The sequence below is a fragment of the Carassius carassius genome, chromosome 15 (genome assembly GCF_963082965.1).
Source record: "Carassius carassius chromosome 15, fCarCar2.1, whole genome shotgun sequence".
NCBI lineage: Eukaryota > Metazoa > Chordata > Actinopteri > Cypriniformes > Cyprinidae > Carassius > Carassius carassius.
Genome location: NC_081769.1, coordinates 16,649,674 through 16,710,621, shown reverse-complemented (window position 1 = coordinate 16,710,621; position 60,948 = coordinate 16,649,674). Strand labels below are relative to the sequence as shown.

Sequence of the window (60,948 nt, the reverse complement as noted above, 5' to 3'; positions counted from 1 at the left end):
GAAAGTTTCTAAAAGTGGATCTGGAAAAGATGTAACATATCTCAGACCAATTACAGAGGTCATTCTTCTGGTGTCTAAGGAGAGTTGAATTAAATGAGACATCCTTAGGATGTCTGGCGGGGAGTGTTCTGCTCCAAGTTTGTCACTTTAATAGGTTTGACACCACCTAGTGGTAGTTCTATGCAAAGTGAGTTCAGAGTACAGCACATTTCTCATACAGTGAGTTTCTCCTCAATCTTTGGATGCCATCCTTGGATTTGTGTTTGTAAAAGCATCATCTGTAAGTCAATTATTCTTTATATAATGCTTGATTATATATATTTGCGCATGTTTGTGGTGGAATGCTTTCGGAGCTTTGATTTGATGTGATTTTAGTGGTAGCCTCTAGCTGTTAGCCTAGCCTTTATTTGATATGCCACTCAATGTGTTGATTTCATTCTACTTTGCTAAAATAAGTTCGCAATACCAGTTAGTATTTGTATTTGCTGCTATTTTTGGTTATCTGGTCATCTCATTAATTAAAATGAGTACATTGATAACATTTGAGCCTTTTCTCAGATATAAGTCAGAGCTGCTTGTATGCATATTCTTTGGTTGTTGTATAATAATTCTGATTATTGTTTGTTTACTGTTTTTACAGTTTTACTCCTAATTCATAATGTACACCTCAATGGCATCTTATTAAAATGACAAAGACTAAGATGAATCCTGACTCTTCTGTACTTTATGGATGGAGTTTGGCTGACTGTTAAATTGCATTCGCACATGCGAGAAGAACAGTACAAAGACATTTGGTAATTTATTTGTTGGATGTATTGACACATGACACATGCCACATAAAAAGAGTGTTTTGTGCAAACATTTATTTGCTTCGTTATTGGCTATAGCGTGTTATTTGCCTATAGGCATATGCGAGAAACAAATGCGATTAACTATTATTATTCTTTATGACATTCATGTGCAAGTTCAATGTGCAGAGTAATACAGCGTTTACTCAAATCACGGAGTGAACTAATAAGGAATGACAACAGCAAACATGACCTGGATCTTCATGCAGCAGGATAGTCAATGCAATGTGAATTAAACAGCTTTATTTTGCCAACTGGCAGCTTTATTCTTAACCCTGTGAAAGTCTCAACAGTTTACAGACAAATACAATTTCTGCTTATTACTTTAAATGTCCAAAACAATTCCAGTAATAAACGAAGAAAAGCCGGATGAAATGCATTTAAAGTCGCTGCTTTGCGTATTAATGTTTGAGGCACGTGTATGCGAGGGGCTAAGATTTTCACGGGGGGTCGGATTTCAGTACGTTAGAAAATGTCTTTGGTTACTATCGTAACCTCAGTTCCCTGAGAGGCAGGAACGAGACATTAAGTCAGCTATGACGTATATGGGAACTCCTCCCTTCTCCACTTTCGCTGAAATCTTATGGGTTAACGCCAGCTTGGGACAGCTGGCCAATTGACACGAAGCATGCAAATACTGACAGGTCCGTGGGCAGTATAAAATGCATGGGTGCGAAAATCACATCAGAATCACGACTGAACACTAGCACAAGCTGATCAAAAAGCGACCACGGCGGGTAACGTAATGTCTCGTTTCTGCCTCTCAGGGAACCGAGGTTACGATAGTAGACAGAGACGTTCCCTTCTTGGCGGTAACTCAACATTACGTCAGCTATGACATATATGGGAACTGTATTCAATCCCGCCCTGAGAGCAGTGAAGATAAGCCCTGAGCAGGGTCAATCACCCCCACACATAAGCAAGACAGTTCTAGCCATTGCAAGATGGCGCCGCCGAGTCCGGTAGCCATCCAGGTCGCTCTGCTTAGATTATGTTTTTATTTACTTTTTTACCTACTTTTGCTTTCTCTTTTTACACACATTACCTCTGCACTGATCATATACGAAAAGGAAACACTTTTGGACATTGGACACCGCTTCACTGACCTGTTTTAGGACACTTTATCCTCCAACCCATCGTGGCCATCTGAGATTCTCCGGAATGCCGAGATGAACAATGGCCACCTGAATAACCACCCGAGGCGACGGATTAAGAAACACCGCGGGAAACGTGCTGGGATTCGCAACAGACTGAGGAAAAGAGCACACAGCCCTCCTTTACCGAGCATTCTGCTCACCAATGTCCAGTCTCTGGAGAATAAAATGGACGATCTTAGAGCCAGGATAAGTTTCCAACGGGACATTAGGGACTGTAACATCCTTTGTTTGTCTGAAACGTGGCTCCGCCCTTGGTCCCGGACGCTGCTGTAACGCCGTCTGAAAACTTCTCTGTTTTACGGATGGACAGGACAGCCGAGGCCGGCAAATCCAAAGACGGAGGAGTGTGTTTCATGATTAACAAGAAATGGTGTGACCCCAGGAATATCTCCACTCTGTTGCGCTCCTGCTCGCCTCATCTGGAACATTTATCCATTATTTGCCGCCCATTCTATCTGCCTCGGGAGTTTTCATCGATCATCATAACTGCTGTTTACATCCCACCACAAGCAGACACCGGCTTGGCTTTGTCTGAGCTTCACGATGCGCTCAGCGGCCACATCAACAAACATCCTGACGCTGCTATTTTCATCGCTGGGGACTTTAATAAAGCCAAACTCAGGCAAGTTATGCCTAATTTTTATCAACATGTATCCTGTCCAACCAGAGGTTACACTGGATCATTGCTACACTCAGTTTAAGAATGCCTACAAAGCTCGCTCACTACTGGCCTTCGGCAAATCGGACCATGCCGCCATTTTCCTCACACCGGAATATAAACAACCGCTCATTCAAGATCCCCCGGTGCAGAGGGTGGTGATGCGATGGTCCGCCCAATCAGAAGCAACGTTACAGGCTGCTCTTGATGACGTAGACTGGGACATTTTTTCGCGCAAGTTCATCTGACATCAGCGAGTTCACGGATGTAGCATTAAGCTTTGTAAACACGCTAGCCGAACAAGCTACGGATACAATAACTATAAGGACATTCTCAAATCAGAAACCGTGGGTGGACAGATCAATCCGTGCAGCAGTAAACAAACGCACTGCTGCTTACAACGGGCGGTCTTCTGTCGGGAAACATGACAAAGCATCGTTCTATGCTCTCCGGCGCGTAGTAAGAGCCGTGAAACACAGATACAGGGAATGCATAGAGTCACATTTCCAGCTAAATGACTCCCGACGCATGTGGCAAGGACTAAGGACCATCTGTGCCTTTGGACATAAATCCTCTGCAGAGGTGAGAGCAGATCCGTTGCTGGCTGACGAGCTAAACACTTTCTACGGCCGCTTTGAAAGCAATCTAAGCAGTGTGAGTCTGCCGATTAGCGTGTCAGGAAGCAGCAGTCAGAGCAGCGATCATCATGTGATTACCGTGTCGGAGGACGAGGTTCGGAGGGCACTAAAGCGAGTGAATGTAAGGAAAGCAGCCGGACCTGATGGGATTTCTGTCCGTGTTCTGCGGTCCTGAGCTGGTTTGTTTACATCCATTTTTAATGAGTCTCTTGCTACATCGGTGGTTCCCACCTCATTCAAAAAATCGGTCATCATCCCTGTGCCTAAGAACAATAAACCCTCTTGTCTGAATGATTATCGTCCAGTTGCCCTCACATCAATAATCATGAAAGTCTTTGAGGGACTGGTTAAAAACGTCATCTGCTCCGCCATACCGGATACTTTGGACCCTCTTCAGTTTGCCTATCGGCCAAACAGATCCACAGATGATGCCATCTCTCACATCCTGCAATCTTCTCTCACACACATTGACAGCAATAACAGGAACTATGTAAGGCTGCTATTTATTGACTATAGCTCAGCTTTTAATACTATAATCCCCTTAAAGCTAGCTTCTAAACTCATAGACCTCGGCCTGAATTCTTCACTCTGCAACTGGATTCTTGATTTCCTTACCGGCAGACCTCAAGTGGTGAAACTAGGCCAGTACACCTCTAACTCCATCACCCTGAACGTAGGAGCCCCGCAGGGCTGTGTCCTGAGTCCCCTGCTCTACTCTCTCTAAACACATGACTGCGTGTCTTCGCACAGCTCCACATCTATTATCAAATTTGCTGATGATACTGTGGTTCTGGGCCTCATTCACAACAATAATGAGACCGCATACTTGGATGAGGTAGAGAAATTAACATCATGGTGCCAGGACAACTGTCTCTCTCTGAATGTGAGCAAAACTAAAGAGCTGATCGTGGACTTCAGGAAGAGACAGCAGAAGCCCGATACTCCTCTTATGATCAGCGGGACCCCTGTGGAGAGGGTGAGCAGCTTCAAGTACCTTGGTGTAAACATCTCCGAGGACCTGACTTGGACTACTCACATTCAAACACAGGTTAATAAAGCCAGGCAAAGACTGTACCATCTGCGACAGCTGAGGAAATTCAGGGTCTCACCAGCAATCCTGAAAACTTTCTATTCTGGGGCTATAGAAAGTGTATTGACTCAGTGCATCTCAGTGTGGTATGGGAACAGCTCCAGTCAAGACTGCAAAGCCCTGCAGAGAGTTGTGCGCTTAGCTGAGCGCATTTCAGGGTCTGCTCTCCCCTCTTTGCAGGACATCTACCTCAAACGCTGCAGAAGTAGAGCTGCTAAAATCATCAAAGACTCCACCCACCCCAGTAACCATCTTTTCACTTTGCTGCCATCTGGGAAGCGCTACCGTAGCCTGATGGCAAAAACCGAGAGACTCAGGAGGAGTTTCTTCCCCCAGGCCATCAGGTTCCTAAACTCTAAACCAGCCTCTTAACATCCTCATGCCTCGACTTAATGTTCACTTCATCAGTAAGATATTCATCATTCACTACCTCACATAGACACACTGACAGTGTCACCCTGTTTGCACATTTGCTTCTTGTACATTCCTGTGTATCTTAATATTTAAGACTACAGTAAAATGCACATACGCACATTGTACATCCCTGTATATCTTAATATTTAAGACTACAGTTTACTTTCATGCACATTATTTTGCGTTCTATATTTAATTCTACAATATACATCTTTTTTATATTTTATTCTTATATTTTGATAGTTTACTTTTTTTCATTCTTACATAGCTATATATATGTATATTTTCATCTGTGTTGTTTTCATTAATAATTGCACTGTCCATGGAGTGGACATGACTCACATTTCACTGCTGGTTATATATGCTATATATAATTTTGTATGTGACGAATAAAAATCTTGAATCTTGAATCTTGAATCCAATGGCCATGTCGCTAAGAGTGCTCGCATCTGATAGGCAGAACTAGACCAATGAGACATCTGCTCCTACCCTAACAAAATCTGCGGTCACATACACCTTCAGCATGGATGGCAAACTCCCGCAATCCATACTTAGCTGTAGAAAGCGCAAAACATCCGACACAGAACAGGTCCCCGGGTCAATATAAATGTTTTGGCACCACTTTGTGAAAACTCCCCACTTCAGAGCATAGCAGCGCCTGGTAGAATGTGCTTGCACCTCCGTAAGCATGCTCCGCACTCGTGAGTGCAAAGCGTCCAACTCATTACGGTCCCCGCAGCGACCACACATGAAGGTTCCACAGCTCGGGGCTGGGGTGCCATATTGTGCCGTTCACCTGAGACATCAGGTCCTTCCTGAGGGGGATTTGCCATGGGGGAGCCACCACTAACTCTCTCAGGTCCGCGAACCTGGGCTGATTCGGCCAGTTTCGGGGCCACGAGTATAACTAACGCTTTCTCCTCCCCAATTTTGCACAACACCATAGGCAGAATCTTCACCGGAGGGAACGCATAAAGCCTGGCTTCTGGCCAACGCAATGTCAGAGCATCTCCCGACAGCAAGGTGTGAGATAGCAAGAAGAACATCTGACAGTGCGTGTTCTCGCTTGTGGCAAATAAATCCACTTCTGCCCTCCCGAATCGATCCTAAATCATTTGATCTGATCCTGGGTAAAGCCTCCACTCTCCTTGAGGAATCCCGTTCCTTGATAGCATGTTCACTCCATGGTTCAGAATACCGGGGATGTGCGCTGCTCTTATGGAGAGAAAGTGTTGGTCCGCCCACAACAGGAGACTCGCTGCCTGTTTGAATAGAGCTCTGGAGCGCACGCCGCCCTGGCGATTTATGTACGAGACCACAGATGTGTTGTTGGTTCGAATCAGTACATGTTGCCGCTCCAATTTCGACTGAAAGGCTTGCAGGGCTAAGGACACTGCTTCCAATTCCAAACTGTTTATGTGCAACCTTCTCTGTGTCTCCGACCACAGGCCTGAGGCAGGTACGCCCAGGCGCACTGCTCCCCAGCCTGAAGTAGACACATTCGTCGACAAATTAACTCCTGGGCTGAACATATCCGAGCTGTTCCAAGGTCTCAGAGTGCTGACGCAACTGTGAATGACCGTAATGTGCTTGTGGCCCGAAGACCACGCCCTCGGCGGAACTCGAGTTACAGCCAAAACGTAGCAGCCGCATATGCAGCAGACCCAGATGGCACACTGAAAAAGCCATCACCATCAGTCCCACAAGCCTCTGAAATTCCCTCAGTGAAAATGACCTGCCCGTTCTGAAACAGTGCAGAATCGATGAAATTGCCTTTATACGCTCTAGAGAGAGATGGGCTTGCATCGCCATCGAGTCCAAACATATTCCCAGATATATTATAGTCCGACTCGGTAAAAACACGCTCTTCTGCATATTCACATGCAATCCCAGCGTATCCAAATGGCGAAGCATTGTTTCCATTGATTAGCACATCTCTGGAGTGGGCTAAAATCAGCCAATCGTCCAGATAATTCAAGATGCGCATTCCGCTTGATCTGAGGGGAGATTTCGCTTTATTGCTCCCTTCTCGAGCACACTGAGAACTTCCTGTCTCAGACCAGGAAGGTTTTGGGACAACGCTATTGAAGCGGGAAGGTCTGCATTTGAACTGGAGAGAATATCCGTGGTGAATTATTCCCAGTATCCTCTGTGAAAACGCCTGGGACAGCCCTCCTAGCATCCATGAAATGACAAAGCGGACTCGTTAGCTCTATGGCCACCATAGCCGCTGATTGCTTGTTTTGACCAGGGCCCCGCCCCCGTGAGGCTGGAAGCACTGGCGGGAGGGCGGTTTGTGGCGGGCATTGTATGGTTTGGCACTCTTGCACCCTCGAGAGGCCATTATAATCATGGGTTGTGGCGAGTCACAGGGCGAGTGACACAGTGTTGGGTGCAAGAGGAAGAAAAAGCTCTTTTGTTGATTGTATACATGCTTCTATTGTGGAACTCACACAAACAGCATTTAAACACACATAGTTATCATTGCCCATTGGAACATGTGGGACATGATGCATTTGAACATGGCGCTTGGGTGGTAGGGCCTCCTGCGTGTTCTCTCTTCCACTTTATTTGTCCGTCATCGGCTCGGTGGCCGAGGATGGGGCGCTGGCTCTCTCGCAGCGCGGGCTCCTCAACTGACCCTGATGTTTTCTCCCAGGCCCTTACCGCTGTTGGTTTCGGCCTAAACGAGCGTCCGGTTCAGAGCGGGGTGCCACGGCAGGCTGTCTAGCCGGTCTTAAAGGCTGACTAGGGGGCAGAAGAGTTGAACCTTGCAGATGATGACTGGAGTGAGCGACGGGGCATCACGTGGCTCATCGCCTTGGCACGCTTTCTGTGTCTCGGAGAAACGGTCCATGACCAACTCCGTGACATCACCATAGAGGCCGGAGGGTGTAACTGGAATGTTTAGGAGAGTCCTACGGTCCACGTCTTTCAGGTCAGCTAGGGTAAGCCATAGGTGCCTGTTAAGGACAACCATGAGCCCCATGAAACGGCAGAGCAGAACGCTTAGTAGCCATCAGCGCTGAGATCCCTGATGACGTCAGTGCCAGCTGTCCTGCTGTCTGCTATTTTATGTTTAATTATTCAGTTTCTGTACCTGGACACCTACAAACTTGAAAAAAATTTTTTAAGCAGTGTAAATAGCACAAATAAATAAAACGACCATACAAATTAAACAATTTCATACAGTACCGACTGGTACAACCTGCATACACCAGCTATGGACCTGCCCTGCCCTGAAGAGGACAGTTTTCTGTTGTTTATCATGATGGGCATAGTTTCTGAACTTTTGATCACCCTGTATGTTTGGATAGCATGAAAAGTGTACCTTGTAGTTATAAGCGAGCGCAGCGCACCTGTGCATAGGCTACAACAGACTGTCATTGAACTCCTCCTCTTTAGCAACATCATCATCCGATCCTTCATCTCTGGATGTGAAACAGTTCATTATAAAAAAATTAGGACACTGACATCACCGCGATTGAGTTGACAAGAGACAGATCGTCTATGTGAGCAACTTCAGACTGTGTTTTCTTGTGCTCCACCATCTGACAATATTTAAATAAATAAATAAATAAAACCTTCACCTGCCGTATTTTACATAGGACTGGCGGGAAATGTGCATTGATACACCTTTATTTTATACGTTACTTGATTTATTTTGATAGGTTAACTGTTTTTGTGGTGTTAAGGAAAAGCACCTCCGCAGCATGTTCTTTACATGAGAGAAAATAGAGAAGTCTTTTCTGCTTGCTGCAATAAATCACTCTTTTTCAGCACTAAACAAGTTAATTTTCCAAGATATTTTCAGAAATGATAGACAAGATGTTTAGAAAATTTGAATGAAACCCTATTTTTGACCAAATTTAGCCTACAAACAACCTATTTTTTTAATTTCCTGAAAACGTCCCAGCGCGACATCCCACGGGTTTTCCCAGATCTCATCACATAATGTTCTAATGTATACTTTTGCTTCTGCTTTACTTAATGGAATATGTAGATGTACGTGCTTTATTCTTAGAGTTTGTTTGTCCAGAATATCCAACTTCTCATTTCCCTCCACACCAACATGAGCAGGAACCCAAATGATTTATGTGGAAATACCCTTAACTTTAATTTCATACATCTTGCAGAATTTTTCGTTAATATTACCCATCCTAACTGATGACCTGCCAGATTTTATACTTTCAAGTGCTGAAAAACTATCAGATGCAATGACAGTGTTATTTACTTCCTTCTATCCACTGTAGGGCCAATAATAGTGCCAATAGTTACTCTATTTTTGAAAATAAAATTCACACATTGGAAAATAAACCGCTGCACCTGCATATCCAGTATCAGGATCCTTGGATCCATCTGTAAATAAAACCATTGACTGTGGGAAATGTTTCTCAAAATACTTCTGGACTAACCTATACCATATCGGAAATTGATTAGAATTGTCTTTTAGTTCCTACTGTATACTAAGGTCAACAGTGGGAAAGGGAAATAACCAGGGAAGAATAGAGGAAATTGATTCTGTATTACTGTACTGCAATTGATGTAATCCTGTATTTCTTCCTTTAGCATCACCTATCAACCCAAAGCTTGTAAAATCTGTTTCCAGAGCTTTTTCTTTTTCTTCTTTGACGTTTTTATGCCGGTTGGCAAACCAGCTTTAGGTGCCTATAGGATGGAGTGTGGAGCAAAAATTAAAAAGCTAAAGAACAAAAAAAAAAATTAATAATTCTTTACTGTTCATTAACACTGTGTCTGTGTGATATTTAAATAGAATGTTTAACATGTCTATAGTTGCATCTTTATTTAACAATTTCTGAAGTGAGATTTATATGAAGTGCTTCTGTAATCTTTCATTCTCATATCCATTACATTTTACTAAAATATGTTTCAGGAAGATCACATTTAGCACATGTTTTCCTGTTATATATAATGACTGATTAAGTGCGGTGTATCTAATTTTAAGATGAGATATTATGCTGTCTTCCTTTCTATTCTCAAAAATTCTCCTCTCATTTCCAACTATTTTTTATATAAATGTCATCCTTTATTATCACCATCCCATTTACTTTGCCACATATATTTAATTTACTCATGGTTTTAATGTTTTGTTGTTGTTGTTTGTTTAGTTTAGTTTTGTGCTATTTTATCCACCGGTTCATTTTCTTCTATTCCTATATGTGCAGGTATCCATAAAAAAGAGATAACAGTTTTGTTTGCATTCTGATCAAACTTCATAAAATGTCTGATCAAAATGTCTTGATTAGTCGAAGATTTATCATGCACTCATTAAACTTGATAATGCTGAAAAAGTATCTGAATGTATGACCACTTCAGGTATATTAATCTCTTCAACCCACTGAAGAGCCATTAATATTTCAATCATTTCTGTTGTGTAAACTGATAGATGATTAGACGTTATTTTTGTTATACCTGTTTATATATGAGTTACTGATATATACTTCTGATCCAAATATTTATGTACTATTGTATCTTTAGATTCTTGTCTCTTTTTCCAAATTGCTGCTGCTGCTGCTGCTGCTGATGATGATGACAGAAGTTCTGCCGCCTTGAATGTTCTAAAAATAATCTAGAATAAACTGACATGTATGTATATTATATTCAGTCACAAAACTATTCTAAGTTCAATAAACAATACAATACATACATATTATTTAAAAAGGTCATTACAAAACAAAGGTTCATAGTTCACACAAAAATATATAACAGTCAATACTGAAATATACACATAAAGCACATTAATATTCAAAAGTATTATTGTAAAACATTCCCTTTGATACTATCGTGGGTATCACTGCATCAGCCTGGATGTCCTGTGCCTCCTTTTGTGGGTCAGTCTGTTTTCACTGCTGTGTCACTGCATAAAGCTTGGCAAATTCCAGACAGGCCTCATGGTATGTATGTATGACATGATTACTGAAATCAGTTCACTCCACTTAGCAGAATATTCTATATAACGTTACTGTTTGTGTATACTGAATTATTGTATTAAAGCAACACTTTATTGTTGATGGTTTTGATGTTTCTTCTTAACTGAATTAAACAGCAAAGCGTAACTTTTTTCTTTTTAGTTTTATTCATTTATTTGTTTTGCCGAAAGGACATTCATGACTACAAAACTACAAAAACTTTATAAAAGGGTATTGTCTCTGTCCTGGGTTGCTTGCTTTCTACCAGAATCACACGCTGGACTAGTTTCGCCAAGATAAGGACACGTCAGGCACAGGCACGTAACATAGAGGCGCTAGAGCCTGCTAGAGCTCTATGGGCTGAAATATGTGCCACTAGAAACTGAATTTGAATTGCTAAACTTGAATAATTGCTTTGAATAACTTAATTTGAATAACATAATTTGAAAGTGTATTATTTAATTTGAATCATTGCATTGAAAAACTGAATCTGAATTGTATAATTTGAAATTGTATTTATTCAAAAACTGAATCTGAATTGTAGTCTAATAAAATTTGTCCAATAAAATTTGATCCTCACTTAAAATTAAACTCTCTATATATCTTCACATTCACTTCTCCCAATTCAGATTCAGTTCTCAAATTCAATTTCAAGTTACTGAGACAGACATCCGGGTAGTTGGAGGATGAAGGAAGAGCAATCGAGCACAGATCAATAGATAGCGTTCATTGGCGCACAGGAGCCAATCAGCACCTACGTTTTGAAGCATAGTACGTACCCACCATGAAACAAGGAAGAAGTGCTTGCCTTGCCGACTGACTTGACCACCATGGATCCGCCTGGGACAAATATGGTAATGACAATTTTTTTTTTCACGATCTAACTATCTTTAGTTTAATGTTGTAGCTGTTTTGTAGAAACGGGGGAAATTACATCTTTCTCGAGATGTTGCAAACACAGTAGCTATTATCCCACGTTTTTGTGGTTATGTAGCTCTGGTAACAACATCTTTGCTTGGCGTTTATTATTTCTAAGCATTTGCCTCTTCCTCCGGTGAAAATGTTGTTGCCGCCAAATAGACTGGTCATGTCTTCAGCGTGATTATTTACGATAACTACTCCTCGTGATTGTCATTGTCAAGGTACTGCTTACTAAGAGGAAGAGAGAGAGTAGTAAGCTTGTATGTCTCACTATGTTTTTACAAGGAGACAACTCAGAAATAGTAAATTCAACATATTTGCTCACAGATGCAATACCTTTCCATGGTCCTGTTGGGCCCAGTGCCCAACATCAAACTTTAGTATATTTTTTTAGTCAATAAAAAAATGTCAATATATTGTCGCATTTTAGTTAGATATATCCCTCCAAGCATCTGTCTCCCCACCAATGGATTAATGCATTGACCAGTTGGATTTAATACTTTTTAAATTGACTGAGCTGTTACCATAAAGGCTGACTGTGCTGTGTGATATACATTTATTTTCAACAGTACAAAGGTTTTTTTTTTTTGGTTGTCACTGTTCCCATATGATTATTATTGATCAGTTAGTCCTGACCGTAGCAAAATTGCTTTCTCTCAAAAGTCCACTTTTTAACTTTATTGTACACATTTTTACATTTTAATTTTACATTATATTTCATACTTGTGTTTTGTCATTTCAGCAAAGCTGACTTCATTCCTTCAACTTCAAAACAAAAGTGAGCATTTCTAGGTTTGTACGCTTCTATAGTCTCCTTCAAATGTAAATAATCTAAGCCTCTCAAACTTTTGGGCCAAGTACCTCATATCATGTCAAAGAATCCAGGGATCACCTGTAAGCTATGATCCTACAGAAGCATCAAAAAAGTAAATGGCACAAATTTGCAAACACACAATAGAGAAAGAATAATTCACGTACATACACCACAGTTTCTGAGAAACAAGAGGCAGGTGAAAGAATTTAAAGCAATGTTTGAATGCAAAATAGACTGAGTTGAACAGATTACATTTATGTCTGTTTAATTGTTTTTATAACAACATATACACATAAATCATAACTTGATTTTGAAAGATTTGTAAACCGATGCTCTACGGTTAACAATGATTTTTGATGTTTCCTGCTTCTGATGTCTTCTGACCAGTGTTGGGAAGGTTACTTTGGAAATGTAATAGGTTACAGATTACAAGTTACCCTGTTTAAAATGTAATAGTAGTGTAACTTTTTCAATTACTTTATTAAAGTAATGTAACTAATTACTTTTGAGTACTTTTTGATTACTTTTCTAAATTTGTGAAAATTAAAGAATAATAAATAAAAGCATATACATCAACCTAAATACAGTTATCTAATAAGCATGTGACGTATTCTGTGTAATAAACTCCTGAAACATTGGTGTTTTTTTTAAACTGCTGTCTCTGTATATGATGATAGTTTTCTCAAAATAAGTAAAATGCACATAAAGTGACACAGAGCAGTTCTAGAAATTATGTTTATGTGCTCGTGTACTCCTATATTGAGATGGCAGAGGTTGAAAACACTGCGAGTTTCAGTAGGCATGTGTAGTAAATAAAACAATTTTCTCCATTAATTTACAGGAGGGGCGGAAGGGGGAAAAAATTCAGACTGGAAAATTCAAACTCATACAAACAAATTCATGGACAAAACTATTTTTTGTATGGACCTGACATAAAAAAGGTTTAAATCTTTAATTTGGGGACATGCAAAATAATTAAAAGTTCTGTCCTGAACTGCAACTTCACTTCTATTTTTCTCTTCAGTCTCTTTATTTTGCCGTTATCCATCTCTCTCATGACTTTAACACTCAAGATCAATACATCAATACTCAATACAATACTACAATATCTTTATAGAAAAATCCTAATACTGTACACGAGTCATATTTTTCCCTTACAAAAAATTACCATGCTTTTATTAGCCTATATAAAAGTAAAATAACCTTGTTTTTTTTTTTGTTTTTTTGCAAATGGATTTGTATTTATTTTTAAATAAATACATTTGTAAAATAATTTTACATTTTTGGTTATCACAGTTAAACAATAGTAGCCATTTTCTCTGGATTTTTAGTTAAATATTAAAATGTTAATTTTCGTAAGGGTTGTGTTGTTGTCTGTCGTAGCTCCCCCTAAACCTATAAAAAAAATCTGAATTTTTTTTCCCAGCTAAATTACTACTGTAACATTGCAACAGATAATAATGATGTCCTCTATATAGTATTTTGAGTGATGACTGATGAGCAACGTGCTGCTGCTTGATTAAATAAATGAAAAAACAAAGACAAAAAAGCATCTTTACAGATGAAACTGACCTGAAACCCTGAACAGTAGTTCTGCTTCTCTGCTCCAGCAGTCCACTCTCTCTCTCTCTCTCTCTCTCTCTCTCTCGAATTGATTACTCTGAGTCTGATCCAAACCGTTTGGCGGAGGCGCGGAGAGCGCGCGAGTCATGACTAACAATTCATGATTTATTAGAGATTTAATTATCAAATGGCGGATTCGCAAATGATCGCTTTAGTACATTCGGCAGGCAATTATACAATAATGATATTAAATAGTGGGGCAAAATCGGCTGCCAGGCCACCGGGAATTGTCCTGGTTCTCCCGGTGTCCAGTCCGCGCCTGATTTCCACAGACACGCAGAATGTGCAGGAGTCATATATTGCATTTCTGGGGCTTTATATTCACAGACACTAGTCGATGTCATGTTTTGATTCAAGTGTACTGACCTACTTTTGATTTAGTCATCCAAAATGTGGCATATTCCGTCCGCATTAGGCATTTCGTTTTTATGACTGGATTCTACGAACCAGACTGTGTTTGCGCATCCCGGAAATTATTAGGGCAGGCATGTCTCAGAATAGTCAATGCAATTTGGGAAAGAAATCAGTTAAATCTGTATGTGGATGTGTGTAAATATTCAAATGTAATCCCCTTTGTAATTGTAAAAAATTTCATAAGTAACTGTAATTTAATTACTCATTTTTTCTTAGTAACTGTAACTAATTACAGTTACAATAATTTTGTAATTAAATTACGTAACGCCGTTACATGTAACTAGTTACTCCCCAACACTGCTTCTGACCCCGTTCTGCATGATGTCAAGAAAGTCTTCCAGCATACTGTACTGTATATTACACCGGCAGAGAGGAAATAATTATTGTTATTATATTACAGTTCCTAAACATTTTTATATTTTTATTTACCACAGAAACTCTGTCCCGAGACACTCTCGAGTTACGTTGAGACTGATGACTCCCCAATCTTCCAATATGGACTTCACATACTGTAGGATGAACTGTTTCCAGTTTCAGCAAAACAGCAAGGATTCATTAATGGATGACTGCACCTTAGAACTCTTCACTAACACTGCCTGCATCACCTGGGCCACAAAGAAAACAATGTTACTGCCTGTACATGGCACAATTAACCTTTAACCTTACAGCTGAATCAATGCAGTAACACTGTTAACTACTATTGACATTGTACCAAATGTTCAGACTGAATATACAGAGGAGAACTGGTCCCCAGTGTTTTTGGTTAGTCTGGTTTCTCCAAAGGTTTTTTACTCCATTATCAACATCTTGCAGATTTTTCTTTATTAACCACTGTTGCCTATGGCTTGCTTGCTGTATGTATGAAGACTAAAGCATTTAGCACCAACTATTAAAATAGTGAGGGTGTTTTTGACCATATAGACACAACAGTATGTCTTTCTGTAAAGATTCTTTGAAATGTTATGTATTTCGAAAAATGTATAAATGGATTACATTGATAGTGTGCATATTGCTTGACAATTTATGTGTAAAAAAAAAAGATCAGTAGAATTATTATTATAATGTACTATTTTATGTTCTGTGTTATGAGTTAAGGTCAATTACAATTGTAATTTCTGTCATCATAATTTAAATAGTGTGATAATTACTGTATGATTTTCTTTGAAAACAATAGTTTCTTAAATAATAGACAATCAGTAATTACAGTACATTAACTGCCTGTAAGCAAAACCATATATAACAACATAATTAATTATTACACTTATTACGACCACTGGCACGGCACCAACAAACCAAAACTCAATGGTTAAATCTCATGTGCCCTCTAGAAGTTTGCGCTCTGCAAGTGAACGACACCTCGTGGTGCCATCCCCAAAAAGTTCTAAATCACTCTCACTGACCTTTTGCTGGACTGTGCCCAGCTGGTGGAATGACCTCCTTATCTCTATTCGTACAACTGTGTCTTTACTCATTTTCAAGAAACATCTAAAGACTCATCTTTTTCGCCAGCACTTAACCAACTAATATTAGCACTTTCCTTTTCTTGTCTTTCATATTTAAAAATAAAAATTCTTATCACACCGGATCCATGGTGGTCAAGTCAGTCGGCAAGGCAAGCACTTCTTCCTTGTTTCATGGTGGGTACGTACTATGCTTCAAAACGTAGGTGCTGATTGGCTCCTGTGCGCCAATGAACGCTATCTATCGATCTGTGCTCGATTGCTCTTCCTTCATCCTCCAACTACCCGGATGTCTGTCTCAGTAACTTGAAATTGAATTTGAGAACTGAATCTGAATTGTGTGAAGTGAATGTGAAGATATATAGAGAGTTTAATTTTAAGTGAGGATCAAATTTTATTGGACAAATTTTATTAGACTACAATTCAGATTCAGTTTTTGAATAAATACAATTTCAAATTATACAATTCAGATTCAGTTTTTCAATGCAATGATTCAAATTAAACAGAATTTTCAAATTATGTTATTCAAATTCAGTTATTCAATGCAATTATTCAAGTTTAGCAATTCAAATCAGTTTCTGGTGGCACACATTTCAGCCCATAGAGCTCCTTTATTTTGATTGGTTCCACTGACCCAGAAGACTAATGAGTGACAGTACACTCTGGCCAATAGAAGCACAGTAAACACATTTAAATGCCGCCTCCTCTCTTTTGTAAATGGCTAGACGATAAAGTCAGTCTATCTTCAGAATTTCCATTGGTCAGTTCCCAGAATAAGGCGGTACATTATTTGTTGACGTTTTAGTGGGAGAAGTGGGCCAGTCGACATCTTTAACGTAGAATGCGATTTGCAATATACAAAGTGGTTGAGTTTTGGAAATCAGCAATATTACTGCGCTTATTCGGTCGTCTTATATTCGTTCAAGTGGGGAAGGCGGGCGTTGTATTTTACTTCTTCCTGAATCCATCAGTAACTACCCAAGGTATGTTTCGTGCTTACCACAACGACCAGTAAACCCAGTTAACTTTAGCGACTGTGGGTAAGGCTAGTTTCATCCTGGAAACGTACGTGAATTTGTGGTGAATCAAAAGTTCAAACAGCAAGCCCGCGGTCACCCGCATTAATGCTCGAGGATTCTGCGGAATAGCAGTTCACATCATGTGAGCTCGCGGCCTAACGTCATCAGCAGTTGTTATGGGCGCCGTTATCTTACATTATCATATAACGTTACTGTCTGACGACAGCAGATTATTGTTTATAATTAAAAGCTGAGTTTGTGGAAATTGTGCATCGGGGAGTGCTGTGGAGGACATGTTTTCGCAATGCACCACTCACTGTTACAACGTGTCTTCGCAACATTATCATGAATCACGTGACAAGCCCATTGGCTTCTCAACTGTTTCCGATGCAGACAACAGTTACAAAAATACTGTTCAGTGATGATATTACGTAACTGAATACTTGGGATATTCACATATTATAGTATTTACACAAGTAACTTTACTAATGTAAGTGCCATTTCGCATGTCCAAAAAATGAAATGCACATACACGAATACATGTTTGCGATAAATATAGCGCACGCAAACAACTACAGTGGTCTTCCACTCAGTAAAACCTGCTATTTGGAGAACAGAAAAAAAGACCGCTAAAGGTCAGCTTCATTTATGGCCCACGTGATCTGCTGCAGTATTCGGTGAATTTTCTGTCATGGTTTTTGCACACTTAGCCATTCCGATGTCAAAGTAAGTGGGAATAAATGCAAAAAATGCCATATGACACATTTAATGCTTGTGTTCTGATGGGATGCATGTTCATGTCTGTATTATTTCATATTCTTCTGCAGGGTATATAAGAGGCGTGGTTGGGTGGGTGAACAAACAGACCAAAACAAACAGGCATTGTAGTCAGTCTAGTTCCACAGTAATACATTGAAGCATTTTCCACGACCTTTGATAAAATGACATTAAAAAGCTCTAAAGTTGTGCCATCATTCTGATGGTTAATAAATTTTGTGTCTTTTCTAACTATATAGCTAGTTATTATTAAAAATGTAAAAATATAAAATTGCTTATGTTAGCTTTGTATTGTCACAGGCCTCTAAAAATGATTATTAACATATGGCAGAAGTATATGTCAACAACATCTGGACTCAGGGCAAAGGAGAGAAGAGCCCATGGCAGGAAGGCAGAAGCCCTAGAGAGATTGAAAAATTGTTACCTCTTAAATATATGATTGACTGATTTAGAGAATAAAAGTTTTATTAATGATCATATGCATATCTGACAGGCAGGGTTTGTTTCTGCCCATGTTTAAATGATGATAACAAATGATGAGGAGTAAGCCTGAGATGTTTTTGTTTGTTATATTTTAATGTTGATGTGTATTTGGCCCTCAGATGTCTAGCCAGTATCAGCGAAGTGTTCCTCTGGAGGTCAGGAGAGCGGAAGGGGAGCGAGTCCGCGCCAAACATCCGGATAAAATCCCGGTCAGTCTCACGGTTGGAAAATACAATAACAAACATTATAACACTTCTGATACATTATAAAGACGGTTTCTTCAGCTAAAAATGAAAATTTAGTAATTATTCACTCACTCTCATGTCATCCCAAATCTTTAAGACCTTTATTCTTCTTCAGAACATAAAGGAAGACATTCTGAAGAATGTTGGTAACCAAACCGCTTTTGTGACTGTTCAGTTCTGTTTTATCCACACAAAAATTCTCAGAATATCTTCTTTTATGTTTCACAAAAGAAAGTCAGTAAAAACGATATGAGAGAGTGAGAAAATAATGGCTGAATTTTAATTTTCAGAATTTCTGCTAATATTATTTTGGGTATTTGTTTGTTTGTCTCCTTAGCTAATAGTAGAGAGAGCCACAAGGTCACGAGCTCCGGAACTTGACAAAAAGAAATTCCTTGTTCCTTCAGACCTCACAGGTGACGACTCTTATTTTATATATGCTCCTGAATAACATCTGTAGATTTACAGAGAAAATCAACTCAACTTATGATTTTCCATAAGCATTGCGTAATTTTATGCTGGGATATTAAGGCCTTTTCTATTTTTTGAGACTCTGTCTGACCCTAAACTTCTCTAATTTCTGTCTTCATTTGAAGAAAGAAATGAAACCGTTAAGTTTTGATCTGACTGAGTTTCTCTCCACACCCTCCCTCTTTTCATCCAGTTGGTCAGCTCTGCTTCCTGATCAGACAGCGGGTGTCTATGAGACCAGAGGAAGCACTCTTCTTTTTCGTAAAAAATTCCCTCCCTCCATCCAGTTCCCCCCTGTCTGCGGTGTATGAGGTAACTCAAGCACCCTTCCTCTTCATTAACGCTGATTTAATTTATTCCTTTTATGCAAGTTTTAGCCGTTGCTACAAATATAACATGTGACTTATGACTGGTTTTGTGGTCCAGGGTCACGTATATTATGATCCTTCAAATTATTCTAATAGATTTGCTGCTCAAGACATTTCTTAGTATTCTCAATGTTGAAAAAAGTTGTGCTGCTTAATATTTTTGTGGAAACAGTGACACATTTTTCAGTGTTCTTTCATGTTCAAAACAGCTTTGATCTAAATGTATCACCTCTGTCTCTTTTTTTTAGGAGCACCATGAGGAAGACCTGTTCCTGTACATGACATACAGTAATGAGAGTGTTTACGGTGCCTGAGACGGAGGACGAAAGGACTGGAGAGAAGAGATGGAGAAAGAGAGAGAAAGATGACACATTATTTTACCACCAATACATTGTAGCTACTGAGGCCGTTGTTCAATAATGGGGACTAAAGGGTGCTGTTTGTATTTATCAGTATTCAGTGGAAACTACAATGAGATGCATTCAACCGATTATTAAAGCATTGGGACTTGAGAACTGAGAAACACTAAAGAGAAGATGGAAGGTCAAAAACAAAAATAGACATACATTTAAAAAAAAAGTAGTAAAGTAAGCAAGTATTAATTTCATCTTTCTCTACCAGGAGTGCGTCATTTGTATTTAATGCAAATAGGTTTTTGTTCTCGTTTTTCTTTCTTTTTTTGTAAAGTATTATCAATAACTTTGTGCATATAATAAAAATATATCAAATGTTTAAGCTTGTGTATAAGTTTGTACATAATGTTTACAGCATTTGTTTTATTAGAAATTAGGTTCAGTTCATATTTATACTATTGCCATTATTTATAATATTTAGCATTTTATATACAGTACAGACCAAAAGTTTGGACACACCTTCTCATTCAAAGAGTTTTCTTTATTTTCATGACTATGAAAAGTGTAGAGTCACACTGAAGGCATCAAGGGCTATTTGACCAAGAAGGAGAGTGATGGAGTGCTGCGCCAGATGACCTGGCCTCCACAGTCACCGGACCTGAACCCAATCGAGATGGTTTAGGGGTGAGCTGGACCGCAGACAGAAGGCAAAAGGGCCAACAAGTGCTAAGCATCTCTCGGGGAACTCCTTCAAGACTGTTGGAAGACCATTTCAGGTGACTACCTCTTGAAGCTCATCAAGAGAATGCCAAGAGTGTGCAAAGCAGTAATCAAAGCAAAAGGTGGCTACTTTGAAGAACCTAGAATATGACATATTTTCAGTTGTTTCACACTTTTTTGTTATGTATATAATTCCATATATAATTCCACATGTGTTAATTCATAGTTTTGACGCCTTCAGTGTGAATCTACAATTTTCATAGTCATGAAAATAAAGAAAACTCTTTGAATGAGAAGGTGTGTCCAAACTTTTGGTCTGTACTGTATATATATATATATATATATATATATATATATATATATATATATATATATATATATATATATATATATATATAAATATAATGATATTTAACACTTTACCATAAAGACACATTAGTGAATCATATAAACAGTGTTTCATATGTTTGAATTTCTTTTCCTTTAGGATAAGACATGACTAGTGGTTTAATTCGTTCTGACAGTATGAAAAAGAGAGAAGTGAAGGATAACATAGCGATGTGCTGGACTGTAATGAGGAAGTTGCGGAAAACAACTGATCATGTGTGATGCTCAGAATTATCCTGATGTGAATTTGCATCAGGTCAGCATATTTACAAGTGTCAGGCTTTTTGGTCACAGTGTCATTTTTTTTCTCTAAACAGTTGTTAAGACAATAGTAAATTAAATCAGTTTTGCTAAAGAGTTTGCATCCATACTGGGATCTCTGACAAGTTGGCCAGGAAAACGAAACTCAAGGGAATTAGCAGACAGAAAAAAATGGAGAGCAAGAAAGAGGTAGAAGTGGAGTTGGAGGAAATTGCAATGGTTGAGGAGGATAAGGAGAAAGAAGATCAGAAGGAGGAGACAAAAGGTAAAATGTTAATTTATAAGCTTAAACAAGCTATTAATTCTGTTGAAGTTTAATACAGAACTCCTCCCTTTACTTTGGGAGAGGTTGCAGTATGTGAGCAGAAAATGTCAGTATTCAGTCATTATATACACGTCAATACACTTACTGCCTGTTTTCTTTTCATTCTTAATTCTTGTTTGCAACTGCACTTTCTCCGAATGACTTTGCAGCAGATAATGTAGAAGAAGTGAATATTTACTCCACTCTCACCAGTTCATCTCAACATGAATATGGTGTGCCCTCTTCAACTCGCTCTTATACACTCTATAAAGGTAACACAAACTCATTTTCTTAGTACTGCACATTTCAGGACAATAAATGGCTAATAAAGTGAATAAAAATACTCATTTAATGATATGAATGCCAGGAGTTTGTTTTGTGCGCAAGCTTAAAATATGAAAAAAGAATTCGGATTATTCAAATACTTTATCGAAATAATGCTACATTTCTAAAAATGGAGAACTAGTTTAGGTTGCTTAAAGCACCTATTAATAAATAGATCTTAAAAGAACCACCTTTTTCCACTTAGTGTAAAAAATATTTTGATAATCTAAAGAAACTTTTTTCCACTATAAAGAAACCTTTGTGCATTGGAAAGGATTGTATTACTTGCATTAAAGGTTCTTCTTGGAACCATTGATGCCAATAAAGAACCTTTATTTTTAACAGTGTATATATAATTATATATTTTTTGTACATGCATTCATGTGCATATTCATTGTGTGATGTAAAAATGTGTAATATAGGATCCAGCTGTATGGTCTAAAACAGGACAAGTGAAAATGGACAGAAAGAGGAACAAAAACAGATAGAGAGGAAAAGTGAATTAGCAAAATATCAAACAAAACCAACGTTATTTCCGATCACAAGATAAAAAGTTATATCAAAGATGTACGTGAATGGTCTATACTGTAAAGATTCTGGTTAAATGAAAAAAAAAAAAGTTTTTAAAAAATCAATAAAATATATAGCTGTGCTTATATGAGAACCAAGTTATGATTTAATGATAATGACATGCACACAAGTGGCATTTAGGTGACATTAAAATAGAACGTAAAAATGTAAACCAACAATATATTAGCACATAAAAATAAAACAATTAAAAAATATAAATCATGCAGGGACTTCCAGGAATCCCTTTGTGGAATCAAGGATCTTTACATTCGCTCATAAAAGAAACTTTGCATTCCCTCTTTCCTTCACAAAATCTTTGTGCTAAGTTCCTCTTAAATTTTTTTTTTTAACACGAAAAACTTGGGCAATGAAAAACCTTTGCAAGCTATGCAATCTATTTTGGGAGAATGCAAAAGCATTAAACATTTTTTAATAATTATAATCTATCATTTTTCCTCCCATCTCATTTTTTTATCACCATGTTTCACCATTGCCATGTTAATTGCCTTGCCAGTCAACTGTGTCAATTAAGTTTTTACAGCAGCATATCCTTTTTTAAAATAGACTAACATTGTGAGTTGTTATAGTTGTGCTTAGTTATAGTTAATATTAAACAGGTTACTCTTTTATAGCAGAGTTTCTGTCAATTAAACTATAGCTTAACCAGTGTTTTCTCGATCGTTTGAAACTAATGTTACCAAGCACCGCATAAATGATAGATTGCTCTTGTGTCTTATGTATGACCTTTGTTCACATAGTAAAAAGCATATCTGGGACACAGCTGCATATTTTGTTCTCTCGAGGACAGCGGGTATCTTATTTTGTCCAGAGCGAACTTGAAGCCTTCAGAAGGTCACGCGAGGACACAGAGCCGGTATTGTGTTCGAGCGTCGTCATCAAAGCCCCTGCGCGCGGTCCAAGCCCCCTGTAGTGCGTTAGCGCGCACATAAAGAGCCCAGATGCGCTCAAGTGCGCATTACATTACAAACGCCTGGCGAATATTCCCTGGCCTTTGTCAAACTTAGCCGGTTTTGCATTCGCAGAATCATGTATGTAAAACTTTGCAATTTCGGCAAGTACACAGAAGGCAAGTCTGAACCGAAACCGCTGCAGCCGGATTCAGGTGATGAATTTTGCGACTGCACATCTCTTGACTTCCGTTATTTGATGGTCAATGTAACGACAAATGTATCATATTTTTCTCCAGATCCATCGCAAGATATTAGCCGGAAGCTCCGTCTTTACCGCATTGTTTCGCTGGTTCTTTTTGTCACCTGCGTCCTGCTGCTGATCGTGGTCCTTGTGCTCTTTATGAAGAGTAAGTACGACCGTCTTTTATCTGTACAGATGGGAATCTATTAAATATATTCATTTAGCCCTTTATTGTCTTTGGGTCTTTTTTTACGCTATAAATACCATATCGTGTTTGATATTGGAAACAGGCGGTCAACTATCTAAACAAGCGAAATATAAAGCTAACGGTTTTTAACAATAATAGTAAAAAATAAAATAAAATAACAGCCTAATTAAAGACATGGTCTGTATGGTCTTTCCCAGGTTTGACTACCGAGATCCACTTGTGACCTTTGGCCTTTCAGTATGTTATCCAATAGTATTTTTTTAATGTTTTATTTGTAAATTAGTATTAAATTTGAATGAATAACATTTAATAACATAGGGTTTACAACCGTTCACACTCACTGTTCTCACAATAAATGGATGTAATTGTCTTCAATTTCATAACATGTTCATAGACTAATTAGTAGAATAATACAGAAGCTGCTATAATACATTATGAGCCAGAAAAAAAAGTTGCTCTCTTGCTTTATTTAATTGTTATTCTATAATTATTGTATTCAAAACACGTAATCATAATATACTTTGAGACCAGATAAAAACACACAAAACAGTCTTTAGACCAACTCTTGAGCATAATCAAGAGTGAATACTTTTTTAATGGTTTTCAAGGGTCACAAGTGGGTGCAGTTTTTTTAACAATAGGAGGGTTAAATTAGTACAAAAAACAATATAGCATTTACCTTTAGGAAAATGTGATTTAAAATGTGCTCCAACTTGTTTCCAGACCTCCATGTTACTTTATTAGGATCCACAAAGAGCTGCAGTGACTTTGGTATTTTGGTGGAAATGGTGATTGCCATGGTAACTGGTTAATAGAGGATACATTGTTACATTATATTCGGAACAGTGACTGGGACGCAGCCATGTCAGGAGGTAGAGCAGACTACCAGGTCTCTATCAGAACAGAAATGCAGCTTTGAGAGATGCCAAGAGCTTTACCAACTGCCTCGTGAGTTTGTGAACAGACATACAGTTATCTAAACTAGGTTTTATGTATGTTTGACTTTTTTTCTATATTAAAACTTATTTTTTACTTCACTTCAGTGTTTTCTTGGTTCCCCACCTAAATGTGTCTGCAGAACGTCTGTGCAGGGATTGTGGCAAGGGCTGGCTGAGGTTCGAGAATACTTGTTACTTCCTGTCTCAACACCGCCTCCCCTGGCAACAGAGCAGGAAGGAGTGCCAGAGGAAGGGAGGAGATCTTGCCGTCATTACTAATGAACGCGTTCAGGTCAGCAAATCAGTAAATACTAACAGAAGTGATTCACATATTAATATATTCATATGCTTTTCAAATATATCTAATCTCTGCAGATGTATCTGAGTACGAAGGGGAGTTTAAACTACTGGATTGGGCTAAATCATCTGGGGACAAATGAATGGACATGGATTAACAACACTGTATTGACAGTGAGGTGGGAAAATAATTATGGTTCAAAAGGGGCCAGTTGAAAAAAGTTGGCTCTGTTTACTACACTATTTGTTAGCTGTTTAACCATAAAAATAAGCAAATAATTTCCAAAGATTTTTCCCATTTTGTTTGACACTTTTCCAATTGATTTGTTTTTCAAATATTCTGTGAATGGTTAAAATAAATTATACAAATATATTTAAGTTATTGATTGTTTTTAGACAAAAATAAATAAATAAATCTCCCTCTAATTCTGGACAAAACAACAGAAAAATAAATCAATAATTTTGAAAAAGAAAACTGAATATTTAAAATAAAGAGGGGAACATTTAGAAAATGTGAGAAACCATTAGGATTTTAAAAAATATATAAATTAAATAGGAAATAAACTCAGATAGGCACTTGGAAAAAAATCCACCTTGCCATTCAAGCTTAATTTATCACATGGTTACAAATACAAAAAAAGTATTGAAAAATGAAAATATGTTTAAATGTGGTTTAGTACCATGGCTACTGACTGACTATGGTCCTTATGCACACACACAGATATTGGGGAGATGTTTCCTTCCCTGGACAGTGTGCCATCCTGGCTGGAAATGAACCACCTGAACGGAGCTGGCGCCCATCTTCCTGCAGTTTATACTTACAATACATCTGTCAAAAGATATAGATGTCCTACACCCACTGAAATCACCTACAGTATACATCTGGACATCATACCTATCATAACAAATCCTCAAGATAATCACCTTTTCGCTTAAGATTGCAGTTAGAAAATTATAGACATTTGGTCTCATTTGGACATTTGGTCCATCAACATTTTTTTTTCATAAAAAAAAGCAGTAGAAAATATATCCTGTTTATTTTTTATTGCAATTGCACCTGTTTCTAACTTTACTGATCATGTTTACAAAGCTTGATTATTTGCACTTAATATGTAACGGTCACACGATAATGCTCTAAATTGCTCATACTTTCTCTGAAATGTCTTTCTGTATTTTGATTAATTAAACTTCCACCTTTATATTTTACAATATATAGATGGTGCACAGTTAAATTTTGTCTACCCAATACAACACCTATATATTTCCATATTATAAAACACTAAACAATTTAACAGGAACGATTTAAATATTAGGAATATCATATCACCCAAACATTCCTAACATTTTTAGAAATAGACATCTGGAGAATCCACAGTTTCTTCCTTTTCACAGCATATTCTATTCCGAATTAGCTGCCAGTTTTTCATCTGTCTACTATGGGGTTTAGGCTTGTTTTGCAAAGTTAAATTGGTTTGCAGTAGATCATTTCTAGGCTCACTCTTGCCTGTATCCTCCTCCTCCTTAGCTGGTTCTTCATCCTTTGAGAACACATTAATGAAGCGTTTCATCTTTCGCATCAATGAGCTGTTGCGATCCTCCACTCTGGAATCATGAGATATTGTTAATAAATAATACTAATCAAACTGAGAGTGTTTTGTGATGCTTTTGTATTGGAATCGAGATTAAAGGCATCCTTACCGGAGGAACCAGCGTTCTCCAAGGCCAAATTCCAGACCGCAGATGCCCAATCTTGGCCACAGGCGCAGTGGTAACTTCCGTTCCAGCATCAGAGTAGTGGCCACCACCTACGAAAAGAGAGACTGATTTTCACCCAACATGCTTCCAGAACAATTACTGTGGGACTGTACTAGCTACACTACCAACCTGGGTCCTCCAGAGTTCGTCACGCTCCTGGGTGACCCTCCACAGCGTGTCACTCATCATGGCAATCACGAGGTTGAACAGGAGAGTGTAAGCGACCACACTAAACCAGACGTGGATACAGTGCACCACTGGATGGGTGTAGAGCGTAGTGTCCACCGGCAAGTCAACCAGAGCGATGCTCACCTCAAACTGACTGAAGAGGGTGATGGGGAACGAGCGGAATAACGAAAGAGCTAAAGGTTCTTGAGTCCCGTAAAAGACCCACAAACCTGAGGAAGTAGACAAGGAAGTAATTGTTTACAAATTCACATATGATATGAGTATCTTTTGATGCAACTGTATTTAAACTAACCAGCAGAGGATCCAATGAGGATGACAAGTAACAACCACATGAACTTTGTCATATCGCCAAATAATATCTGCAAAAGAACATCCCCACATGTGCATTATAAAGATATACTGGGTCTAAAAACCAACAACAAGAGTGAGAGGCCGCCTCAGCGAAATGCTCCACCTTCTGAATCACAATGACGTAGGGTCCCAGCATCTGAAAACCTCGGGCGAAGTACGAAACATTGGACCAGCCGAGAACCAAAGCCAAAGCCATCGGCACGAGCTCTTCTGCAATTTCAGTGGTCCGCAGCACACACAAAATCACAACCAGACTCGCGTAGATAACCCTGCCCCAGAAATACACGGAAATGAAGTGTGAGTGAATGCACGCATTTCCATTCAATTTCTTCATTAATTTTCATGCGAAAGACCATCCAATAAGATTATTCTCTTGCAAGGAAACCCTTTCCTGTAATATACAGGCAACTTTATTATTTAGCATGCATAAAAATGTATAAAACACTTTATGCTGTCTGTTAAAAAATATATATAAAAATGATTTTCGGTTTTTATTCATTTGACAACCTGCAAAAGTGAAATTAAATTGATTAAATATGACAATAAAAACTCAAATTAAATAAAAACTATTTTACAATACATTTATAATAATACGTTTCTTGAGCAGCAGATAATTTGAATGAAGACTAAAGTAATGATGCAGATAATTCAGCTTGGCCATCGCAGGAATGCAATTAAATAGAATATAGAAACAAATATTTTAAGCTGTAATAATATTTCACACCATTATATGTTATATATAACAATATGCACTTACAAAGTGACATGGAAGGGCCCTCCGAGAGCAGACTGTCCAAAATAGCGTTTAGCCCCCATTTTCAAAATACTGGGAATCTGAAAATAATTACATTTGTATATAATATATATATATATATATTGTTTCTAATGTCAAACTATGTTTTGCTGACCTCTATCAGCAGAATCACGATGGCTCCTATGACACTGATAATTTCTCCAATTAAACGCAGGTGATCGCTATAGGTCTGATAGCTCTCCTAAACATACAAAAAGACATTACTGTTAGTTCTTGCACACATACATGAAAGTGCTTTAATATACAGAGACATGATAACATTTCACACCTTTAAGCTTTTCTGCACTTTAATGGTATGGTCGTCGTCTGCTTTGGTGTAATTCTCAGGAATGTCCTTCAGGGGACGGTTTATACAACACAAAGTGAATATGCTGATATACAGCAGGTACACCAACGTCAACAACCTGCAAACAGATCAATAGAGCAACATCATCAGTGCAGCTCAAATCATAAACATCGTTTCATAGCACATCACTGCTTTCAAAGTGAAATATTTTCTGATAAACAGGCACAACCTGTACCTGCAATAACCTCCATGTCATATTGCCTTACATTTTAAATATAATTATAAAAACTCATCTGTTTATATTACATTTAGACCCTAGATTATATATCTATTATATATAAAATAATATATGCATATATTATTATTATTATTATTATTTTGTTTTTACCATAAAATGTAATTCATTGACCTAAAAACAGACAAAGCATTTGCCTTCCAAATTTTTGCACTTTTTTCCAATAAACACTAAAAATCAGAATTTTGTGGATTTTGAGGTTGAAGAAATTTAAGAAATGTAGATATTTAAGTAAAGTTCACTTGATTAACATGAATAGAATAGCACACTTCTTTAATTTTATGGCTGCAAATATTTGTTAATCTATTAATTAAAGAAAAATAATAACCAAACTTCTAGTATGTGATAGTAAGGCACCTGAAGTAATGTTTGCCATACAGATTCCACTTCAGTCTGACAAGCTGTCGAACTGGAGTCAAATCAAGAATCCTTCTGGCCTAAGACAAGAGAGGATACACAAAGCACTTTGTTAGAAGATGAACTAAGAATAGCCCAGCAATAACAATTTGATTGAATCTGTTACTGCTGATGATTTTTATCTTCTCTTTTAAAGTTTACAAGTGCAGCAACCTCTGCTTTCTGACTGCTGACAATGATCTCAAGCACTGAGAGGTCATCCTCCCTGGAGTCAATCTCAGTGAGGTCGTAAAGGTTGGAGGACAATGGTCCCCGACTCCACTGAAAAATCCGCCTGCGGTTGACAATCTGCTGGAAAACCTGTGCAGCATCACAAAATCATGAAATGCTGCAAACTGTTACTACGCAGTTCTGTTCTAGTTAAAGAGGCGTTTTTGAAAGAGGTGCATGTAAAGGTCTCTCTCTTACCATGAGGTTGCCCTCCTTCGCAGCGAGTTTGAGCGGTGTGAGGCCTCTGTAGTTTGGTAACATGTCTAAAGGGATAGCAGGGTCCAGATCTGCATCTTTTGACATCAGCAGATCAAAAACCTGACATGCAGTTGTTTTATTTGGCTGCAGAACCAACAGATGAAGAATGGTATTACCTGTTCACGACCGAGAGAAAGAGTTACAACAAAAGATGCAGACAGAAATATCACATTGTGAGTAAAAGGTGACTTCCTCTTACCGAGGGAATCCTGGGCCCGGACATTAGCCCCAGCTTTTATCAGCATGGCTATAATTTCTTCATTACCCACACAGCTCGCAAATGCCAGGATGTGCTCACCTACAGTCACACAATTTATTTATTTATGTCATAGTCATGGGAAACTGCATCTCTCCAGATGCTCATCCACATCCATAACTATTCAAATGATCAGATTTAATCAAAATCATTAATACAATAAAAACATCCATCTCACCAAAGTACAGAAGCCCTCCTCTTCTTTTGCGGAAGTACATGCCTGTGACCCTGGGCGACGCCACATCACCTCCTCTTGCTATCATCTCCCTTACTAAGTCAACATTCTGGTTAACAGCAGCAATGTGAAGAGGAGTTAAACCTGTCAATCACATCATACATTCATCAGACCTGCAAAGAGCTATTCAGTTGCATGAAATGTTTGAGGAGGTTTCTGGTTTTTAAATAAAGACCTTGGTGGAGTTCAGAGGTCATGGGCTCGTTGATGAGCTCCGGCGCTCCTTCCATCAACGCCACAGCCGCATCAAAATGATCATTCATGGCAGCAACATGCAGAGCCGTCTCTCCAAGTTCACCTAGAATGCACACCAATGCCAGATAACACATTCAAGTCTGGGTTTGTCATTTAGTGTGCCATTAAATAAAGGCAAAAAGTGGTTTACCTCTCTCAAAGATATTTGTAGATGAACAGTCAAGCAGTTTCTTTATACAGGCTGCATTATTCTCCTTTGTGGCGGAAAACAGGGGGATGTCATTTACTCTGCAGAAAATAAAGAGACATGACTCCTAACATGGTTATGTTCGCAAGGCAGCAGCACACTGTTGATATTCTTTTAACATCATTTCCCTTTCTTTTTGTACTTAATCTCTGCACAGATTTCTGTAAGTATTTCAGTCTCAGTTAAAATGTTTTGTAGGCAATTTCATTTTCTGTTTGGTTTATATACATATAATAATTTTTAAGCTATTTAAGACATGCATTGTTAAATTATTAGACTGCAAAGTAGTTAAAGAGGCAGCTGTGTACCATTTTAAAGCACAGTCATGACAAAATGTGTTCATTTAGACAGAACCAAAGTCTAAAACCTAACTTTTCCTAGCATTTCTTTGTTGGGAAAAAAAATCCAGTTTCTATTTTACTGTATTGATGAATAATTAATTCTTTACTTTTTGTTCTGCATGAGGAAGGTCTCATCCAACATTTCATTCCATCCTTTTCTATACTGAAGGCGGAACTTGAGTTGGCTCCACCGATGGTTTATCTCCCCTACAGCAGTTCTGGAGATGGCTGGTGACATGGCTTCTGGTGGAGTTTCAGACCAAAAAGACTGACAAGAAGAAATCGACATTGTCAAGATAAGTTAACCCACAGATAAGTTAACTGTGTTAACCCACAGGAAAAAAGGCAATTTTCCGAAACCTATTCTTAAACATTTCTGCACCGTCTTTAAATTAACATGCAGATCAATTTTTTTCCATCCTCATCAGCATGTTCGAGATATTATTATAAAATCTGCATCTTAATAATGGGATGTTGGCTATCAACAACAAGGCAACTCCTATGACTAATTGGGTATGGGACGCAAGCGTAGGATTGATCATCCTGTCGCTGGCCGCCTGTAGGGAGGGTGTATAGTGTGAAAGGCCGAAACACCCTAGGAACCAAAGGTACACTACTGACGATGCGCTCCCCAAATTTCATCAGGCTCTCTGTTCATGAACTCTTGGAAATGCTTGCACAAAGGATAGTAACATCTTATCCTGTGTTCTTTGAATCTGAATATATATATATATATATATATGATTCAAAATCTTTTATATTTTATAATATATTTTACTACTGCTATTACTAAAAATTATGATTTTTTGTATTATTTTTTACTACAATTTAACATATAAAGCACATTTCTTGGTTAAAATTATTCATCTTTCACTTTTTCTTTTAAATGCAGTAAAACAACCACTATCCACTTTCAAAACATAGCGATCAATTATATATGCACTTGCTACAATGCTGTCCCAAAGATGCCAGCATTCAAAGCAATATACACCTACCTTACAAAATCCTTAATCTGTTATTCCAATGTTTTTTTAGTAAGTGATGTACAGCATGTCTGTTTGACTGTCAGTGGACCATACAAAGCTAAGCAGACTGACATCAGTATTTATACTTACAGCTGAGTCTGGAAAGGAGGGTGGAGGACGTCACATGGGTGGACAGCAGAAAAGGATCCATTTAAACAGTTTTAGGTGCCCAGTGACCCAATATAGTTTGAGACTGATTTGGGACAGTTATGTTAAATATTTGTGTTTGTAGCCTAATATAGCCGAAATGTGTTAACTTAATTACTGTAGATAATGATCCAATTAGTTAAGATATGTTTAGAATGTGATTAAGGAAGCACTATCATGTGCTGGAGTGCCCCCCCCCCCCAAAAAAAAGTTTGGTGTAGGCTACAAGTTAAACAAGTGATTGAAGTGATGCGAGCTCGAACTATAACCAACAATTAGCCTACTAACTTTGAATCTTCTTATTAAAGATGTGTTTCTTTGGATAACAAATACTTGTTGTTTTATTATTATAGGTACTTAAGAAGCTATTTATTTCAACATGATTTGCACACTATGTACCTCTATGGAGTTGCAAGATTTGTCCGCCGTCCATATTTTTGGGTCCTCATCCGTCATCTTTCACTGCGTAACGTTAACTGAAAAAACAAAACAAAAAACATATCAGTCAACACTTTTAAAACCACTGTGTCAGATAAATGTACAGCAAACCTGTCCCAAAACAGCTGATGAATACCAGGATGTGCCAGATGAGTCAAAACGACCTTCACTGACCGGAAAATCCCTACTAACAACTCTTGGTTCCCAGAACTTTCTGGGAATGTTAGTTTTTGGTTCCCAGAACGTTATTTTTTTTAAGGGTTAGTTTTTGGTAAGCCAGGAAAGTTTTGTTTACGGAAATAGAACGTTAGTTTCTGGTTTGTAGAACGTTATTCTACTGTTATTCTAAGGGGAACGTTAGGGGAACCTAACCCAATTCTTCATATTTATTAATTCTTACCTTTTTCTGCATTGGTACATAGTTATGGATAAAGCAGTAAATCTATATAAATAAATCAGTCCACAATCCATATCCATATCCATTGTTTTATTGTTGAATTCCAAAACTTTTTATATCAAAATATATAAAAATAAACATGCACAGGTGCAAGCATATAACATGAACAAATAAATTAACTATAAATGACCTATAACTATAAATTACTACTACTAACTAACTACAAAATGTTTATAATCATTTTCCTCTGTTCTCGGCTTTTTCTTCTTCCACCCCAGTCATCTGTAAAAGTTACAAAGAAATAAAAAATGTAGCTGAAGGAGCTTGAAATCGGATTAAATTACATGAGCAGTTAAACAAATAATACTCTACTTCATACATTCATGCATAACCATATAAAGAGTCCCTTCAGCATACTTTTACGATCAGCTTGTCAAATAATAATGTATGGGACTGTCAAGTTAACCTTTTAACGCATGCAAACAAATATGTTTAGGACTGTTAAAGTTTGTGGAATGTAAACCATTTATTTAATTATTACATCAAGGCTTTGCATTTTTTTGCAACTTCCCGTGCATTTAAAACTGAGAGCGAGACTTATTTTTTTGCCTAGACTTAGGCTTTTGTCCGCACAATTCGGAGTTTACATCTCGCAATTCTGAGTTTTTATCTTGCAGTTCAGGATTTTTGAGTCTCTCACTTCTGACTTTATTCTCGCAATAGTGAATTTATATCACATTAAACTTTTTTTTTCTCGTAAACGTCTACTAATTTAATTTCTAAACGATTTTAATATGAAGCAGTAAATATGGGTTCAAAAATTTTTTTACCCTTGCATGCTCAAAACAAATTAAAGGTGTCATATGATGTGATTTAATTGTTTCCTTTCTCTTTGGAGTGTTACAAGCTCTTGGTGAATAATGATCTGTGAAGCTGCAAAGACTAAAGTCTCAAATCCAAAGAGATATTCTTTATAAATGTTAAGAGTCAAAAAGAGTCAACGACTGAGTTTTCTCCTTCTCTCTTGCTCTCTCCAGGCCAAGTGCAAGCGCTGGAAGAACGCTACGGAGTTCCCGTTGTCTTTCTATATGATAATTTGACGAATGTGACGTAGATGTGCTCTCCACAGCGGCCTCTGATTCATAGGGCATTTTGGGTGAAGCCTGCTGTTCTCTCCCTCTGAACGGACAGGAGCAATGCACCTCCCCGTCTTACAGCGAGCTGTTAGACATTGTGACACATGCTGTGGATAAATTGGGGTTAGAGTGGGATAGCACGCCGAAAAAAAATCAGGCCCAGTCGAAACTGGACGATCGATTTCTGTCTAGCCATACTCCATCTCAACCTCGTAGGCCTCTCCCATTCTTCCAAGACCTCCACCACGAGGTTTCGAGGTCTTGGAAGCAACCTTTTTCAGCACGAGTCACTAATCCCACCTCTGCTGATTTCGCCACGGTTTCTAAAATGGCGGAACAAGAATATGCGATGCTGGCAGTAGAAGAAAATCTCGCGGCACATCTCGTGCCAAACTCGGCTCCGTCTTGGAAGTCACACCCCCAGTTGCCGTCCAAGCAATGCAGAATTACGTCTGCATTGGTTGGGAAATCTTATATGGCCACTGGACAAGCCACGGCTGTGTTCAATACTAGGGGTGTACTCAGGCAAGCTACTGACTTGGCGCTTTGGGCTACCAAGCATACGGCTCAAGCAATAGGCAGATCCATGGTAGGTTTAGTTTCAGTTGTGTCAGTCAGTTGTGTCAGTCAGTAGAGTGCCACCTATGGCTCACTCTCAGTGACATTAAAGAAAAGGACAAAACTTTTCTTTTGGATGCCCCCATTTCTCAGACTGGCTTGTTTGGGGATTCAGTCATGACTGTCATGGAAAAGTTTAGACCAGCTAAACAACAGTCTGCCGCATTTTGCCAGCTTATCCCACGCAGGGCTAGGGAAGTAGAGTGTCAACCACCTGCCGCTCGTTCTACGGCCAAGACTTCTCGTTCTCAGGGTCCCAGTAGCAGTTCCTGATTTCTTCGCTCATCTTCGGAGGCCAGGCCCTCCTTTGGAGAGTGGGAATGAACCGCACAAGCGTATTCGCCTCTCTTATTGTGGCCTCCTGGCTCAGATCTTAACGGTCCCACCGCATACTGCGCCTCGGCAGTTTTACGTCGAGTCCTTAGGTCTTCCTGTTATGGAACTCCCCGCCACTCAGGTACCTCGGGCCCGATGCATGAAATTCAGATGAATATGTCAGAAGTGGCGTAACTAAGGCCCCTTGCAGATTTTTGGGCAGCTGTTTCATATCTCAATCACCAAGGAGGATTACATTCCCACCCCCTATACAGGCTGGCGAGGCTTGTTCTTCTTTGGACTCAGACAAAGTTTCTGTTGATCAGGGCAGTCTAAGTCCCAGGTAGCCTGAACTCAGGAGCAGACTTGCAATCAAGACAGATGCCGCGTTTCCAACGAAATTACCCGTAACATTTGTACCAGGAACTTTTTTCCCCAGGAACTTTTTCCCCCCAGACCTGTTGCTTTCTGCATTTCCACTAAAGTACCGGGAAGATTAGGCAAATAGGCTGGTGACGTAGGTCTGCCCGCGTTTCTCAATATACAAAGTACGCTGATTTTGGATGTGCATCCTCTGTAGTTCAGACTTTGTGCATTCGACTCGGGAGTGTGATGTCCACGACGAGGCAAATCTGGTAATTCTGCAAACAGCAGCGTACTTGATAACATCAGTCAGCTCGCCTTGGCTACTGCAATTTTCCTCTCTGTATATTTACAATAAAACGAAATAGGATATCAAATACCACTGCCTCCTTACATTTTCATTTAAACATAATAACAGCTGCAGATATGTACTTGGTTCAGGGATATGTGTATATATACAGCCATTACAATGAAACGAAATTTTATATAAATATGCCTTTTTTATTTTCATTTTAACCTGTTACATTTCCCCAAAATGAATGATATTTTATGTTTAACCAGTGGCAAGCCAGTGGCACATATCAGAAGGTCTAGCCGAGATGAGGCTGCTCCCGGCGGATACATAAGCACTGAGCTCCCACTGATCGCGTGGAGCTCACCTCCTCCGAGATCGGCGAAACACATTTTTAAATAGGCGCTGTCTTTATAAATAAACCACAGATTTGAGTTTTAAACAACTACATTCTCACCTGAAATACTTTAAAAATTACATTTCATGACACAATAACAGTAATATTTTGAAAATGATCCGAATAAATGGTGGTTGAACTCAATACCTCGCCAGCAGGGACTTTCTGAGGGGCATTTTTTTTTTACCTGGAACTTTATTTAGTTCATGGTTCCTGCGGTGGAAACACACCAAGTACCAGGCCAAAGTCCCTAGTTCCTGGGTAAAGTTCCTGTGGTTGAAACGCAGAAAGAGTCTGGAGGAGGGAGAATGGAGATTGCACCCTCAGGTGGTGGATCTCATATGACAGAAGTTTGGCCGAGCTGAAGTGGACTTGTTTGCTTCAAGCATGACTACACACTGCCCACTCTGGTTTTCCCTGTCTCCCCCAACGCCTCTAGGTCTAGATGCTCTTGCCCACGAATGGCCCAAGACCAATCTTTATGCTTTTCCCCCTGTTGTTGCTCCCAGTAATCCTGTTCAGAGTACGATCAGACAGAGTGGAGCGCTTGCTGCTGGTTGCCCCATGGTTGCCCACTCAATTGTGGTTCTGGGTCCTGGTCATTCTGCTAGCCAGCCCTCCATGGGAGGTTCCCCTCAGACGCGATCTGTTGACACAAGCTCGGGGCATGATTTGGCATCCTCCACCAGACTAATGGAGGTTATGGGTGTGGCCCCTGAGCGGAGTACGTTATTGTGTTCAGGTCTCTCGGATGAGATCACAGACACTATTATAAATTCTATGGCTCCCTCCACGAGACGCTTGTATGCTTTCAAGCGGAAACTTTTTGGCTCTTGGTGTAGACAATGCTCTCTAGATCCAGTCAATTGCCCCATCGATTCAGTGCTGGAATTTCTTCAAAGGTTTTTTTCTGAAGAAGTTAACCCTGCCACTCTTAAGATGTATGTAGCAGCCATATCTGCAGAGCATGCTCTCGTAGGAGGTGTTTCAGTCGGTTGTCACCCTTTAGTCTCCTGTTTTATGCAGGGTTCAAGACAGCTTAGGCCTTTCCGCCCAGCATGAGTTCCTTCTTGGGACTTATCGATTGTTTTGGAGGGCCTGACAGGCCATCCTTTTGAAAATTTGGAATCTTTTTCAGACAAACTTTTGACCCTCAAGACAGTTCTTTTGGTGACTTTATCCTCCCTTAAGAGAGATATGTATGATCGCATGGGCTTTATGTTGTAGGGATTCCTTTAGCCTTTTGACATTTGCATATAAATTACAGAATCTGGCCCCATAATATACATTTATATGAGTGCTTAATAGCAATGTTTATCCCCATTATCTGGAAGATACTGAACAGGTCTCCCCATCCGACTTCAAACACATTCCGAGATAACTAGATAGCCCTCGATGCCAGACACCAAAGGGGCATGGCTGATCAGCCAACTCACATTCTCACAATCCTTAACTTGCGGTTCTGTTAACACACCCATCACCTTGAGTAAATACTGCCATGACTCTCCACTCTCTTGCACGTGAGTGCTCTCTCTCTCTTTCTCTCTCTCTCTCTCTCTGTTTCTACATTGTGCTCACTTTCACTCTCTCTCTCTCTGCAGTGCTCTCTCTCTCTAGCTCTCTCTATTCATGCCTTCCTTGCATTGGCATCTATGTTTAATGTGTGTATGTTTGTGTTCAGTCAGATGTTGCATGTTCCCCTGTAGTTTAGTTTAATAAACATCCATATGTATTCACACTTGGTTGTCTGTGTTTGCTGCTCACAGGACCAGGTCACTTTAACATTCCGGTTGTGTTACATGCTCTGGGAGCAATGTATTAGCAGTAAAATAATTTTTGTGGCCAGAGAAATAATTTTACTTAGAGTCAATAAACGATTAACACTGACCCCCTTTGGATGAACAAATCATTTTATTGTACTATTAATGCTATAATACTACAAGTAATTCCTGAAGATGAATGTTGTTAATGTTGTTTGGCCTTCCAAAAGAGGACACATCTAGAAATCAGTGGTTAAGTTGTATTTACAACACTGTTCCAGAACAGTTAAAACCAAATATTTAGATGTGTGAATCCATGTCTGAACACCTTGCTTAGCTTAGGTGTGTTTATTTGGAAAGCTAAACTTTGCAGGACACTGGCCCTCCAGGAGCAGGACTGAGAGCCCTGACATTAACTCTTTACCTTCATTGCATGTGATTTGTCATACACAGAGTACATCTTAAAATATAGAGCTCATGGAAAAATAAAAGTTCAAGATGGACAAACATTAAATGCATAAACCAGTGTGAATAAACTATATCTTAAAATACATTTGGATGGGAATGGGAAGTTTTAAGTAGTTGTACAGCTTGAAGTGTGAAGTTTATTCTTGGACACAGATATGACATATTCATGGCAGTACACATAAAATTCATGTATTTATTTGTCATTTAAACTGATGTTAACAGAAAAATAGTAGATTGGATTTTTTTATCTTGTCGCCCCCTCTAGTGGACATTAAGTATTAAAGGCCTTCATTAGTCAGATAACAAAAGTCAGTAGGATTTTTGGGGAAGGTAAGTCTGGCCAGTTATGGAACTGTTCAGTCTATTATTGATTTTTATATCCACTTCACTTTTATCCAAGAAGACAGAACTATTTGCACTGTATTTATCAGTGGGACAATATTCATACAATACTTTAACCTAGAAATAATTTAAAGGGGTCACTTGCAGGTCGCAGCAGCATGAATTATGTGCCCAGCCACATCTGATTTAAATATTACGCTAATTAACAGTGAGTGGTGGTTTCAGACATTACGTAAGTTATGAATATAACTATGGATCTGTGAGACCGAAGGATGACTATGGTTTAATAGGATTATAACCTTCATTCTGCCTTCTCTCAAGACCTTATGTAAACAAAGTCATGCCCATGACCCCGGTAGTTGAACGTTACATGCTATAAAAGGCTAATTAAACTTCCAGCTCGTTCTCTTATCTTGAACGCCCTAGTATTGCAAGCAACAAGGATAGTGACGGTCATCCTTCGGTCTCACAGATCCATAGTTATATTCATAACTTACGATCTGTTTAGACCTCACTCTGGCCGTCACTATGGTCTAATAGGATGACTCATGTCAACAGGGTCGCGAGGAACTACAGACTTTTAACTATTCAAACCTCGCTGGGCAACTGACATCAAAACTGCAGTGCTAACAGGCATTGCGCCAGTTACGTCAACTCTGTAAAATTTTGCAAATGTACATGGTGTAGACCATGATGCTACAGCAAAACAAATCTCCCCCACCGAAACTCCTTTTAGTGCAGCCCATGAAGTAGCTACACTTCTGGTTGAGTGGGCCCGTATTCCCGTAGGAGCTGGTAACCCTCTTTCTGTATAAGCCTGGGAAATAACCTCAACCAACCAATGCAACAAACGTTGCTTAGAAAGCGGCAACCCCAATATGGCCCTTCCATGGCAAACAAAAAGCTGCGAATGAGATTTCCTCAAGGTCTGAGTAAAATTTACATAGGTGCGTAATGCCCTTACTGGACAAAGGGTGAACAAATACTGCTGATCTGCCTGTGAAGGGGGTTGAAATTTAACTACCTCCAGAACTTGATTTCTGAACTGAGGATTAAGCACCTTTGGTAAAAAGGCAGGGTTGGGCCAGAGCATCACCCCTGTGCCACCTGGACTCCAATGTAAACAATCCTCACTAATAGATAACACACACAATTCTCCTACCCTTTTAGCAGAGCATATGGCCAAAAGAAAAGCTTTTAAATCTGTATCCGCCATAGGCTCGTACAGGGGCTTAGTGAGAGAGTCTAGTACAAAAGGCAAATCCCAATTGGGTACCTGCAAAGTGCGATTAGGACATAACCGACAAGCTCCCTTCAGAAACTGACCTACCAAGGGATGTCAGCCTAATGGCTGGCCATCCACTCGCCCATGAGATGCTGACATGGCTGAAGCATAAACCCTGATTGTACTGGCTGCCTTTCCCTGATCCAGTTGAGCTTGTAGAAATAGAAATAGGTTGTTTTCCCCTGGAAGCAAAGAGATCTACCTGAGCTTTCCCATATTGGGTCCAAATTTGGGCTATTACCTCCGTGTGCAACCGCCACTCTCCTGGGAGAGGCCCTGTTCTGGACAAAATGTTGGCTGCTCTGATTGTCACCGCCGGGATGTGGATTGCTCTCAGTGAGGACAGCCGTTAGGCTTTTAGAGCAAGATGAACAGCCCTCAGTTCGAGTACATTTATGTGTTCTGACGACCAAGGGTGATCCCATTTGCCCCTTACTGACCTGCCTTCCCAAATGACCCCCAAGCCTGTCAGTGATGTGTCTGTTGTTTTCACTGATCTTCTGTGGGGAAGATTGCCCAGTGGGGTTCCACTGTGGAGAAAGTCCTTGTCCCTAAAAGGGAGTAAGGCCTGCATGCTGAACTTTGTCACCAACAGCCTCGTTCTTCTGCCCTTTTTCGGATGAAGATGAAAAAAATTGAACCATCTCTGTATCGGGCGTGTCCTCAATAGGCCTAAGGGAATCGCCACTGATGCTGCCACCATCAGTCCTACCAGCTTCTGAACCCTGTGGGCTGACACGAGCACCCCCTTCTGGAAGTGACCTAACGCCTTCTCCAGGCAGTCTATTCTCTGGTGAGTGAGACATGCTTCCATTGTTATGGAGTTGAAATATAGCCCCAGGAATTTCAGTCGAAACTGTAGCCGATACCCGCGAGTTATTGTAGATAAAACCCACTCACTCTCTCCCAACAGGCCTGTGAAAGTTGAGAGGTACAGTTGACGGCCAGGCCCTGACCCCTATGCAGGGCTGCCATCACGTCCTGCCCCCCTTCATGAACCTCTCTTTTGTTCTCCCCGACATGACTGAAATCTCCTCTGGGGATAAGTGGCATTTTGTATTGGGTACAAAAGCTCTGCCCTTGAACACTAACAGGATTGCCACTTGTGTGTCTAGACCAAGCCGGTTGCTGTGGTCTTTGTGTTTCTTGAGACCTTGGTCTGAAGCCTGGAGCTGGTTTATGACAAGCCCGCTGGACAGCTTCTCTCGTTGTAATGGAGTGCTCACCCCTATCCAGCACCTCCTGAGAATTTGAATTAAAAACGTGGCTGGGAATTAACGGTACATTCATTAGTTCGCTTCTTATGGTCTCTTGCAAAGAAGTTTGTGCCAGCCATATCTGTCTATGACATAAAACCGCCAAAAACATAGCATCCCCCACATCATGTGTCAATTGTGAGTGGGCTGCCAAAGCAGAAGCAAAGCTGTCCTCAACAATATTCTGAGGTATGCCTTCTCAGACAACTCCGACAGGAGCTGGGTCAGACACAGAAGGCTGTAAACAAATAATTTTTGCTGCACTATATACTCTAGCAAACAACAGTGTTTGCTGGAAAATCATCCTTCCTGATTGTTTCACCATCCACTTCAACAGAATCTGAATGGGATTCCCGCCTGCTGTGCATTATCAACCAGCGAGTGGGGAGCAAGCATAGATATTACATCAGCATCTTCTGCACCAGTGTCAGAATTACCTTGCTGTGCAGGTGGAGGAATGCATTCCTGACCAGGGGGTAATGATGGTGAAAATGAGTGAAGAGCTTCTACTTGATCCATCATCTGTGCTTAACTCTGAATAGCAGCCAGGATCTGTAGTAGAGTGTCTGTGTTGGCATCCTCCACTGGTGGGACAGGAGTTAGGCATTTAGCCACTTTCACCACCTTCTCATGGCTTGAGCTGTGTGATTCATAGCAATCACGAGAGTGCCTGCAAGAATGCTTATGACTATGTTTGCCCGATGAGCATTCCCTCTCCCTCTCCCTACCATGCTCAGGTACAGAACTGCATATTCTATTAGCGCGATGGCGTTGTTCCCCTCTAGGGAGGTCACAAGCCGCATTTCAGGGATTATCCACATCCTCTCTTAAATGAGCCATCCCCAGGCATGAAGGGCTCCATTGGTGATTGGCAATATCAGCAGCAATGAGAGGCCATGATACCGTCACACTAGGTAAGGCCACACACAATCCCACTGCGCACAGTAGTGAAGGGAAAATCCAGCCCACACAAAGCAAAGAAAGGCCTGCACTAGTACGCGAATGTATTTAGCAGGCCTATATCATACCCCAACAGCTGCAAACCGTGATATAGGGCTCTAAAAGGCACAAATACTCACCAATTTTTTTTGAAAAAATGAAGTATATTTAGTAGTTACGGATGAGAAACTCTGAAAGAAAACAGAAATAACCCATAATATTGAATGGCTATTATGTTAGAAACTAGTCTTAGAATATCTGAATAATACAATAACTAACCTCAATTCTTAAGTACATATAGCATGAATTGAGTGTTTGTATTGAAATATTGAATGGTTAGTATGTAGAACCCTCACTATCAATATAGCTTATCACAATTGTACATTGCAAAAATAAAAACACCACAATTCACAGGGGCACAAGGCACCTGCACAACTTTTGGGTGATGAATTGAATGGTGAATAACAATATTAATTTGGTTCCTACCTGTACCAGGTCTCTGAGGCGAGAAAGGTAAAGAGAACGAGCCGGAAGTTTAACTCACCTTCTATAGCACGTGATGTTCCACTTCCGGGGTCATGGGCATGAACAGCGGAACGAAGGTTATCATCCTATTGGACCGTGGTGACAGTCAGAGTGAGGTCGAAACAGATCAGTGCCGTACTGACTCTTGTTCTGCCTGAAAGAATGAAAAGGCAGTGCTGAAGGCAAAGCGATTCAACCAATCAGATTAAAGCAGCATTTCAGCTCTGCCCACAAGTACAAATAAAATATTGAAGCCATAAACCGATTTGTAAACCCCAAACAAAAAGTTAGATTTCTAGCCAAAATCAAAATTTTTATTTGTTAAACTAAACAGAAAAAAATTAGTAAACGTGCCATTTTTCCATTTCTTGTTATTGCATTCTAAATAGGAAATGAAATGATCAAAATGTACATGTGTAGCGGGTAGGATGTAGGCAGCGGGAATTGCACCTTGATTGAATCAGGTGGGTAGGATGTAGGCAGCAGGAATTGCACCTTGATTGAATCAGGTGGTGGGCGTTTGGCGCTGCACATTTAAATCCAGCTAGCTGGCGGTTTCTTTAGTTGGTGTTTTGCTACAGATCTTGGTTCCTGGTAACAATTTTGTTGTGTGGTCACTGGGTTGCTGAGTGTAAATTATTTTTTGTTTTTCTATGCATGTGATTTTGTGATGTGCCTTATTTACTCTGTGTTTGTTGGTTTTGAGTTTTTGCTGAATTTGTTATTCATTTAGACATCTTGATTTTGCACTTTGTTATACCTTTACCTGAATTATTGACCAGAATCCTAATGTTTGTTGTTTTTCAAGTGTGTCTAATTTAAGGAAAATAAATTTAATTGTTTATATTTTTATATTACTCCAGTCCCTCTCTCTCCTTTTATTTCCCTTTATTGGGATAGCCTGCTTGTGAACATCTAAAACTTAGATTGTTGGTTGATCTATCCAACGAGGCCTCCTAGGGGTTACATTTGGCATAGTCGGCAGGGTCGATTGGGACTGGTGTAATTTGTTGGGTTTCTTTTTTTGTGTGTGTGTATGTATTGGGTGCAGGTAGAGTACAAGAAAAGCAGTGGTTGAGGAGTGGGCCTGGACTGTGGTTCTGCAAGTGACCAGTGGTTTGTATATATTAACCTTTTTTTTTTTCTTCCTTTTTTGGCTTTGTTCCAGTTGAAATGTCTCAGGAGCTGGAGGAATGGGTTGGGCAGCTAATGGAGCAGATTAAACAGTTACAGGTTGACAACGAACGGCTACGTCAGGGAAATGTAGCATCTGCTGGGGCTGTAGAACAGGGAGAGCAGAGTCAGCCAGAGTCAAATAGCCAGGCGCTTAATTCTCAGGAGCCAGGGTCTTCTGGATTAAGGTATGTGTATGTTCCTAGAGAACGTAAATATCCCAGGTTCTCTGGTAGTTTAGAGTCCCCTCCGGTGGAGGAATGGATTGAAGAGATCCGTCAATGTATACAGGTTAGGCATATGTCCATAGGTGAGCAGGCGCATTTCGTGTATGATCTTCTGGATGGGGAGGCAAAGCTAGAAATTAAACTCCACCCAGCTTCAGTTAGATCCAAGCCTGAGAATATTTTCTCTATACTGACTGAGACTTTTGGCTGTAGCCAGTCTTATATTGACGCTCAACAAAATTTTTTCCAATGTCGTCAACGGGAGGGAGAAACGTTGCGTGAATTTTCACACTTGTTGATGTCACTTATGGAAGTCGTACAACGTAAAAATACAACCGCAATTGCTAAACCTGATTGTGTTCTCCGTGATCAATTTGCAGAAAACGTTAGAGACAAAATGCTGCGTAGAGAATTAAAGCAATACATCCGCCTTAATCCTGATTCCTCCTTTTTGGACTTGCGTCGTGAGGCATTTCGTTGGGCTGATGATGGTGAAGGGCCTCGTCTTGTCCGTGCAAGAGCTTTTTCGTGTGACGCTAGTTCAAGGGTGGTAGGAGCGCAGCAGGCAGAAGCCCAGGTCATTGTAGCACAACCAAGTAAAGAATTGACTGAGCTCAAAGACTGTATGCGTAGGCAGCAGGCCCAATTAGATACTATTCTTAAACATCTGTCCTCTGGTTCAGGGCCATCCAATCTATCAAATAGGCAGACTAATCATCAGAGGTGGTTTCGTTTTGATGTGGATGGCAGACCTATTTGTCTGCGTTGTGAGGAAGGAAGTAGGCCACATGGCTAGGGATTGCCTGGTTGGCTCACGGCAGACACAGCGTGTGGGGGTTGAATCCAGGCTGCCCGTTGGGAATGGGGGGGGGGATGACTCTTCCAGCAGGCAACAGGGAAACTAGCACCCTCTTGTGCATGGAGCCAAGCACTGGAAGGGGGTTTGATGGGCTCAGATTCGTTCATATCCCTTTTGTCTGGTTCTTCTGCATTGGTGGGCGAGTGTCCAGTGGCAGATGTTCAGATGGGCGGTGTAACTGTTACTTGTCCTATAGATACCAGTTCTATGGTATCTACCATTACGGAGTCCTTCTTTAATGACCATTTTCGAGTCTTGGGGTGTGACCAGTTATGTTCCTGTGGTTGGTTACAGTTAAAAGCGGCCAATGGCCTAGATATCCCATATCGAGGTTACTTAGAATTGGATGTAGAAGTCTTAGGAAAAGTTCTTCCCTCCATAGGCATCTTTTGGCGCGTTTCCACCGAGTGGTACGGTTCGGTATGGGTCGGGTCTGTTAACCATGATTTGGCTAGCGTTTCCACCGCCAACAGTACCCTTACTTGATAGGCGTGGTGTATTCCAGAAAGTAGTGATAACGTCACTTGATGGGCGTGGTGTATGACGGAAAGTAGCTTTACGTCATTCGATCGCGCGGGAATAGGAAAGTTCACCGCAAACAACAATGGAGGACATACAGCAGATCCTATTCTTGCTTCTCAGTGTGTGGCTGTTTATCTCAAGGAAGAGACAATATTTGTTTGAGCAAAGGCTACATGCTGCAAGGAAAAACACAGCGGAAAAATACAGGGGAATTTGGGAAATTTTAAGGAGCTGGGACGAGACAGACAACCGCGCGAGTAAAGACAAGGCAAGACAAACACGACGGCGCAGGCGGGTAAGCTTGAGCTAAGCTAACTTTATGTCATGTATTAATGTATTTCGTCTTATGTGCTAACTAAGCAATATTGTTATAGATTAAATAACCCTACACTGAATAAATAAGTACAATAAGCCCTGCCTGTGAAACCAGATTTTAACTGTGCCAACTGTAAACTACAGTCTATTCATTAAGCACTATGAAGGTTACTTTTTAAGATCATTAAACTTTTACATGAATCTGTTGATGCCTATATTATTACAAGTGCAATACTAGTTGTGGTTAATGATAGATTAGAAGTATAATTTTGAGAAAATAGTTATATCTGTAAGCTATTTTTTCTTTGTGCTTTAATGACACCAAAGTTCCCTCTCTGGTGCAGTATATTAGATATTTTAACAAATGTATATATTCTATCGTGTCCAAGGGTAACTCTTACAATGTTTATAATACTTTATATAATACTTTATGTATTTTTTCATCCGGCGTATGATAGTTGCACTTTTAATTAAATGACCCACCATCACTGCCACATTGTATTAATCTTAAGTTTTTTGTTTGTTTGTTTTCTAGATACTCAATCTGGTGCAAAATCAGCGCCGCAGACCAAACGTTTGGACTTTCAGCCGCTCAAATGACTGGTGGGATGTGATCGTTCCAGGATTCACACACACACAGTGGTTGAACAACTTCAGGATGTCTGAAGAAACATTTATATTCCTTTGTGCCATGGTGCATCCAGCAATGGAAAAGCAGGACACAAACTACAGAGAGTGTGTTCCCCTTAAGAAAAGAGTTGCCATTGCACTATGGAAGCTTGCAACCAACAGCGACTACAGAAGTATTGGCCATCTTTTTGGTGTCAGCAGAACAACAGTGTGTCGGTGCGTCCAGGAATTCTGCAAGGCCGCTAGCATGTTGTTAGTTCCAGAACCGATATGTTTCCCTGACCAGCAGAAGTTCAAAGAGATGGCAGCCTACTTTGAGAACCGGTGGGGGCTTCCACAGTGTGTTGGTGCCATTGATGGGTCACACATACCCATAATAGCCCCAAAGGAGTACCACTGCGATTACTTTAATAGAAAAGGCTGGCATTCCATCATCCTGCAAGGAGTAGTTGACGGAAAAGGACTATTTTGGAGTGCATATGCAGGAATGGCTGGAAGTTTGCATGATGCTCGGGTTCTGAGACTATCTACATTGTGGGAGTTGGTCGAGCATGGAAGTCTCTACCCAGCTTGCACCAGGAACATCAGTGGGGTGAATGCTGGCTTTTATGTGCTAGGAGACTCTGCCTACCCTTTGCAGAATTGGCTCCTAAAACCATTCCCTGACAATGGCCGGCTGACAGCAGAACAACTGACCTACAACAAAAAAGTGTGCAGGGCTCGGGTGGTGGTAGAAAATGCTTTTGGGAGACTCAAAGGAAGGTGGCGGTGCCTTATGAAGAGGAATGACAGCGACATCGAACTGGTGAAGTCCATGGTGTTGACTTGTTGTGCTCTGCACAATCTTTGTGAAAGGCATGGAGAGGATTACCAGCACGAATGGGATACACCTGTTGCTGCAGAGCCTGTGGTGCCACTGGCACAGGGTGCAGAGGAGGAGGGCAGGGATGTACGCGAGGGTCTGATGCGTTATTTGAACAGTTAAATCTGTTGTACAGATAGCAAAGGCACACCTGTGTAAACGCTAAGTTTTGATTTTATGGACATGAATAAATCCTTTTTACTTTTACCCTGCCTCTTCATATTTTGTGAAATTTAACTATATCAAATGGCCAATCTGGTAACGCTTAAGATAATACTGCGCAAGTACACATAATTTACAGCAAACCTTTTGGTAATTATAGAGTGTGTACATGTAATTATAGGGGAACAATTTATAATATTTGGTGAGTAAAGGAGTAACAACCATGAAAAATACAAATAAAATGCAGTATTTCATAACTAAGCTACCCAACTAAGGGCTAATTATTTTAATATTACATGGTATGTAGCTTATGACCTATTATGCTAAAAAAACATGGAAAATTACAAATAATTTATGCAGTAATTCATGATTACAGCCCGGAAAGTACTGCGTAAGTACACCGAATTTACAGCGTACCTTTCTGTAATTATTGTAGATACTTTATAAGTACACGTGTAAATATAAGGGAACAATTTATAATATTTATAATATTAATTTATAATATTTGGGGTAAAGGACTTATTACTCTGCAATACCTATGACTGTAAAAATAAATAAATTCAGATTTTGTTTGCAATAAATGTAAAGTAACACATTGCTAACTAATTTGTATTTAAGGCAAGCATAATCTCCCAAATGGCCATTATGGCCAAGGTAGCAAACAATAGATGTCCTTGACACCAGATGACAGGAACATTAATAAAACAACCTCAATTTATAGAATGGGTAAGGGAGGAATTGTGTGAGATGGCCATTGAACACAGGACACATGAGGTAATGAAAAAGTACTTTAATTTAAAAAGTCAAACAAATGCGATTGACAAAAAAATGAGCTGTGCGACAGAAAAAAGGTTTTGTAAACAAGTGCAAACAAAAATTAAAAGTGCAAACAAAGTAAACGAGTGCAAACAAAAAACTAAATAAGTCCAAAAAAATTAAACCAGTCCAAAAAAGTAAACAAGTCTAAAGTGCTGTGTGCAAAAGAGCACAAGTGGCTGGATCATGGCACAGGGTTGGGGCGACTACTCAACGCCTGCACCAGCTGACTGAGCGTGCCGAGGAAGGCCTGATTGAAGCTTGCAGACTGCTCCATGTGTTGGCGAGTTAGTTCAGCCTCATGCCGCCTTGCCTCACGTGCATCCTCCAGCATAAGTTCGAAGCGCCGGTCACGGCGTTCCTCCATCCTCTCCAACCACTCCTGCTGCTTCTCATCAGCTGCCTGCATCTCAACCAGGGCCACATGAACATCCTGTTGCCCCCTTTTCCTCTTGCCTGGAATGCAAAAGAGACAGGAATGTTGGTTTGTTTAGCGAAGCATTTTGATCCTTGTGATTTGAGCCAACCAATATTATGGGGAGATATCTACAGTACTACAATACAATGTCTAAATTGGACATGTATATATTAACATATGACGATAATGAACTCATGATACAATATTGCGATACTCCACGACATATGATAAAAGGTAAAAAAAAAAAATTATTGTCGATTAAAATGAAAACTTGGATATTACATTGTGGGTTTAAATGGATAGGCTTGGACTTGGTGCTTGTAACCCAAGGACAATGGTGACACCAGAATAAAAATATTCATGATTCTGAAGCTGAAAATACTGAATTATTTTAGACGAATATTCTTAAAGTTCTGGTAATAAGACATTTGCCATTATGAGGACCCACAAATATTCCCCCATTGCATTAGTATACATCATAAGCAACATTATATAGTAATTTAATGTAGTACTGACACTCTGAAAACATGAATTTTTTCTCACACAGTAATTTTTATTTTGGGAGAACTATCCATGATACATATTGTCAACATCCACAATACGTATTGTTGCGCTTTTGTATTGCGAAATATATTATGGCACGATATATTGTTACACCTCTAGTATATATTATTACAGTATTATACATTTCTTTTCACTCTGGTGTTCATGTCTTACCGATTGTAATACGCTGAGGTTCACTCGAAGTTGATGGAGCAGATTCTGGTGGTGGTGTCGGGGTTGATGTCCTGGCAGGCGAACTTGAGCTTTCAAGGGTGGAAATCTCATCAAGTGCCTCCATTTCCTCCTGACAGCTAGGATGCTCAACTGAAAATTTACAAAAGTCACGTTAATAACACAAACGGCAACAATGCGGTCGAGATAAATACAGAACATACAACGTAGTAGGACTGAGTGGGTAGCCAAACAAAGCATTTTTACTTTGTATAATGTACATAAGTATTTTTTTTTTCAAGTATCTATAATTTTATAAGAGTAACTTTTATTGCACTACATTCCAAAGCATAATATTGTACTTTTTACCCCACAACATTACTGTACTGTTTAAGCCTATTGAATGTGGACATTTTCACCTTGCTCTGATATTTCATAATTTTCAGACGGAGTTCTTACTCTTTCCTTAAGCTATATCATTGGACCCATCTCTCTTTAATATATATTTAGTAGAATATGTTTAGTAATAAAACAGTTGTATTTTATTAGGGTATCTGTAGGCTACAAGTAACGTTACTGGACATGTACTCCGTCCACCACAGGCTAATAAACTAACGTTAGCGTTTTGCTAGCTTGCAAATGATCGGTTGATACCACACTGGCTGGCTGACAGACAAACAACAGACTTGCACAAAAGTTGTGCATTGAACGTAAGCTTTCCCGTGATCGATGTATACTAACGTTATATTTCACAATTACAAACTTACCGGGAGGCTCCATCATCGACTCCAGCAACGAGGTAGCCGTATCGATGCCTCCTTCTCGTCCCAAACTCGCCGGTCTGTGCCCGTAGATGGCGTCCATCTTTTCTAGCCACTTCCAATTTTTTCTGTGAACACCACTCTGGCTGTTGTGGTCTTTCACCTTACGATAGTCACTCCGCAGTTTCTTGCATTTAATGCGGCACTGCTCGGACGTCCGCTGGTAACCCTCGACAGCCATCCTCTCAGAAACATGCTGAAAAACCTTTTCGTTTCTCACCATGCCATCGAGTTCCCTTTGCACCCTTTCTTCACCGATGATACCCAAGAAGGTCTGCACCTCCTGGGTCGACCACGGTAAAGTTATGCTGCGCGGCGACATTGTTGCGACGTTGTTGTAATTTAAAAATGGCGCCTCGTGTGTTGTGTCTTTCCCCTTGCGGCACGTGCAAATGACGATTCTCTGTCAACCAATCAACGTTCTGCAGTGAGTCTAGCTCCACCCTTTAGTACCGTTCCACTGTGCTAGGTACCCCAACGGAAGGGTACCCAAAAAGTGGTACGGTACGGTTCGGCTTTTTGGTACCATTCTCAACTTTTGGCAGTGGAAACGCAAATAAAAGGGTACCGACCCGACCCGTACCGTACCGTACCACTCGGTGGAAACGCGCCATTAGTGGTTCAAGATCCACCTGGCTCCAGATTTAAGACAAATAAGGACTCTGTCCCAGGATTGATTGGGATGAATGTCCTCCGTTGCTGCCTGCAAGAGTTTTTTCAAGACGGCGTAAGTTTGTTTACTTCCGGGTTAACAGTCCCAGCCATTTGGGAACGTGCCTTATTAGCGTGTCAACGCTTCGAGGACTTTTCTACGTCTGGTGTTCTAGGCAGGGTTTTGACTGCCCCTGGGCACTCTATCTGTGTTCGAGCTGGATCTTTAAAGTTTGTGTCAGCCACCTGTAGGCAGGGGCTTGGCCCATTGATTCCTTCTGTACTTTTAGAACCAGCAGGGACAGGATGGCAGTTGCCACCAGACTTAATTGTTCCAATCTCATTGCTCCCCATTGGAAATGGTACAGTACAAGTGCAAGTTGTTAATGTGGGCCAGGTAGATCGGTGGATAAAACCACGTACCCTGTTGGGGGAAATGTACTTGATCACTGCACATTATGCTAGCAAATCCATCTGCTTCCAGGAAGAAAATGGCACCCAAGGTCCTGTCGTGCTCATTAGGTCAATGGAGGCTGCTATAACTCCCTCGCTGGGGTTTGCAGACCTTTCCTGGCCTAATCTAACTGAGTCCGAGCAATGGGAAGCAAAGTCTTTACTTCAGAAGTATAGTGATACTTTTAGCTGTAGTGAGGCACTTTTAGGCTGTACCGACTTGATCGAGCACGAGATTCCTTTGTTGGACGATATTCCGGTGCGGCAGCGCTATAGACGACTTCCACCATCCCAGTATGATGTAGTGAAAACTCATATCCAGGAGCTGTTAGATCAGGGAGTAGTAAAACCGAGCTGTAGTCCTTATTCCTCACCTATCGCGGTTGTGGAGAAAAAAGATGGATCTATTCGTCTTTGTGTCGACTATAGACAACTAAACGCAAAGACTAGGAAAGATGCCTTTCCCTTGCCGAGAATTGAGGAATTCTTGGATGCCCTCACAGGTGCGTCTCTTTTCTCCACTCTTGACCTTGCGAGTGGTTATAATCAGGTGTCAGTTGCTGAAAAGGATCGGGCTAAAACCGCTTTTTGCATGCCATTTGGCTTGTTTGAGTTCCAGAGGATGCCATACGGGTTGTGCAATGCACTTGGGACTTTTCAGCGGCTGATGGAAAGAATATTTGGGGACCAGCATTTCCATTCCCTTCTCCTGTACTTAGATGATGTGGTTGTTTTCTCATCTACGTTCAAACAACATCTGGAACGTTTGGAGTCTGTATTTAGTCGTCTACGTGAGCACGGTCTTAAGCTCAAATTAAAGAAGTGTCAATTTTTTCAGCCTGAAGTAAAGTTCTTGGGCCACGTTGTTTTGGCCTCTGGGGTCTCTACGGACCCTGATAAGATCAGCGTAGTTAGGGATTGGAGCACTCCATCTACAGTCGCAGAGTTGCGATTGTTCCTTGGGTTTGCGTCTTATTATTGGCGTTTTGTGCAGGGGTTTGCGAGGTATGCGGCTCCTCTACAAAAATTGGTGGCAAAGCTCCAGCCACATCCTAACAGAAACCGGATGGGCCGTAATGCCACTTTGCGGGACCATTGGGATTGGGGCTGTGATTAAGCATTTAATACTTTGAGGGACAAACTGATAAGCGCACCAGTTTTGGGTTACGCCGATTTTAGTAAACCATTCATCCTCGAGGTAGATGCTAGTGGGCTGGGGCTTGGCGCCGTCTTATCTCAAGAGCAGGACGGAGTACCTCGGCGTCCAGTCGCTTATGCAAGCAGAGGCTTGCGACCAACTGAGCGAAACATGGACAACTACTCGGCCATGAAACTTGAACTGTTGGCACTTAAGTGGCCAGTAACAGACAAGTTCCGGGATTATCTGCTCAGTACCAAATTTACTGTTCTGACGGATAATAACCCGCTCTGTTACTTACGGACAGCTAAGTTAGGAGCTGTAGAGCAACGTTGGGCTGCGCAACTAGCTCTTTTTGATTTCGTTATAGAGTACCGTCCTGGCGCATGTAACAAGAATGCGGATGCACTATCCCGCTTGGCGGCACCACCAGTTCCAGTCTCTATGGATGAGATTGCCTTGGGGGTCTCTGTGCCAGCTGAAATTAAGAGTGTGGTCGTGTCTCTTTCTGTTGAAATACAGGCCATAGATGCATGCCCTACAAGAATCAGGGCAAATCTCCAACTTTTGCAGGCTGAAGACCCTGTTTTGAAGGCCTTCCTTATATATTGGAAGAGGGGCAGTCCTCCTACAGCCCTGGAGAGGTCCACTGAGTCTCCGGCTGTTGTGGAGCTTGTCCATCAATGGGCAGACCTAGTGGTCTATGAGGGTGTCTTATACAGGAAGACACATGTCCCTGGCAGCACTAAAAAGGTCTTGCAGCTATTGTTGCCGCAGGCTCTTCAGACAGAAGTGCTCACAGCCTTGCATGATGATTTTGGCCACCAGGGGGTAGATCGAACAGCTAGTCTTGTCCGCCAGCGATGCTATTGGCCCTTTATGCGGAAGGATGTCGACTGGTGGTGCCGTGAATGTCGGCGGTGTGTGGTGGCCAAGGCAACTCAGCCAAAATTGAGGACCTTTATGGGTAGTCTGTTGGCATCAAGGTCCTTAGAAATTGTAGCCATTGACTTTTCCATATTGGAAATTACTATTCTAGTGATGGGAAAGAGAATCTTTTGGTTGTCACTGACGTGTTCTCTAAATTTGCACAGGCATATCCTACGGCAGACCAGAAGTCGTCAACGGTAGCTCGAGTCTTGACAGAGCAGTGGTTTTACACTTATGGTGTTCCACTATGTATCCATACCGATCAAGGGCGAAATTTTGAAGGTGAGCTTTTCCAACAGTTGTGCAGAGTGTATGGAATTCGTAAATCCCGCACTAGCCCATATCATCCAGAGGGCAATGGTCAATGTGAGCAATTTAATCGCACATTGCATGATTTGCTTCGTACACTACCTCCCGAAAGGAAGAGACGGTGGCCTTACCATCTGCCACAGGTTTTGTTTGCTTATAACACCACAGTCCATCAGTCTACGGGGTTTTCTCCATATGAACTGATGTTTGGGCGTAAGCCCACTCTTCCACTTGATTCCTTGTTGGGCACAATTGATATTCCATCAAACTCCACTACTGCTGAGTGGGTTCAAGAACACCAGAAGCATCTCTCTGCAATCTATAGCCAGGCCCGAGCTCATTTGGAGGCAGCCGCTCAACAACGAGCAAAGAATCATTTGGCTCCTTTGCCAGCCCTGCCCCCTGGTACACTGGTGTATCATCGTAGCCACCCGCATGGACGGCACAAGATTAGTGATCATTGGGAAAATGTGGTGTATGAGATTGTGAGGTGCCTTGATGAGGTTGGTACACTTTATAAAATTAGGCCAAGAGATCAGTTAGGTCCCGAGAAGAATATTAACCGGAAAGAACTGCGCCCCCTCCCAACTGACCCAGGTCTACTACATTTTGTATCTGGGGGTGAGATGCTCGATGTAAGCATGACAAATTTCATAGGGGATGATGTCGACGGCAGTATGGATGAAGGTGATGATTTTGGAGTATTGGTGGCGATTGATGCACCTCCTGTAAGACTATCAATACCTTCTACTGAGTTTGGAGGGTTGCAGCCTCTAGCTCTCGAACAGCAGGGGCAGACTACACCTCAACATTTAATACGTGACTCCTTGGGTGTTGAAGGGGAAGTATTAACATCTGGCAAAACCCTTGTTTCAAGGAGAACTGTTAGAACAAATGCAGGCCGCCACCCCAATCCTCACAATCTCCCATGCACGACTGTAAGAAGATCACCTGTGGCCTCGGCAGAAAGTGCTCTAACCATCTCCTCTCATAGCGCTGGTTTTAGGCCTTGGGTTTGACCCTTGCCCTAGTCACCGGGACGGTGACATTTAAGGGTGGGTGAATGTAGCGGGTAGGATGTAGGCAGTGGGAATTGCACCTTGATTGAATCAGGTGGGTAGGATGTAGGCAGCGGGAATTGCACCTTGATTGAATCAGGTGGTGGGCGTTTGGCGCTGCACATTTAAATCCAGCTAGCTGGCGGTTTCTTTAATTGGTGTTTTGCTACAGATCTTGGTTCCTTGGACTCTTGGTTGGTTTTACAAGTCGATCTTGACCTGGTGTTTGTGCGGCTATTCAGTGCCGTCTTCACGAGCCCCTACCGGCTATGGGTTGCATGTTTCAATGAAAATCACTGGTTTAGAGTATGACCACTACAAGTTTGCCGAGTGCTGTTTGTCGTGCTGAGAATGTAAGTTCACTGGCTTCCTTTTCTACATCTTTGTCACGGAGCGCTTGTTCATATGTGTGTAGTTGTGTTGATTTGCCATATCTGTATTATAGGTTGGCCTGGGAATGTACGAGTAAAAACCAGACGGAATAAAGCGATTGCGATCGTATTACAGTAAACAAGCTCGACGCTGGGGTCTGTGTTTAAACAGGAGGACCGTCATATGCCATCCTGACCACTGTTTTTCCTGTGCCATGTTTTTAGTATTCAGTTGTGTGTGTGTGTGTGTGTGGGAGGGAGGACCACTGTATTGCCCACCAGCCTTCCCCTGTGTGTGTTGTATGTTTCATGTTTTCTTTGGCCATTGGGCTGGTGCAATATTCTGGGGGGGGGATAACAATTTTGTTGTGTGGTCACTGGGTTGCTGAGTGTAAATTATTTTTTGTTTTTCTATGCATGTGATTTTGTGATGTGCCTTATTTACTCTGTGTTTGTTGGTTTTGAGTTTTTGCTGAATTTGTTATTCATTTAGACATCTTGATTTTGCACTTTGTTATACCTTTACCTGAATTATTGACCAGAAGCCTAATGTTTGTTGTTTTTCAAGTGTCTAATTTAAGGAAAATAAATTAAATTGTTTATATTTTTATATTACTCCAGTCCCTCTCTCTCCTTTTATATCCCTTTATTGGGATAGCCTGCTTGTGAACATCTAAAACTTAGATTGGTTGATCTATCCAACGAAGCCTCCTAGGGGTTACACATGGACACCTTCACTTGAATTAATCAAGATGACATCGCCGTGAGTTCTTCAAACTTAAACTCAGGTAATTTTATCTCAGCATCGCTAAAATGACAAACTGACGCTGTTGTAATGTGCAGTGTAAGCTAAACGACTTGGGTAAAGTTGGTTTTATATTCGCACATTCACAACTTTTCACACATTTCCGCGTTCAATAACTTTCAAATTATATGTGCAATAAAGTAATTTTTTGCATAGTCTTATCCTAAAACCTTGATCAAAATGGCCAAATATTGTTTCGATGGCATATTTACTGGCGAATGTCAACTGAATGTAGTGAAATTTGTTAGGAACCGTCTAAAAAGTTGTAATTGTTTTTCATTGAGTGCGAACAGACAAATATTCTTTAGCTAACTACAGATGTATCAGAAAATATAACTTACATTATGTCTGTTAATGCTATAGATTTTCCATTAGCAACAATAAAAATTGCATTATAATGATGGTGTTTGAAAAGATGTTTGAGAAATTAAAAAGAATGAATGAACATGAACTGTAATTTAGTAACAATTCAGACATGTAGAAAATAACATGTAATCTCCTGAACATAGTTAATGGCAGTTAAAACAACTTATTTATTTATTTATTTGCCTCAAAATGAACATGAACTGTGTTGATGTGTTCGTTTTAACAATGACATATGATTTATTTCAATAGGTTAAATGATTGATGATCAGCTGAATTTCTCAGACCATATTGCTAAAACTGCCCAGTCCTGCAGATTTGCTTTATTCAACATCAAGAAGATCAGGCCCTTTCTTTCGGAACATGCTGCACAACTCCTTGTTCAAACTCTTGTTCTGTCCAGGCTGGACTATTGCAATGCCCTCCTGGCAGGTCTTCCAGCCAGTTCTATCAAACCTTTACAATTAATCCAGAACGTGGCAGCAAGATTAATTTTTAATGAGCCAAAAAGAATACACGTCACATCTCTGTTTATCAATTTGCACTGTCTTCCAATAGCTGCTCGCATAAAATTCAACGCATTGATGTTTGCCTACAAAACTACCACTGGCTCTGCACCCAGTTACCTAAATTTGTTATGCAAGTGAACGTCGCTTGATTGTGCCATCCCAAAGAAGCACAAAGTCACTTTTACGGACTTTTAAATTAAATGTTTCATCCTGATGGAATGACCTCCCCAACTCAATCCGAGCAGCTGAGTCCTTAGCCATCTTCAAGAATTGGCTTAAAACCCATCTCTTCCATCTTTATTTGACCCTCTAACTTTAACACTCACTATTTCTAATGCTGTTCTTAAAAAAAATCTAACTACCTTTCTACTTTTTTTGTATTCTATTTTCTTTTCATTTATTATGCAATTGTGTGTGTGTGTGTGTGTAAAGACCTCTAACACTAGCTTGCTCTATTCTTTTGTAAGGGAAACAGGTCAATTTAGCTCAAAGGGAATCATTTAAGATTTTAAAGAGAATTTGAACAGAATCACTGTTTCACGGCTGATCACTGAGATGCCCTGCGATTCACTGAACGAGCCGTTTAACATCAAATCTGCGCTGGATATTAATATCCAAAGTATAGTGTGGAGGGAGGAGCACAAGACAGACACAGTGGGCGTGGCGTCAGGCCTCGGAGAGGCTTTTATTAACAGAAATCAAATAAAACGGGATAAAAGTGGCCAAAGGGGAAGAGTGTCCAAAATAAACAGGGAATCTGGTGTCCTCGTCATGCTACGGGGTTTGTGTAGGTCGGGCAGTGTTCATGGAGGAAGGGTCCAGGTAAGGGGCGGAGTCCGGCGGCCGCACGCGCTCCCCTCTTCGGTCCGGGGGTGGCGGCTTCCTCTAGCGGCCGCATCACTCTCGTTGGCCGCGGCGCTGGTAGGGGATGGACGGTCCGGCATCCTGGCCCGTCGGCCGTGCAAATGGGTGCGGTTCCCATCCGGATCGCGGGTCCGGCAGCTCACGTCTCTGGTGGCGCGGGAGTCCCTCAACGCACCCTTCCTGTACCCACGAGGACACCAGTGTGCATGCACGGGGAAGAGACCGGTCTTTCGAGGAGAGGAGCGTTGGGCTTTTAAACAGCGGCGGTGATGAGGCTCCATTTCCTTCAGGTGTGCCCCATCACACGCCGCCAGCCCTGACTCATCCAGCGCCCCACCTCTCACACACCCACTCCAGTCGGGAGCCTGGTGAAGGGCGGCGATTTAGGACAGGGTGCCGGTGACAATCAGGGAGGAGACAGCTGACTCGTCACAATAGTGAAAACACTATCAATTAGCACAGTAACAAGATCGGCAGTTTAAGACATTAACTTGTAAGCACAAAACACAAGATACTTCTCTTTTCGATATGAATAAAGCTTTATTAGATAAATCTAAGACATATAAACTAATCTAACACATAAGCACCCGCACTCAGACATTCACACAAGCACTCGTTAGCTTGTAATTAGCGTTTTCATTCGAACCTATCGCTGTTTTCTTTTCTCCTCTCCTCTCTCTCGCTCCAGTTTTTCACAAGTTCATCAAACAACCGCATAGAATATTTCATCAAGCACGGTGAGTAATGGCTTCTCCTGCTATTGTTATTTGCACCTCTTGCCACATGTACAGTTTATCTATCTCTGTCGCTGATGAGGGATTCACATGTGATAAATGCAGGGAAATAGTTAGGCTGACAGAGAAGATTTCAGAATTAGAGACACGCATCCAAACTTTAATTGAGGACAGTAAGAATGTTAGGGCTCTAGATACGGCTTTGGATGCGTCTAGCTCAGGGATTCCTATACATTGTTCGGTTCCGGAAACAGAGCCCCTGCAGCAGGGCAACTGGGTGACGGTGAGGCAGAGTAGTCGTGGGTCAAAACACCGCTCTTCTGTTCCGATCAAAACATCAAACAGGTTCTCCCCACTCAGTGATGCACCCACTGAGAAACCTGATGAAAGTGCTCTAGTTATTGGTGATTCTATTGTACAGAACATGAATATAGAGACACCAGCCACCATAGTCAAATGTTTACCGGGAGCCAGAGCGCCTGACATCTTGGCAAATTTAAAAGTGCTGGCTAATGCTAAACGTAAATACAGCACTAATGATGTTCGACTTCGCCAGTCGGAGATCACTAAAAATAACATTAAAGAGGTGTGTGAACTTGCAAGCACGATGTCAGACACTGTAATATGCTCTGGTCCCCTCCCTGCTTACCGTGGTGATGAGATGCATAGCAGATTGTCATCACTCAATGGCTGGATGTCTAAGTGGTGCCCACAGAATAACATAGGTTTAATAGACAATTGGACGAGCTTTTGGGGCAGACCTGACCTGTTGAAAAGAGATGGTCTTCATCCCTCCTGGGGTGGCGCCACTCTTCTCTCTAGAAATATGGCAAATAGTCTTAGCGTTTATACTTGACTAACTGGGGCCCAGGTCAGGAAGCAGACAGACTGGCTAAACCAACCGTCTGCTAGCTGCCTCCCATCACAGAGGTCAGTTAATTCTCAGCACATAGAGACTCTTTCACCTAGATATCACACTATAGAGACTGTGTCTGTTCCCCGAACTAGAAAATACAAAATGTCCAAACCAAGTTAAGATTAACAATTTAATTGAGGTTCAACAAATAAAAAATAGAAGCAATATGGATAAACAAATGATAAAGCTTGGCTTATTGAATATCAGATCCCTTTCTACAAAAACACTTTTTGTAAATAATATGATCACTGATCATAATATAGATGTACTCTGTTTGACAGAAACCTGGCTTAAACCTGATGATTACATTATTTTAAATGAGTCCACCCCCCAAGATTACTGTTATAAACATGAGCCGCGTCTAAAAGGCAAAGGTGGAGGTGTTGCTTCAATTTATAACAACGTTTTCAGGATTTCTCAGAGGGCAGGCTTCAAGTATAACTCGTTTGAAGTAATGGTGCCTCATATAACATTATCCAGAGAAACAAATGTTAATTATAAATCCCCTGTTATGTTTGTACTGGCTACTGTATACAGGCCACCAGGGCACCATACAGACTTTATTAAAGAGTTTGGTGATTTTACATCCGAGTTAGTTCTGGCTGCAGATAAAGTTTTAATAGTTGGTGATTTTAATATCCATGTTGATAATGAAAAAGATGCATTGGGATCAGCATTTATAGACAGTCTGAACTCTATTGGTGTTAGACAACACGTTTCAGGACCTACTCATCGTCGAAATCATACTCTAGATTTAATACTGTCACATGGAATTGATGTTGATAGTGTTGAAATTATTCAGCCAAGTGATGATATCTCAGATCATTATTTAGTTCTGTGCAAACTTCATATAGCCAAAATTGTAAATTCTACTTCTTGTTACAAGTATGGAAGAACCATCACTTCTACCACAAAAGACTGCTTTTTAAGTTATCTTCCTGATGTATCCAAATTCCTTAGCATATCCAAAACCTCAAAACAACTTGATGATGTAACAGAAACTATGGACTCTCTCTTTTTTAGCACTTTAAATAAAGTTGCTCCTTTACGCTTAAGGAAGGTTAAGGAAAACAGTTTGACACCATGGTATAATGAGCATACTCACACCCTAAAGAGAGCAGCCCGAAAAATGGAGCGCAGCTGGAGGAAAACCAAACGTCTCTAGGTTACGTATGTAACCCTAGTTCCTCGAGGGAACGAGACGCTGCGTCGAAAGCACTTTGGGGAACGCGTCCAGCGTATGCGACTCTGAATATCGTGTGTAATCAGTCCAATGGAAGGGCGTGACGTCACCGACGGGGTGACGTAAGCGACCAGGAAGCTATTAAAGCACGTGTCACGCTGCTGGCGTCAGCTTCGAGTACCAGCAAGCGCCGGCAGGGGTGCCGGGGGTATGGCTCCGAGACGCAGCATCTCGTTCCCTCGAGGAACTAGGATTACATACGTAACCTAGAGACGTTCCTCTTCAGGAATTCGACCACCCCGCAGCGTTGCAGATGTCCAGCATGGATACACCTGCTAAGAAGGCCTTAGAGGCCGCCATACCCCGAGTAGAGTGAGCCTTGGCTCCCGACAGCGGGGGACGACCAGAGGACTCGTAGGTAACGTTGATAGCCTCGACTATCCAACGACTAATAGTCTGCTTAGAAGCAGGAGAACCCCTCTTGGGGGGACCGTAGCACACAAGCAATTGGTCAGTTTTTCTCCACAGGTCAGCTCTGTGGACGTATGCGTCGAGCGCTCGAACTGGACACATACAATTTAGCTTCGCCTGGTCGGGCTCCCGAAAGGGAGGAGGACAGAAGGCCTGCAGCACTACAGGTCGTGGTGTAACAGAGGGAACCTCGGGAACATATCCCGCTCGAGGGTATATGAACGCTTTAGTCATGCCTGGTGCAAACTCAAGATAAGAAGGGGCCACAGAGAGAGCCT

General features: G+C 40.6%; 3 protein-coding genes across 4 annotated transcripts; 2 read left to right on the top strand and 1 right to left on the bottom strand.

Annotated features, from left to right (window-relative positions):
- Positions 1 to 16,747: 16,747 nt before the first annotated feature.
- zgc:92606 (uncharacterized protein LOC100000242 homolog) lies at positions 16,748 to 20,065 on the top strand. Its single transcript, XM_059567618.1, has 5 exons — positions 16,748 to 16,950; positions 18,366 to 18,455; positions 18,829 to 18,907; positions 19,156 to 19,274; positions 19,579 to 20,065. The coding sequence occupies exons 2-5, from the start codon at positions 18,366 to 18,368 to the stop codon at positions 19,642 to 19,644; spliced, it is 354 nt and encodes a 117-aa protein (XP_059423601.1). The 5' UTR covers positions 16,748 to 16,950; the 3' UTR covers positions 19,645 to 20,065.
- Positions 20,066 to 20,940: 875 nt separating this feature from the next.
- Positions 20,941 to 25,849, top strand: si:dkey-26c10.5 (uncharacterized protein LOC563797 homolog). Of its 2 annotated transcripts, XM_059567617.1 has the most exons (7): positions 20,941 to 21,316; positions 21,526 to 21,627; positions 23,457 to 23,567; positions 24,456 to 24,557; positions 24,688 to 24,839; positions 24,923 to 25,023; positions 25,566 to 25,849. In XM_059567617.1, exons 1-7 carry the CDS (start codon positions 21,223 to 21,225, stop codon positions 25,687 to 25,689), a joined length of 786 nt encoding a protein of 261 aa, XP_059423600.1. In that variant the 5' UTR covers positions 20,941 to 21,222; the 3' UTR covers positions 25,690 to 25,849. The 2 variants fall into 2 exon arrangements, with proteins under 2 accessions (XP_059423600.1, XP_059423599.1); XM_059567616.1 differs by lacking the exons at positions 20,941 to 21,316; positions 21,526 to 21,627 and adding an exon at positions 23,093 to 23,372.
- A 341-nt stretch (positions 25,850 to 26,190) lies between these two features.
- Positions 26,191 to 32,361, bottom strand: LOC132157907 (transient receptor potential cation channel subfamily V member 5-like). The gene is made up of 17 exons (XM_059567168.1): positions 32,265 to 32,361; positions 30,801 to 30,961; positions 30,296 to 30,393; positions 30,086 to 30,208; positions 29,854 to 29,994; positions 29,619 to 29,717; positions 29,360 to 29,535; positions 29,105 to 29,251; positions 28,892 to 28,971; positions 28,222 to 28,357; positions 28,048 to 28,134; positions 27,897 to 27,973; positions 27,243 to 27,408; positions 27,081 to 27,147; positions 26,729 to 26,997; positions 26,543 to 26,649; positions 26,191 to 26,446 (listed from the first exon to the last, which is right to left on the bottom strand). Exons 1-17 carry the CDS (start codon positions 32,319 to 32,321, stop codon positions 26,191 to 26,193), a joined length of 2,247 nt encoding a protein of 748 aa, XP_059423151.1. The 5' UTR covers positions 32,322 to 32,361.
- Positions 32,362 to 60,948: the final 28,587 nt, after the last annotated feature.

Coding starts and splice junctions, on each gene's coding strand:
- si:dkey-26c10.5 (XM_059567617.1), top strand. CDS start 21,223: ATGGAGAGCAAGAAAGAGGTAGAAGTGGAGTTGGAGGAAATTGCAATG. Junction 21,317..21,525: donor TCAGAAGGAGGAGACAAAAG/GTAAAATGTTAA, acceptor ATGACTTTGCAG/CAGATAATGTAGAAGAAGTG. Junction 23,568..24,455: donor CCTTGTGCTCTTTATGAAGA/GTAAGTACGACC, acceptor TATTCGGAACAG/TGACTGGGACGCAGCCATGT.
- LOC132157907 (XM_059567168.1), bottom strand. CDS start 32,321: ATGACGGATGAGGACCCAAAAATATGGACGGCGGACAAATCTTGCAAC. Junction 30,394..30,800: donor TTCCTCATGCAGAACAAAAA/GTAAAGAATTAA, acceptor TATTTTCTGCAG/AGTAAATGACATCCCCCTGT. Junction 27,974..28,047: donor TCGTGATTCTGCTGATAGAG/GTCAGCAAAACA, acceptor AATTATTTTCAG/ATTCCCAGTATTTTGAAAAT.
- zgc:92606 (XM_059567618.1), top strand. CDS start 18,366: ATGTCTAGCCAGTATCAGCGAAGTGTTCCTCTGGAGGTCAGGAGAGCG. Junction 18,908..19,155: donor TGTTCCTTCAGACCTCACAG/GTGACGACTCTT, acceptor CTTTTCATCCAG/TTGGTCAGCTCTGCTTCCTG. Junction 19,275..19,578: donor CCCTGTCTGCGGTGTATGAG/GTAACTCAAGCA, acceptor TCTTTTTTTTAG/GAGCACCATGAGGAAGACCT.